The sequence below is a fragment of the Castor canadensis genome, chromosome 1 (genome assembly GCF_047511655.1).
Source record: "Castor canadensis chromosome 1, mCasCan1.hap1v2, whole genome shotgun sequence".
NCBI classification, from domain to species: Eukaryota; Metazoa; Chordata; class Mammalia; order Rodentia; family Castoridae; genus Castor; species Castor canadensis.
In genome coordinates, this window is record NC_133386.1 from 191,257,617 (window position 1) to 191,329,705 (window position 72,089).

The 72,089-nt window shown below is 35.6% G+C and overlaps 2 protein-coding genes and 2 non-coding genes across 4 annotated transcripts; 2 read left to right on the plus strand and 2 right to left on the minus strand.

Moving 5' to 3' along the window:
- Nucleotides 1-13,441: 13,441 nt before the first annotated feature.
- Nucleotides 13,442-14,380, plus strand: LOC141421710 (olfactory receptor 5W2-like). The gene has a single exon (XM_074068995.1). It carries the CDS (start codon nucleotides 13,448-13,450, stop codon nucleotides 14,378-14,380), a length of 933 nt encoding a protein of 310 aa, XP_073925096.1. The 5' UTR covers nucleotides 13,442-13,447.
- A 1,144-nt stretch (nucleotides 14,381-15,524) lies between these two features.
- LOC141416315 (U6 spliceosomal RNA) lies at nucleotides 15,525-15,634 on the minus strand. Its single transcript, XR_012441087.1, has one exon. It is a non-coding gene; the product is annotated as a U6 spliceosomal RNA (small nuclear RNA).
- Nucleotides 15,635-21,526: 5,892 nt separating this feature from the next.
- On the plus strand, nucleotides 21,527-37,041 carry LOC109676630 (olfactory receptor 5W2-like). Its single transcript, XM_074056920.1, has 4 exons — nucleotides 21,527-21,615; nucleotides 23,802-24,026; nucleotides 24,349-24,502; nucleotides 36,094-37,041. The coding sequence occupies exons 1-4, from the start codon at nucleotides 21,527-21,529 to the stop codon at nucleotides 37,039-37,041; spliced, it is 1,416 nt and encodes a 471-aa protein (XP_073913021.1).
- A 14,808-nt stretch (nucleotides 37,042-51,849) lies between these two features.
- Nucleotides 51,850-52,062, minus strand: LOC141415825 (small nucleolar RNA U3). The gene has a single exon (XR_012440784.1). It is a non-coding gene; the product is annotated as a small nucleolar RNA U3 (small nucleolar RNA).
- Nucleotides 52,063-72,089: the final 20,027 nt, after the last annotated feature.

A 72,089-nucleotide genomic window follows, 5' to 3' on the forward strand; every position in this document is an offset into this window, starting at 1 on the left:
CCTACTCTCTAGATCAAGTAAGAAAGAACTCACTATTTTACACTCTTGTGATTTCCATGTTTAACCTCTCATTTATAGCCTCCAGCACAAGGATGTAAAGCTGTCACTGAAAAAATTAAAAATTGAAGAATGTTTTAAATATTTGTACAAATATCCTACTTCATATATTATGATTGTATTTTCATAGAACAGGATTTATTTTCTCACTCTTTCATTTAGTATTATTTTAAATTTATCTAAAGTTGTAAATTTTTAACTAAAGTGTTTTGTGCATCTAAGTGTATTGCTTTCATGGAGAATCACATAGTTCCTATAGAAATGAAACCTTAGCCTAATGGAAGTAACAGACATTAACTATGTAAGCAGTTAGCTAATTCACAATAAGCTTCAAAACTTTTATGAAGTACAAAGGCTGGAAAATATATCAAGAGCAAAATGTTTAATCCCATGTTTAATAGAGAGGATGTCTTCCCTGAAGATACAGTATCTCAGATCTAAAGAAATGAAAATTGAAGAATGAAAGAAGTTTAGGCACAGTGTCCTAATTTTATAAGTATTTAGGTAGACAAACCCATGATTTTTTAGATGTAAAGATGTCCAATAAAGCTAAAAAGCAGTGGAAAGAGCTTTTTAATATCTTCTCTTCTTGCTAGCTTTGTTTACCATCTTCCCAAATTGTAGATTGCAGATATCTAAAGCATTGTTTGAATATCACCCTGAACATGAAATGTTTGAAATGTTTGCTTCTAATATGAAATTTGAATGTCCATTGAACAAGGACTGAACATCCCATTCCTGTTATCCAAATATCTTGCATTATATCTGTAAGAAAATAAGGAAGTTGAAAATAAAAAATAAAATGTAAGCAACAAAGTATTTTAGTGTTATTACATATTGATAAAAACAAAGTAACTTTCTACAGTATGTACTTTAAATATAAATATTTCATAACTTTTATAGGCATGCATTATAATTACAAAGAATGTGAAGATTTCACAGCTATTGACACTGTTCTAGTTCATGATTGTCTGATCTTATTTTCTGATACCTAAAACATTGAGTCACCTTCTTGAGAAAATACAGATATGGCCATTTTTTAGAAAGACCATACACAACTCAAAGGTACTGTTATTTATCTATTAAAACTGTTGAAGCTAAAATCCCATGTTTGGGGTTTCCTGTTGATATGAGATAGTGTCTCAGTGTGAACAAACACTCAGAATGAAATGAGAGCTCAAGAGGCAGCTGTAACTTAAAAGTGGCCTTTATGGACAATGTGACATGTTTGAAGTGTTTTTAATGGGCATTCCTATTAATGTTCAGGTGCTTACCAACAACACTTCTTAGATGTAGATATACAACTTCATTAATGTTCAAGTAACTAAAATTAATTACAATGTAGTATTATGGCTCATTAAAAAACAACTGAAATGAAAAGAGTTGAAATATCAAGTAGTGTTACAGATGGGAAACAACTGTGCTTCTTATGCATTGATGTTACAAAGTGTCCCCTTTGTAAAATTGTATGGAACAATCTACTGTAACTGTACAAATGCCTAGTGACTCCAAATTCTGTTCCTCTATTGGTACCTAAGGTGAACTACATTTTCCACATAAAATTTGTAAAATATTTACTATTGCATTATTTGAAGTAGTATTAATTATGCAAACAAATGAAATATTATGAATATAACAGTTTGAGAGTTAATGAATCCAGAAAGTCATCTAGTATGCATTTTAGTGTTTTTCATACCATAAATACACAGTTACAACCACTCAGGTTTGCTGTACATCATGAAACTATTGCAGATACTGTATTAATAGAATATTTCTGAGCTCCACAAATGTTATTGGCCATAGTTCAGTGACTTCTAATTTTACATAATAAATTCATGGTATTTTTTTATTATAAATTATTTTATTAGTATATAGTCACCATACAGGGAAGGGGATTCATAGTGACAATTCCAATCAGTCTTACACTGTACATTATTTACATTGCTCCCATTGTTTCTCCCCATCAACCCCCTCCCCACCCTATTTGAAACAATTGTAAGAGGTTTTTCAGTTCTGTTTCATATAGGTATGTGAAGTCCATCAACCATATACTATCACTTAATCTCCTTCTTTTGCCCTAACCCTTCCCACTAGTAAACCACCCTCCCCGCATACGCTGTGCCTATTTTATAATTCTGGTTTTCATTATTAATATCTGAATTGATATTGAAAGGGTGTCTCAATGTATGCCCACTGTGGGTGTGCTTTACTTTGGTCTATTCAATCCCTTTGAATATTCGCCCTTACCCACTTACCTCCCACCTGCTGTTTTTTAACAGCTTTCAGTACACATCCTTATATCCTCTACCTTCACATCTTACGGTATGCTCTATCATTCTCTTTTCCTCTCTCTTTCCCCGAATTCCACAGAGCAGTTCCACTGTTACCAACATGTTCTACAACTGAGTTTGTATATGGTCATGCTTGATTTTGTGTACATGTTTACCTTCGGATCTATCTTCCATGTATGAGAGAAAATATGCTTCTTTTGTTTTTCTGACCCCGACTAACTTCACTAAGCATAACATCTTCCAATTGCATACCATGAAACCCCATATATTATTTCTTGTGGCTGAGTAATACTCCATTGTGTATATATACTACAATTTCATGATCCATTCATCAGTTGTAGCATATATGGGTGGTTTCCAGAGCACAGCTATTGAGAATAGTGTTGAGATGAACATCGGTGTATAGTTGTCTCTACTGTATCCTGCTGATGTTCTTTTGGGTAGATACGTGGGAGCAGTATTACTGGATCATATGGCAGGTTTATCTTTAGCTTTTTGAGGAATCTCCATACTACTTTCCTTAGTGGTTGTACTAATTTGCATTTCCACCAGCAGTGTTTAAGGGTTTTGTTTCTCCACATCCCAGAGAGCATTTATTGTTCTTTCTACCTTTGATTATGACCATTCTAACTGGGGTGAGATAAAATCCAAGTGTTGTTTAGGTTTGCATCTTTTTTATTACCAGGGAAGTGTTCGTGTATTCACTGGCCATTTGTACCTCTCTTCTTTTGAGAATTCCCTCTTTATTTCATGTCCCCATTTTTTCATTGGGGTATTGAGTCTTTGGGAGCTGAGTTTTTGAGTTCCCTGTATATTCTAGATATCTGTCCCTTATTGGAGGGTAGCTGGCAAAGATTTTCCCCCATTCTGTGGGCTGTCTCTTGAGTCTGGTAACTGTTTCCTTTGCTGTGCAGAAGCTATTCTGTTTAATGCAATCCCATTTGTTCTTTATTTCTTTTAGATGCTGAGACTTTTTGAATTCTCTTTAGGAAGTAATTCCCGTTAACTATCTATTCCAGTGTATTTCCCACTGCTTCTAGGAGTTCTTTCAGTTTCTGGCCTTATGTAAGGCCATCGATCCATTTCGAGTCGATTTTGGTACAGGGTGAAAGACAGAGATCTACTTTCAGTCTTCTGCATGTGGATATCCAGTTTTTCTAGCAGCATTTGTTAAAGAAGCTTTTTCTCTACTGTGTGCTTTGGGCTCCTTTGTTTAAGATAAGTTGGCTTATGTGTGGGTTTATGTCTTGATCTTCTACTCTGATCCACTGGTCTTCCTGTCAGTTTTTGTGCCAATACCATACTGTCTTTTATTGTTATGGCTCTGTAGTATAGTTTGAAGTCAGATATTGTGATGCCTCCAACATTGGACTTTTTGCTTGAATTGCTTTTGCTATTTCAGGTCTTTTATCTATTCATATGTATATTATGATTATTTTTTTCTATTACTGTGCAGAATGTCATTAGAATATTGACAATGATTGCATTGAAAATGTACATTATTTTTGGTAGTATTGCCATTTTTACAATGTTGATTCTACTGGACCATGAATAAGGAAGGTCTTTCCACCTTCTGATGTCTTCTTCGATTTCTCTGTACAATGGTTTATAGTTTTCATTAATAAGGTCTTTGGTTTCTTTTGTTAAATTTATTCTGAGGGCAGAACAGGACCTGCCTGGAACTGAGGCAGTGGGGTAAGGTTGGAGGAAGGGGGCAGGGTGGAGGAATGACCCAAATAATGTATGCACATGTGAATTATTGAACAGAAATAAATAAATAAAAATTTATTCTGAGGTATTTTACTGATTTTGAGGCTATTGAAAATGAGATTATTTCCCTGATTTCTTTCTCAGTCTGTGAGTTGTTGGTATGTAGAAAACCTACTGATTTCTGTATGTTAATTTTATATCCTGCTATTTTGCCAAAAGATAGTTTTGCTGGGTAGACTAGATTAAATTTATAGTTGCTTTCTTTCAAGATCTGAATTATGTCTTTCCATAACCTTCTTGCTGTTTCCAGTCATTTTTGTTTCCCTGTTGTTTAGTTTCACCTATTCCTTCTTTACTGGTTTACTTGCTCAAAAGGGTTTATTCTTTCTTGAGTCTACCTGTCTCACTCTAGTTTCTTCTTCTGTATGTAAAAGTCCTTTAAGTATCTTCTGTAGTGCTGGCTTGATGGTTGCAAATTCCTTTAGTTTTCCTTGCTGTGAAAGGTTTCAGTTTCTCCTTCAATAAGGAAGGATAGTTTTGCTGGGTAGACTAGATTAGATTTATAGTTGCTTTCTTTCAAGGTCTGAATTATGTCTTTCCATAACCTTCTTGTGTTTAGAGTTTGAGTTGAAAAATCTGCTATTATTCTAATGGGTTTGTCTTTATATTGACTTGTCTTTTCTGTGTTGCAGATTTCAGAATTCTTTCTTTGTTCTGTCTGCTGAGTGCTTTCATTAGGATGTGTCTGGGGATATTTCTCTTTTGATCCTGACAGCTTGGTTTCCTGTAAGCCTCCTACATCTGGGTGACTCTCTCTTTCTCCAGGTTAGGGAAGTTGTCTGCTATTATTCTATTGAATAAGTTGTCAATGCTTTTAGTTTTTATCTCCTCTCCTTCTTCTACACTCCTGAGTCATAAGTTTGGTGTTTTCATTGTCTCAGATATCTTGCATATTCCATTAGTCTTTTCTTAGTATTCTTTCATGATCTTTTACTGTTTGACCTAATTCCTCTGCTTTGTATTCTGTTCCTGACACTGTATTTTCAACTTACTCTACTCTGTTCACTAAGCTTTCAATTGGGATATTTATTTGGGATATTTAGTTGTTTATTTTGGATTGTTTTTTCAGGGTTTCCATAACTTTATTAATTTCCCTTTTCATATCCTAGATAGCCTTCTTAATTTCATTCATCTGTTTGTTTGTATATTCTTTCAGCTCATTTAATTGTTTATTCTCATCCTCTTTGAGGTCAAATACTAACTTTTGTCTTTCTTCTTTGAAGCCATTAATCATTTTTATTATTGATTTATGGAATTCATTATTTGATAGATCTTCCTTTACACAGGTTTCTGGATCCTTAGTGGTGGAATTGGGTTTTGATGGAGAGCAGTTGTCTTGCTGTTTCATTATACTTGATATTTATGCATCTGGAGTTGTTTTTGCTTATGGTTTTAATCTCTTGTGCTCCTGTCATTGGTGTTTTGTGTTTTTTTATTTTCCTCCTGGAGCTCCAGCAGTGTTCCTCAGAGAGGTGTATACTTGATACATTACCCCTTGCAAGGTTTTTGTTGTGGTGCTGCCTATTACTTCTTTTCTTCCCTGTGAAGGGACAGAAGTTCCTGGTCTTAGATGAGAGTTAAGGGGCTCTCCTGAAGTCACAGTAGGGAATGCTGGGTCTCTGTGCACTACGGGGGTAGGCCTTCTAGCACTGGCAGAGTAGCAGATTGCCACTTGGTGGAAGAGCTGGGATTCCAGCACTTGGACAAGACAGACATGACTCTCCTTCAGGGAGATGCAGTGTGAAACACTGGAATTCTGTGTACCATGGGGAACAGAGCTGGTGTTTCCTGAAGAGTAGCTGGTTGTTGATTTCTTATCCTCAGTGGGGAATCTGACATTCTCTCTCTGACAGGGGAGTGAGGTATCTCTTGCTGTCAGGAACAGTGAGGCATGCTGGGCCTCTGTGGGGAGGGGAGGCTTCTGATGCCAGCAGAATAGCAAGATCTGGAGCCTCGGGTTCACTAGGGTGTGTGGTGGCCGGCTCCTGGCACTCTGTTGCAAGTTGAGGGTACCTGTGGAGCAGCAAAGCAAGTGGACTTGAATCATCTGGTTCCCACAAAGCAAGTAGGCCCTGGGGGTCTACTTGTGTTGGGGCATGAGTTTCCAGGAGCCACAGAAGCTGCTTCAGTCTTGGGAGAACAAAACCTGTGGGGAGCAGTTCTGGGGTCCAATTTGCCACCTGAGCTTCAGTGAATGCAGTCCCTTGGTACTTCTGCTGGCTCAGGAGAATAAAGCTTTTGGGCAGTGGAACTTCTGCAGCCTGATTTCACACACTGGCCTTTGGGAGTACCATTCTGCAGCACTGCGGCTCACTCAGTAGAGCAAAGCCTATGGACAGCAGGAGTTTTGGGGCCCTAGTTTCTGCATGGGCTTCAGGGAGTGCCATCTGTTACCCTTAGAGAAGCAGGAGCCTTGGGACCTGCTTACACAGGTGGGCCCATTTCCCTGACGTTTCAGGGTGAAGGTAGTGGGTAATGTATTGGGGGAAGCATGGAGCTCTAAGCTCCTATGTGTTCCTGGGAGCAGGAATTACCACTGAGTAATGGAGCCTAGAGCAGCGTGGAAACTTCAGGTGCATGAAATTGAGAGTGTTGAGCTGTGAGTTGTTCTTCCTGTGATTAGTTTTTCTCTTTGTGGATTTCGACAGGGCTTTGCTTCTTTCTGGTTATGGTACCCCATAAGTGCCTTTTGTAGGCCTCTAATCCTCCTTTTTCAGGGTGTTTGGTCACCTCTGGACTATGAGAAGGTCAAAAATCCACCCTCTTCAGAGTGCATGGTATGCTTGTACATTGGAATATAATATGATAATAACAATAAACTACACATAACTGGATTACTTTCACAAACACTGAGTACATAAACATAAAATTTTTAAAAATATGTTACTGGTTATTACTTCAAGAACATACATGCTACCATGCCAGTTAAGAAATCAGCTTGTCATAGATATTAGGACAAGTTCTGGGATAATGGGTCTGCTTATTTTAGGTCAGTAGAGATGTTTTCATTATTAAAATTCACTTATAAAAGAGATCTTCACATATTTGCTATAAGGTTATAAAAAAAACAGAAGATTATATTATTTTTTTAAGTAAGAGGTTTTTTTCTTCACAATGAGTTGAAAAAGATCTGTCATATCAATGTGGGTGTACAAATTTTATAAAATGCCTCAGTAATTAATTAATCTTTATGTTAGGAAAATTGCTGTCATGATGTAAAACAATATCTTCCTCTGCCACAGGTACTTCTAGTATTGCTTCCAGCAGGAGGGGAGATAATGCATTTGGGTATCAATGTCATGTGATGAACTCTGTTTCATGACACCCAGGTGTCTAGTCAAACAAGCATATTATTCATGATATTATGTCACCAAGACTACTAAAAAGAGTTAAATATAGGAACGCTTCTCATTTGATTGTGTCTGATGAATACTACTTTCGTAAAGATAATTTTAAATTACTTACAAGCATCATTCTGAGTAAAACACAAATAACAGTAGTAAATAAATTAGATTATACATTTGTAATATGAATGGTTCTAAACTTAGATAGGTCTTGGGGAAAGTTCTGTGCTGTGGAGAGTTATAAAGAAGAAGTAAAGTTGGGGTGGAGATGTGGTTCAAGTGATAGTGTACTTGCCTAGCATGCATAAGGTCCCAAGTTCAATTTCCACTACTATCATATATACAAAAAAGAAGCTAAATCTGATTAAGTTCTTTTTACACACTATATCATGGAGGAATCTTGAAAATATTAAACTAAATAAAAAGGGCTATGTAGAAAAAGTACAGACTGATCCATTCATATGAATAAGCTAAGCTAAAGAATGAAAATAGTTTAAATTTTTCAAGTTGCTGAAAGGAACAATTGCTGTAAGCTGCTTAATAGGTAGAGAGATTCTTTCTGTGGTGGTAACATTAATCTAGAACCAGACATTGGTGTCACGTGAGTTTTCCCCTAATTGAAAAACAAACCAAAGAAAGAATCTAAAACAGATGTCTGAGGAAACAAAGCAAATCTTCAGATAATTTAGCCTCCCTGAAGACAGGTGTACTAGAGAACCTGAAGGGACAAATAGAACATAGAAAGAAATCACAAGTTGTGAAAGGACAACTCTATATCCTCCAAATACACATAAGCAAAGTGAGTAAGTGTCTGATAGCTCTGGGGAGATGCAAATGTTCACTTGGGGGAGACTTATTAGCAGTTCATCAGGTGGTTTAAGCTTTGAATCAGCAGTATATCACACGGGATTACCTTATTGGTTCAATATTGGGATCATCAGGAAGAATTAACAATGAACTATGCAAAGGCACTTAAATTTACTTAGAATCACTTTTCCCAAGGTTGAAAAATACTAATTTTTCTGTTTTCAGCTTGATGAATTTTCCAACACTAAATATATAGTATAAAGGGAAAACAACAACAAAAACAAACAAATGAAACAACCAGGAAAACACACATGGGAGGAAACACTCTGAATTTCTTAATTCCCAAGTGAGTATTCACAAGAAAGAAGAAATTATCTGGAGTAAAACCTGAGTAAACTGATGCATGAATATATTTTTTCATTATTGAGTCTCAGCTTTTATATAAATTGGCTTAATTTCAATTAAATTTGCTGTGTTATAACTCAGGACTTATGCCTACTATTAGAATTGCTGTACATTAGCTTAAAATTTCCTTGAAAATGCTGTTTCTTATCAGCATTTAGTGAACACATAGTATTCATTTTTGTGAAGGTGATGTCTTGATCCACATATTATAAAATTTTACTTAGATATGGCTGATAAAGAACAGTCACAGTAGCTCACACTTGTACAATCAACTTTTGGTAGGCATTGATGAGGAGGGTTATGATTTGAGGCCAGGCCAGGCAAAAAGCACAAGACCCTATCTGCAAAATATCCAAGTCCAAAAATGGCTGGGGCTATGACTCACTTAGTAGACCACATGGTGAACAAGTGTGAACCCCTCAATTCAATCCCCAGTACCACAAAAATTACAGAAGGTAGTACAACTATATGTGCCATAATATCAGTGGGCAATCCTTTTTTTTCCTTATTTTCTATGTTTTCTCAATTTGTGCCATACAGCAGCCCTGTTCAGCACTTTGCTCATTGGAGTTAATAATGTTCAGTTGTTCATTTGAAGTAAGTAAAACACTGTTTCCATGGGTGGCTGCACCTCATCTGTTTCTTTCTACATTTAATGACTATGGTTGAAATTTTGTTAGAAGTGAGATTTACAGACTTTACCATTTTCTTACAATTCTAAAGTCGTGTGGATAATTAATTTTATAAAATTAAAAGTATAGTTAATAACTTTAAAAGTCTAAGATATTTGATGAATTTTCATAAGGGATAATTTCTTACAAGGGATCAATTTAAATGCACAATAATCAAAAATTTTTTGAACATATGGTCATTGAAGTTACAAGTTAATACCTGTGAGATGTTGGCTATCATCTAAAGAACTTAGAATAAATGAAATAATGTGTAAAATATTCAACAAGGCATAATGACAAAAAGATAATATAAAAAGATTCTTTTAATTATTGTGCCGGGGGTACATGGTGGCATTTACAAAAGTTCATGTGGCTATGAGCATCTCATATGAACATGCTTAGCCTCAACATAATGGCAAGAGAGATCACATTGGCCATCATTTCCCCAACCTTGGGAAACACACCATGATGCAAGACCATATTCACTAATTTAGGGTAGGATAATAAACATGAGACTTTGTTCTGGACTTTAGTGTTGGTTGCTAAAACTTAAGGCTGAATAAATCCTAGTAGTCCTTTCCCAAGACCTGCCTGTGGACAGAGCCCCTGGAGGACCTCTACTGCTAAGGGAATCATGTTTCCCAGTCTATGGAATTTCTGTTCACCTGTAGCTCTTTCCAGCTGTCTTAAGCCACACATCTACATCAGCAATAGGCAGCTCAGAGAAGCACATGTCTGGGTCCTACTCCAGTGTTGTGTTGGCCACGATGAACTGTTGACTCAGGGTATGACTCAGAATGGCAGTAATGGTAGCCCCAGGTGCAACATAAGAACCCATGGATAGTCTGTCTGTGGTAATTCTTCCCAGAATGAAGCAGAATCCTGTAATGATTTACTGTATAGACAATAACTATGGATGAGACATTTGGACCTTATCTGACCCCAAGAAGAAGATTGTGGAGTAAGAGAACTTTTTCTAGAAATTCTGTTAAACAACACATGAACTATGTATTTGGGATCAACTCAGGCTTGTATTGTCTTCTAGCACTGAAACAGTGACAACACACCAACAGCTGACTGCTAGAAAACCTGGACAAAAATACCATCCAATGTTGAAATAGTGGAAGTGATATGCTCTAAGAGAAGATAAGTAGCTTGCTTAGAATTTCTGGAGGAACAGACACTACAAATCAGATTATGAAGACTAAAAAAACATTTCATCCAATTATGGTCAAATGACGTCACATTCCAACAAATATCAAAAGACTTCATGAAACCATTATCTCACTTAGCACTCAACATAAGAAGACAGAAAGTGACCAGATAGACATAAATATAAAAAAAAAAAACTGTTGTAGATTTTAAAATATCTATCATAAGGAAATGTAGTAAATTTTAACAAAAACCCAATGAAATATTTCAATACCCCAAGAAAATCAATACAATGATGGAAACAGTTCAAAAAAATCAAACAGCTGAAACATATATGAGCAGAAAATTATAGTGAAATTAGAAATGTGATGTAAGGATAGGTAAAATATAAGAAGGAATTAATGAGCTCAAAGGCTACTTAAGAATATACAATTGGAGGAGAAAAAAATGAATGCCCAAAGCTCATAAGAACTTTGGCATAGTATTAAAACTATAAATATTTGAGTTATTGGAATTCATCAAAGACTTGAGTACACCAAAATGATAGGATGCTTATGCAAACAATAACAAAAAGCCTCCTAAACATATGGAAAGATACAGGAAGGTTAAAGTCTCCAGCCAGATTAAACTGAAAAAAGTCTACCCCAGGACATCTAAAACTCTCACTGGTGGAAGATACAGACAAGAATCTCAAGACTTCAATAAAAAGAAGCAACCCATAAGATTGTCCCAGCTCATGTGAAAGCATACCTCCAAGGAGAAATTATACAGGTCAGAAGAGAGTGACAAGATATTTTCATAGAACTGAAGGAAACAAAAACAACTTTAACAAAAAGCTTTTTGAATTTTGACCTACCACCATGGTATATGGTTAGACAATGCTATTTCAAAAGGACCAAGAGCCAAACCTGCATGGAGTCAGAAAGTACAGTGTGTCAGGGACTGCAAGGAGGGGCAAAGGTGGAGCCACTGTGTGTTATGAAAAAAGACCTGGAAGTAGATAATTATAAAGGCTATACCACCTAGTGAATATAGTAAAAATCAAAGAATTTTTCCTTTAATGTGTGAATTTCATATATATAAGCTATCAATAGAATATCATGCAAAGTTAGCAAAAGTGGGGCTAGAGTTATTGCTCAGTGGTAAATCACTTGTCAAGCACTCACAAGGCCCTGATTTCTATCTCAATCATTGCAAGAAACAGTAGCAATAATCCATTAAATGGATGAAGGACAGAGCTTCAAAAGTGGAAGAAATAATAAGCAATAAAAAGAGGTGAAAATGCTAGGAGGACTATTTGAATTGCTCTATACTTGGCTCCAGACAAATAAGGATGATATATTTTACATTATAAAATTTGTGTAGACTGTATAATTTACACCATAAAATTGACTTGAAACTTTCTTCCTGATATAGATCAATTTGATGAAAGTGATATAGATTTAAAAAGTAACATTTACTAAAGAACTTATGTTCTTGTTTTCACAAGGGAAAACACAGAACCAGAAAAAGAATAAACCAGATTTGCCTATCACCAAAGCCTGAGGGAAGTAGTTTCAGACATTCAATTCCCAAATGCTACATTGTAAGATAAAAATGCTACCCTACCAGAGTTCAGACACTGAAGACCCGTTCATCTCAGGTAAATTTCTGAGTTTTCAGATTAAAAAATATTAGATGGACTAATCATTTATGCCATTTTACTTAATACGATAAATTTTGAAATCTAATAATCAAAAATATTTTCTACTCAGAACTGGAGGACTCTGGCAGAAATTATTAATATTTACAACATAACATTTTTATTATTTTACTTTGGGTTTATAAGCAAGTTTTTATTCATTTTATAATTGTGTAGGTACATAAATCAACTCAAAGTTTCTTTTTGTGTTTTGTTGTGTTAACTCGGAATTATGCTGTAAATAACAATATTTATAATATCAACCCTGTATGCATCACACACCATAGTTACCTAGAACAAAAAGCACCACAGACATCCATGCTCTGCATTTCAATTCTTATGTGAATAAAGCCAACTGCATATACAAATGCATAAAAACTTATAGGTCCTTATATATGTATACGTATATTACTGTACCCAAATAAAAAGAAGAAATGCCTATATTTCTCTGTATTATTTATTATCCTTAATAGCATTTTAATATTTTTAAATATGAAAAACCATCTAAAATCTTGTGTAATACAAAAGTATGTATTAAGCTATGGTATTTGCACATTTTTCTTAGAATTTCTCTTTTAATGATTAAGACAATCAGTCATCATTGTGATTCAGTTTAACCCTGTCAATAGGCAACGAACATTGAGGCAAAAACATAGTGCATTTCCAAAAAAAGTTCAATGACATTTGTTTCGTGTCTTATCAAACAATGAACAACATACTGACCATGCACAATAAGGAATAACCATTTTACTTTTTATTAGTCAGTAGTATGCTCATTGTTTCTAGAACTAAAGAAATATGTTCTAAATCAATCATGACTTTGAAGGCACCTCATAACTGACTTTTTGTGCACTATGTGAATGTTTTTAAGGAGCAAACAGTTTAGTGGTACATCATGCAGTCTACTTTATGTAAGTTAACTCCATGTTATTTTGAAAATGTAGTGAGATTTCAGTATATTAGAGCTATAGCTCTTTAAGATTGTACGGTAAAGTCCAGAGAATTTGAAGAAAATGTAGAAAGTCATCCATCATAAATGACATGTAGATTTCAATCATTTTCCCAACTGATGTATTAAATATTTTTGTTATTGTCCAGTAGATATGATAGTTCTTTAAAGAATGAGACATGACTATTTGTCTAATAGTGGAAAACCAAATTAAAGATATGAAATCTCTTCTGTCTTATAGATATTTTGTGAGTACATGGAAGAATTAAATATGTGTCTATTACTTTTGAAAATATTTTATGTTTACAGAACAAAGAAGAATGGAAAGGGAGAATTGTTCTACCTTGACAGAATTCATTTTATTGGGCATAACCACAAATCCCAAAATGAAGGTGACCTTGTTTACCATGTTTCTGCTTGTTTACCTCATCAATCTTCTGGGAAACCTTGGAATGATCAGTTTAATTAAAGTAGATTCCCACCTTCACACACCAATGTACTTTTTCCTCAGCCACCTCTCCTTCTGTGACCTCTGCTCTTCCACAGCAATTGGACCGAAGATGCTGGTGGACCTCTTTGCTGAAAACAAATCAATTCCTTTCTCTGGCTGTGCTTTGAAGTTTTTGACCTTCTGTATCTTTGCAGATGCTGAGTGTGTACTGCTGGCAGTGATGGCTTTGGACCGGTACAAGGCCATCAGCAACCCCTTGCTCTATGCAGTGAACATGTCCAGCAGGGTGTGTGCCCTACTCATGGCTGGGGTTTACCTGGTGGCAATGGCAGATGCTTTGATACATAGGACATTGACATTCTGCTTGTGTTTCTGTAGGTCTAATGAAATTAATCATTTCTTCTGTGATATCCCTCCTATCCTGATACTATCTTGTTCAGATACACGTGTCAATGAGCTAGTGATATTCACCATTTTTGGTTTTATTGAACTGAGCACCATCTCAGGAGTTCTTGTCTCCTATTGTTATATCATCTTATCAGTTTTAAAGATCCACTCTGCTGAGGGGAGGCTCAAGGCTTTCTCCACCTGTGCCTCCCACTTAATTGCAGTTGCAATTTTCCAGGGAACTATGCTCTTCATGTATTTCCGGCCAACTTCTTCCTATTCTCTAGATCAGGACAAAATGACCTCACTGTTCTACACTCTTGTGATTCCCATGCTGAACCCTCTGATTTATAGTCTACAGAACAAGGATGTGAAAAAGGCTCTTGTACAACTGAGAAATAAAAGATGGTTTTAAATATTTTACTTATGTGTACATATGCACATTTATAAATTTGCTATTTTTGTAAAATTATATTGTATGACACACAGGAAACATAGTTTTTTCTCCTAGTTTCACTTACTCAGGTAAGTATTTTTATGATGTCTAATCATAAGAGAACATTGCAGATATCCAATTGTGTCACTCTTCATTGCTTATCTTGAATTAATATGTGGTACAATTTCTGTAGAAGTTTTCCTGGCACTTTCAATTGTGCCAAAGGTTTATTTGTTCATCTGTCATCCAATTTTAATTACAGTCAGATTAAGTCAGTGTTTATTCATTGACTTTTAACACATTTAGGTGCCTTGTATTTCATGGTTAATACAGTAGTTTATTCAATAACTCATACTATGTTCTAAAGGAAAATATAGATTTAAATGAACCAAACAGTATATTTGCATAAGCTTCAAAGCAATCCTGAAATCAAAGACTTATTGATGAAATTTCAAAACAAAGATCCTAAACCAAGTGTGCAGAAGAAATGTTTTCTTTGACAGAGATATTCGGTCTCAGATGGCAAACATGCTTCTCAGAGTAAGGAAAGTATTCTTGGCAGAGGATTTGACAATTAGAGTAGACTTGAGGTAGGCTTTTCTAAGAGATTTGGAAAGGAAAGGTGTCCAACCAGGTGAGAATATAAAGAGAAAAGAAAATGTACACCTGAGTGCTGGAATTATCAACCATTAAGTCATCCATCATTTATTCCAGGAAGCTTTCCTTTTCTTCTTTCCCATTTTCAGTCCTGGTCAAATGCTTCTCTGTGATTCACCTATTTTAAACACAGTATAATTTGACTCTACTTCTCAAATTGATATCTCCCTTAGAAACTACAAGCATACTTTTTTCTCAAAGGCTGAATATCCTATACTAGTTATATAAACCATCTTCATGAGGGGAAGGAAAGCAAATAATGAAATGCCAGATAATATACAGCACATATGAATATTTACTAGAAATGGGTAAAGTAAAACTAACTTTTGAGTTTGTTATATGCTATATCCATACATATACATCCTCAAACACACACACTATAGTTTTTAAGAAATGACATAAAATGTCTGTGGATAGAAATGTATCTACAAAGACAAGGTTTTTTTTTTTTACTATTTATTTATTTAGAAATATAGAATGCCTTACTACCTAGTGTGTCATCCTTGTGCAGAAGTCATGTAAACCTCTCTGTATCATTCTAATTTTAGTATATTTTGCTGCTGAAGTGAGCACAAAGGTCTTAATTTTCTGAGTAAAGAAAAATCATATATGTATGTAATTGATACTTTCCTTTTTCATTTTACTCCACTCATTTTCTTTCCAATAACTAAAACACTGAATAATCTTGTTAAGAATATATGGATATGGTCGTGAAATTGAAGATTCATACAGTAACATTATGAAGTTTTTGTTCTAATTATAGAAGCTAAAATCCACTGTAAATCACAGATTTTTTAGCTGCCAGTAGAAATGTCCCTGTGAGAAAAATTTCAGAATAGAAGCCTAAAAAGGACCTCTGCTTTCAAAGCAGCATGTGAGACAGTGACACATCAGGAGCAGGCAACATGGGGCATTGCCTATGAAGGATTCTTTTTATAGATAAATGGCCACTTAGGTTTCCACACACACCTTATGTTTTCAATTAACCTTGACATATTTGCAATTATGATATATGAGCATGGCTGTGATTTATTCCCCCATATGTTGAAATTCTAATCCTCCAAATGTTGGTAATAGTTTATGAGGCATTTAGTTGGTGCTATAAGGTCATAGCCCTTAGAAATTGGATCATTGTTCTTATAATGAGGGACACGAGAAAGCAGTAGCTCTTTCTGCTACCTAAGGATGGAAAAAATCTGAGTGCCAATGAAGTGTAAAGAGGGCTCTCACCAAACACTAAATGTTTTAATGCTATGATTTTGCTTTCAGACTCCAAGAATGTAATACAAAATGTTATTTTATTTATAAGCTGACTGATCTATGATATTTTGTCATCACAATGCACACTAATACAAGCAAAAATGTTGCAGAAAATATTATTTGAATCATATTAAAGTATAAGTAAAAGCCAGACATCTGATGGGTCATCAAATGGGGTGGCAGTAGATTACCAACAATGTACAGAATACAAATAGGCATCCAATTAACCTATCTCCTTCACCATGGTTACTTTTATTAAAACAGTTCAACACTAATTTGAACAACATATCATCACCCTTTTATTAGACATAGTAGATGTGAACTAAATAGAAGGAAAATTAAAATCTTCTGTAAGGATGTCTAAAAATACCATAAACTGATTTGATTGTGAGATTGATCTATCTTAATTTATGGGGTTGAAAATTCTTTGTTTCAAATTATGTTAAGTTATACATGATGGCCTGAAAGGAAGATAAACTTAGTTTCTGATTAAATAGAGTATAACCTGCAGAGGACTGTCATCCCTAGAGACAGTAAATCACCTGATGGGAAATTATCGTGGACCAAAGATAATTCCCATTCCTTCAAAAATGATCTAGAGAAGTGGATAATAGTAGTGAAGATATGGGAATCACAAATGCATCCATGTCTTGAGTTTAATGAGTGGCAAATCACTACAATTGCATAGCTTAGGTTTTGTGTTCTATAACCATAAATTTAGCATATTTATATCAGCACCATGATACAAATAAAGAAAACAAAGCATGCAAGAGTACTTAAGTGTATTAGTATGAAAACTTTTTAATTTTTACCTGCGTATGAACAAGATGCATTGAAAATTGTTGAAGTCATTTTAAGAAGGGACAGGAGGAAAAGGGAGCATAATTGAAGGGATGAACATGAATGGGGTACATTATACACATGTATGGAAATATCACAAAGAAACCCCATGTACAACTGTTACATACTAATTAAAACTTTAAAAAATAATATTTTCATTATTTTGACATTACGTATATTTTATTTTTAATAGAATTTGTAGAAACACTGGGCCCCTGTGAAATCCCAGGTAAATTTTGACAAGGAAAATAGAGACTTTTGCATATGTACTTTGACTTATTTTCACAGCTGTTATTTTTTGTACAAGGAAATTTCTCATTTAATAGGTTTCAAGTAGCCTATGAAGTAACTGCACTAAGGCATAGAAGTTGGTGCAGTTTTTCAAGGATATGTGCATTATAAAACACCCTTAGAACATAATGAATGAAGGTGGGCAGGTTTGTACGTGCTTGTGATCCCAGCTACTTAGGAGGCCAGGCAGGAGGAATGCAACTGTGAGGCCAGGATGGACAACTTAAGTAAACCCTATTTCAAAATAAAAACTAAAGAAAAAGGGTCATGGAAATAGCTCAGTGGTAGAATGCTAACCTACCACACATGTGGCCTTGTGTTCAATCCCAAGTACTGCAAATTAAATAATTATAAAACAGTCCCAGATATAGTGGTTCCTTCAAGGCTGCTACATTGTAGTCTCAAGAGTAGTGTATGTATTTGCTATGTGCTTTATGGGACTGTGTGATATTGAAGGCCTTTGAAAACCAAAGTTAACAGAATTGAAGTGTTCAGCGAAGATATGTGCACATATTATATTTGATTCTGGGATATTTGTCTATTGCTCTACTGTGTAACTCAGTCCCAGGATACATGGGACTTTGGTGACCTTTCCATTCTCTTAGAACATTAAGACTTTTTGGTTGACTATTTTTGTTAATATAAATATGTAAAACATTTCATGATGGAAGCTAAAATAATTATTTTTCAATGGTGAATAGATTTCATTACTCCATAGTCAGAAATGTGTCAAGATCAGGTCCATTGGGGTCAGACAAGCATGATGTCGATGGGGTTCAAGTTTTCTGATTACTTCAGGATGTCACACTTCATTTCTGTAAAATGAGTTTATTAGAAATGAAAACACAAGTTGATGTTTGAAATATGTGAGATATATATATATACACACACACACACATACATATGGATTTATGCTAAATAATACATAAAAATCTACTGATTTAGGTAATATAGCCTCAAGGGCCTATATTTAAATTTGTACCTCTTACTCTCACAAGTCCAATGATGAATGAAGATGGCCTTAAAAGGTGCAGTTATAGAAGAAAAAACAGAGGGTTGGTGGAGTGGCTCAAATAGTAGAGTACCTGCTCTACTATTTTACTGAGTTCACACCCCAGTAAAACTAAAAAAAAGGAATGGGATGGGCATAACATAGGCATTTCTGTGGTTATAAATGTAGGATTTACTTCCTTGTCCCAATGAGAGCACAGTAAACTCAAAAACTAACATGCTAAATCAAGGTTAAAGGAAGGAAAATTATTCATTAGTAGATATAGGGAAGAGGTTGGAGGGACAAAACACACACTTCTAGTAACTCCAGATTATACAAATTTACTACAGATAATAATTCATTTTGGAAATGAATAGAAGCTGGCTTTTTATTGAAAGTATTATTTTATTTATTGAAAAAATAAAAGTCTTACCCTCTTTGGGAAGATGTTAAAGGAAGTTTTCAGAAATTTGTAAATGAAAATTTTATGCCTACTTATGCAGTTAACCATATTCTTAAATTAAAGGTCTATTTTGTTTTCTTCTTAGGCTTATATGAATTTGACTACTTTCACTTGTAATTTGTGTAAACACTTATTTGCTTACTTGTATAAATACTTTTCTAATTTGTACTGTAATGAGATTTGCATTCTTTTTTAAGAAAACTCTGCAAGTGATGTAGTATGTATAAATTTACAGTTTGTTCTTATTCAAATAATAACAGTGGTAACACATTGCAAGTAGCAACATGTAAGTTAAAGTCCACAGGTACTAAATTAAAATGTGTAAGAATAAATAGATGACCACCCACATGCCAAGTTTCATATATGAACAGATAGACATACATACCCAGCTCCATGGAGGAATGCAGAAATAAACACATGAGCAGAAAACTATTCACATCAGAAACACTTATTATGTCTCTTCCTATTTTCAGTTCAACAAAATGGTGAAATGCCAAAAATAAGCAAATGTATTTGTTGAAGTCTCTTGTTTCCACTTCCATTTATCTTTAATATTTTGCTTTTCTGGGCATTTGTTCTTGGAATCCAGTGAGTAACACAAAATGGTTATAATTGCTTGACAAGTGATAAAGAAAGAAAATAATTCCATACAGCAGTATACCCTGTTATAATACAGTGTCATGAGTTTCATTTATTATCTGTTATTTAATATCATAGTTAGTGATAACATCAATTGGATACTGAATTACATAATAACTCTGATTCTTTTTGTTAAAGATACAAAATGTTAAGTCTTTTATCTTCTCACTTAGCTCACTAAATCTGGCATTTCCTTTATATCGTTTTGCATCTGGATCCAGCCTTTAGTGTATTCAAATCCATCCACTGATAAAGAACAAGACAAGCCACATACCTCAAGAGTTACATTTAATTTTAGATTCAAAGCTTATCAACCTCCTACAATAGAAATTGGTGTATTGTTTACATGATAATGCCGCTTTAAAAGTGTACTTGTCTGTGCTATATTCTGAGTGAACAGAAACTAATTTGCAGGAGAAAATTATGCTCATCCTCAGCTATAATATACTTTTGTGTATCTAGAAAAGCAGAAAACACTAATCTATCTTTATCTTGATAATTTTTGTAACCTAGACCAAGAACAAAGAAAAATGAAAACTGGAAACTTCTCCTCATTAATTGAATTTCTTCTCTTGGGATTTACCAATAGCCATAGAATGAAAGTGGTCCTGTTCACGTTGTTACTATTTGTTAATCTCATTATTCTCTTACCAAATCTGGGGACAATAAGTGTAATCAGAGTGGACTTGCAGCTTCATACACCAATGTACCTTTTTCCTCAGCCATCTCTCTTTGACCTCTGCTACTTAACTGTAGTTGGACACAAAGAGAAGAATGGAGATTACATTCACTAGAGACAGCCTTAAGGCCAGAGATACACCTTAAGGTCCCAGGAGTATGAGCAGAAGAGAATCCTCTGGGGCTAGCTGTCAACATTCCACTGGAGGAATGTTACCCCAGTAAGAGTGAGACAATACCCAATTTCGATGAAGGCATGAGAAGGGATATCTCATCACCTCTAGAGACTCTTAAACTATGGAATCTTAAGACCTTGTAAATTTGCCTGGAACACTCCCTTGATGCCAGTTCAGAAGCCAGGCACCAACGATTACTGCCCAGAGCAAGATCTCTGGGCAGTCAATCAAGCAGCAGTGACTCTGCACACTGTGGTTCCAAATCGATACATTTTGCTTTCCCTGACACCAGCAGAAGCAACCTACTTTTCATGATTGGAATTAAAAGCTGCATTCTTCTTCATCCAGTTGGCAACTGTGAACCAACTCATCTTTCCCTTCCAATGGGAAGACCCCCAATTAGGGGGACAACAGCAGTTAATCTGGACTTGTCTTCCACAGGACTTCAAAATCTCCCCAACCACATTGGAACTGCTCTAGCATGAGATTTGTAGGCATATCTGTCTGAAACCTGCATGGAGACACTGGGTAACCCTGACTTGGATGAGAAATAACACACACACACACACACACACACAAACACACACACATACAGACATAAAACAGAAAAGTGGGATCGGGAGAGCTACACCTTCCTTGTGGGAAACATGAGCACCTACCTGAGCCAGAGTGTTTATTTTATAGGTCAGTAAAAGGAAAAGACTCAGGTAAAAATCAAGCTTCAACAATTCTTTGATAAAAGGTATCAAAGAATACAAGGAATGAGGTTTGATGGGCTAATTTTCCTAAACCTATAGAAGCTTAATTGCAACACATCTGTTCTGGAATCATCAAGGCACTCAGGATAACTTATCTAAGGTACTGATTAACCTGGCATCAGGGAGTCTCCAAATAGTTCTGGTACTTTATCTAGTTTTGCATCAGGGGGCTAGTATGCAGACACAGCATGTTGTTTTCTTCAAGGAGATGTGGGAACAAAGGTTAAGACATGAGGTGCTGGGAAGAATGAGAGTAGGAAATCTCTGCAAGCTCCTACTGTGAAGAGGCTGTATAAGCTCCATTCTATCCCAGCCTAGGGTTCATGCCTGGTCCCCAACACATACCCAGCAGAGGAAGCTTACAATATGTGAATGACGTCCTCCTCGCAGCAGCAAACAAGCAAGACTGTCCTACAGAGACAGAACTCTTACTTCCTCTCCTATGGGAAGCTGGATACAAAGTATCTCGAAAGAAGGCTCAGATCTGCCAAGACTAAATCAAATATTTTGGGTTTCACATCTCTCAAGGCCAGTGGAACTTCAGTGCAGAAAGATAACAAGCTGTCTGCACAATCCTGACTCCATCTGCAAGAAGACATATCCGTGAGCTCTTGGGAGCAGCTTTGCTCTGCCAGATTTTGATACCTGATTTCTCAGGTATTCAAACACTGAAGGCAAGTACTTAAGAAATTTAAGTCCCAATAGTCACTAATTAAAAATAAATATTATCAGCCTATTATTCAGGCACCATAGGTAAGGAAAGAAAGACTCTTTTGCCGCAGGTAAGCTTCTGATCAGTTGTGCAAATCGTAGACAAAAAATAAAATCATACATTCCTCAGAATCATGAGAATCAAGCTGAGTAAAGTGTAAATGGATAACTTTATCACTGCATGCTTATTTAAATAAACTCTAACATGCAATGGACAATGATATTTTACTTTTAGGTCTTTGTGAATTGTACTAGCATCATTCGTCATTTGTATAAGGATTGTAAAAATTTTGTTTATTTTCATTTTAATCAACACCAATAAGAAAACTATTCTTTTTTATTATCACTCTACCAGGAATGTGTTACATGTAAATTTTTCTCAATAACAATATATGTTATACAGTAGTGATAGCAGTATATGTAATTTAAGTCGATATGTACCAAAAACAAAAATATTTAAAGAAATAATAGATGAGCACATATATTCAGGTTTTCAGGAACAATCACATTCCAGTTTTCATATAACAGCAGAGACATACAGAGACAGTACTTTACAATCACACTAATATGACAGATAAACAAGGGAAAAAGAAGCTGATATAACTTCAAAACATTATTCTTTCCTTATTTTCAGTGAAACAAACAAGTAGATTTAAAAGCCAAAAACAAACTGGGGTTTGTGGCTCACCTCTGCAATCTCAGGTGGTCAGGTAGAGGCAGGAGGATCTGGAGGACCATGCCAGGAGGACAAAGTTCAGGAGATTCTATGTCAAACACAAAATGAAAAGAAATGCCTGGAAATATCATTCAAGTTTAGAGGGCTTGCCTTGCAAGCGTGAGGCCCTGGTTCAATCCTCAAAGCCGTGAAAAATTTTTAAAAAGGCTAAAAGTAAACAAGTGCATTTATTGTAATCTGTTGTTCCCACTTCTTTTTTCTTTCTTTTTTTTTAAATTATACATTTCTATTAGTATATATTAGTTATACAGTGAGGGTTTATTGTGACATTTACATGCATGCTTACAATGTACTTGGGTAGGTTCACCTCTACCATCATGCTACCTAATCCCTCTCCCCTATTTTTATCCCTCCTCTTTTGCTTTCAAAGTGTTTTGTCATTTTGAATCAAGTAAGTTACATAAAGTGGTTATAAAAGCTTGTCATACAAGTGATGGTGAATAGTAGAAAATTTCATTAAAATGTTTTGCTTTTTGGGAAATCCCATAAACATACATGACAGGATATTAATAATTTTAATTTGTTAAATAATATGTAAAATAATTGTCAGTGATAAATTATGTTTCATAATATATGTGCAATTAATACTGAAGTGAATGTAGTAATGGGATCTTTTTTGGTAAAGGTATGAAATGCTCAATCTTGAATTTTTGGAAAATCTTTCTAAATGTGATAGATTTTTTATACCATTTTAAACCTAGATCTGGCTTTCAGCGTATTCAAATACACTTCCTAAGAAAAAAATGAAGGAGACAAAGACAAGTCTCATATCTCATGAACTATACAAACAGTCATTAAAAAGCACATCTACAGGAGATTTTTTTATTACATGAAAACGCCTCTTTATAAGTGACTCTTGTTTGGGCTGTTTTCTGAATTGACAGAAACAATTTACAGAATGACACTGTGGTCTGCTTTATGGATAATAGATTTTGCATAGTGAAAAAAAATGAAATCTTAATCTGTATTTGTTTTGATGATTTTTATAAACGTCATTTATAAATAGGTCAAGAACAAGGGAAACTGCTCCTATTATCCTGAGTTTCTTCTCCTGGGAATTACCAATAATCCAAGAATGAAAGTGGCTCTATTCACTTTGTTTCTTCTTGTTTATTCTCTTTATTCTCTTGGCAAATCTCAGAATGATCATTATAATCAGAATCATTCCCAGTTTCACACACCAATGTACTTTTTCCTCAGCTATCTCTCTGTCTCTGATTTCTGCTATTCCACTGCAGTGGGACCCAAGATGCTGGTGGACCTGCTTGACAAGAACCGGTCAATTCCCTTTGTTGGCTGTGCCCTGCAACTACTGAGTGTCAGTATCTTTATGGATGCTGAGTGCATGCTGCTGGCAGTGATGGCCTTTTGTAGGTTCAAGGCCATCAGCAACCCTTGCTCCCTACTATCCACATGTCCAGCAGGGTGTGTTCCTTGCTCATGGCTGGAGTTTACAAGGTGGGAATGGCAGATGCTTCTACATACCACGTTGACTTTCCACATACGTTTCTGTGGGTCTAATGAGATTAACCATTTTTTTTCTGTGATACCCTTTCTCTCCTGTATTCTCTTGCTCTGATACACAGTTCAATGAATTAGTAATCATCACGATTTTTGAGTTTATTGTGCTCAGTATCATTTAGGTATTCTTGTTTCTTATTGTTATGTTACTTCATCAGTCTTAAAAGTCTGCTGTACTGAGGGGAGGATCAAAGCTTTTTTACGTGGACCTCTGGCTTAACTGCAGTTGCGATATTGCAGGGAGCTATGCTCTTCATGTACTTCCGACCAAGTTCTTCCTATTCTCTCGATCAGGGCAAAACATTATCACTGCTTTGTCTACTTGTGATTCCCATGTGAACTCTCTGATTTATAGTCTATGGAACAAGGATGTGAAAGAGGTACTGCAAAAACTCAGAAATAAAAGTTTGTTTTAAATAAATTTCTTATGTGTATACATACATTATTGCAGTTGTTTTTCTAAAATTGCATTTCATAATTACAAAAAAAAGTAATGTTACAATGTTTAATGTATTAAATATTTAATAAAATAAGTTTAATCCTAAGGGTAGGTGATAAATCTCCAAATATGTTATGCTTCATTTTTTGTCATGAATTAATATATGTTACTCCTTGGTTTGGAAAATGTTGCTTATACTTTCTTTTTTTGGCAAAGGCATCCTTTTTGCTTTTACTTTACTTATTTTTATTTTAATAGTAACTGCCAAATATTAATTATATATATTTTGAGGTGTACAGTGTGCTGTTTTGATTCATATATTTATCGTTTCCTAATAAAATAGGGGTCTTAGTATATCCCTCACTTCATACATGTATTATTTCCTTGTGATGAGATATCCAATGTCCTCTCTTTTAGTTATTTTGAAATAAGAAATATTATTAGCTAGGTGGAAAGAAGGAAGAGATAGTAATAAAAAGGGTTAATGTGATTAAAGTACAATATACTCATGGGTGAAATACCATAGTGAAACTCTTTTGAACAATGAATACACTTGTTAAAAATGAAAGACAGGAATGCAAAATATGTTCTGTAAAGGGATGGGTAATAATGAGGGGGAGGGTAAATGGAAAAGGTGGAGGAGGGTGGATCTGTTCCATGTATTTATGTACTTGTATGAAAAGAGAGCAATGAAGATGATGGAGGAGAGAATCTAACGATGGTACATTGTAAACATACACGGAAATGTGACAATGAAAGAACCTGTGCAAGTAATCTATGCTAAGAATGTGTTTTTAAAAAGAGTAAATATAGAAGAAGGGGGCAAGTCTAGAAAACAAAGAAAAATGAAGATATGCAGATAATATTTAAGTAGCACTTGCCCTGAAAAGATTGTTCTGAGATTTATGCATTTGATTATGCAGATTTTTTATTGGAGCACTTGTACTATCATTCAGATTGAATAGACATTTTTCAATAAAAGCCATACCATATCACAACTGAAAAAAAAGAAATTTTGGCATTCTATTGCATCACAGGATGGCTACAGTTAATTGTATTTCATTTAATATTTCTTCATTTGTTCAATTGTGGAAAAAGTTTATTTGTTGTTTAATTCAATTTTAAATTTGTAAGATTTCATGTCATTTGAATAATTATTCAGTGCATTTACATGCATTGAATAGTGACACAAATAGAATAGATTATTCATGATGAACCTTATATTCCACGAAAGCAACAGGCACTAATTAAATGAGCCTTCATACACTTCATGTTAAGCTTGAAAGGATTACTAATATTCTTCAATCAAAATGTATTACTTAAATTTGGAAGAGAGCAAAGAATTGAAACTCAGGCTTTACAGCTAAGGAGCCTCAACATGGAAATGTCCATGCCATTTTGAAAGGACAGAAGTCCAATCAGATTGATTAGGTAAGAAAGAGCCAGTTAAAGGACCTTTACTGAATATTTCCTTGGACTGGAATTTACAACTAGCAAGTCATCCATGTTTTTCTGTACCAAGCTTTATTCATTCTTCCCCAATTACATCCCTGGTTAAATTTTCCTCTGTAGTCAAAAACATAAATACCCTCAAGCAATTATTTAAGTTTGCACTGTTTCTTAAATGTCTATCTACTTTATAAATTGTTAACATTTTTTCTCAAGGACTAAGCATTCCATCAGTATTTTTCAATGTGCTTACATCATATCTGGGACACAAATGGGAAAATAAACATGTAATAAAGCAAAATGCTCAGTGATACAGTATTTTGAATGCTTATAAAATACTGTAAAAAATAATAACTGAGAAAATGATGGCAGCCATACATAGCTAACTCCCCCTCACTCACACACACTAGAGTTTTAAGAAATGCATAAATTGTCTGTGGATAAAAATTTAATCAATCTACAAAATATAGGTGTTAGGTTCCTGGGACGAAAACAGTATCCCGTATTATTTACCTTTTTCATCTCTCATTGCTAACACTTCTGAAAGCAATGACTTCACTTCTCAAAAAAATAAGTACATAACCCTATGTTTAGAGAAGGATATGAAGCACAATGAAGTTATTTTCCATTTTAACTGTAGAACTAAAAGTCCCTGGGCATTTCAGGTTTTCTAGCTGCTATTATGAAATATCCTCATGTGAAATCATTTCAAAATTGATGCAATACCCAAGAAGGCTAGTGATTCCAAGGTAGCTCTTGGGACATTGTCACACATCAGAAGAAAGCATCACGGTGGGAAAAAACAGCTATGAGTTAGTATTGCTTAATATAAAAGGGTTATGGGATTTTCCACTTTCTCAGTTAACCTCTAGTACTTCAAAACGACATTTTATGAGCATAGTTCCTGATTGTTGCACCATACACTGAGATTTTTTTAATGCCAAGGCAATGGTGTTAGGACGCAAATCCTTTGAGAGTTGATAAATTCATAAAAGCAGAGCCTTCATAATGGGATCAGCACCCATAAAAAGGCTTGGTGATCTCTGATGCCCTTTATGCCATGTAAAGATAGTAAGAAGTAGGGTATTGGAGTGGTGCTATGACTCAAAGGTTAGAATGCCTGTCTAGCAAGTGCAAGGCCCTGAGTTTAGACTCCAATATTACCATTAAAAACAGAGAAAGAAGTGGATTATAAATCAGAAAGTGGACTGTCACCAGATACCAAATCTTCCAGAACCCTGATTTTACTACCTGTATACTTATATGTTCACAAACACCCACACACACACAAACACACATATATATATATCACATACATGTGTATATAAGACATCTAAGCTCTGATGATTTGGTAGATGAAAAAGTATTTTAAAATGTATTAAAATATAAATAAATAAGGATGTCATTGATTGCCAATAATTTTCAAGATGTAATTAATCCTCAAATTAACCCATTTCTCTCCCAGTAGGTTCACTATGAAAAGATGTCTCAAAATACTATAAGCTGTTTTGACTGTCAACTTCTTCCTTCTGAACTAAGAATTTGAAAATGCCTTACATGGAGTTAATTTTAGGTTATTCATAACTGAAACAGACACTTGGGCATATGACCTATGACTCTTTTGCCTTAGGATTCTATAGAATTGTTAAAAAGAATAACAAAGTTTTTGATGGGTCTTAGGTCATCTAATTTAGCAGTTAATATTACTTTTCTCTCTTAGTATCTGAAATTACAAATACTTTAGTTGTTTAATTGTCACTGAGAGCAAATATTTCTGTCCCAATACTGTAATATCATTGACTGTATGGATGGGGCTAATATTATGATTCCATATCTTGACTGTACCCTTCATCCTTACTGCTGAAATTCCTGATCAAAGGAAATAAAAAATAGGCAACATTTGGATACCTGTATAGCACAATTTTCTACATAAAATAAAGACATAATGTTAGTTTCAGTGTGTTACATTCTGTCTCTAAGATCCTACTTCTACATAAACCCAAGTCGTATTGGTATAACTTTTAAAAAGATGAATCACTTCATGTTTGTACAGAATATTTCATTATGTCACTAGTGGTTTTATACTTGATATAGGAATAGTGATGAAGAAAGTCCATAGCACAATTTTCAGAAGAGCAAATCTTTTGATGCTTGGTCCTATTAACTTGCCTCTTAGTCAAATAAAGAAATTTATGGACATGTCAAAGTGATGGATATTCAGCTTTGTTAGTATTTTATATAGTTTTGATAAGTGTCCTACATAGTCCATGTGTTAAAGACCTGATCTCTCCATGTGATGATAATGAGAAGTGTGGGAATCTTCAATAAAGTGAAGACTTAATTGGAAAACTTTTGGCTTAATGAGTGCATAACCTTGAAGTGGATATAACGAATATGACCCCTCTTCTCTCTCTTTTTTTATTCCTTACTGCCATGAGGAAAGTGGCTTCATTTGCCATGCACTGTCACCATGATGTGATGCCTCATCTTAGGCCCAAAAGCAAGGGACACAACTGACCATTTATTAAAATGTCTAAAACTTGAGCCCAAATAAATCTTTCCTCTTTTAAAGTTGATTATTACAGACATTTATTACAACAATGGAAAACTGAAAATTATAAATTTTTTCTGAGTATAAAGAAGATAACATGTTGAAATAAAGCCATTCTCATTAAGATATTATATGTTTGATTGTCAAGAAGAGTTAAAACATCTGTCTACAAATTTTTGGATAATTTTTTTTATTATTTCAGAAAAGGTACAAAAAAGACACATAGGAAATTTGCTTCTGCTGGAATACATTCCTTGTCTCATGGATTTCCAAAAATCCAGGATCAAAATGACCTTATTCACCATATTTTTAGCTGTTTATCTCCTTAACATTACTGCAAACTTTGCTGTGATAAACAGAATCCCACTGAATTCCCAATCTCACACAACATATTGTGACTTCCTCAGTCATATCTTTTTTTTGTGTGTGTGGTGCTGGGATTTGAACTGAGATTCTACACCTTGAGCCACTCCACCAGCCCTTTTTTGCAATGGGCTTTTACAAGGCAGAGTCTTTGCCAATAGTTGGCTTTGAACTGCCACCCTTCTGATCTCTTCCTCCTTAATAGCTAGGATTACAGTTGTGAGCCACTCATGACTGGACTCAATCATTTCTTCTTCAGTGGCTTTTTGCTACTTCACAGAAGTTAACCCTAGGTGCTAATAGTCTTAATTGTAAGCAAAACTCAACTCCTTTCTTTAGGATCAGTAGTTCTTGATCATTTGCATCTGCAGAATCTGAGTATCTACTACTGGCAGTGAGGTTCCTTGATTAATACAAGGACCTTAACAACTCTTTGCTGTATTCAGTGTACGTGTCCAGTAGAGTATGTTCCTTGCTCATGATTGGTGGGATTCAAAAATACCTTGATGCATCATATGCTTTAATGTTTCTGTTACTATGATAAAATATCAGTTGTTTCTTCTGTGATATCCCTTTTTTCTTTTTGTTGTGCTGCTCAGGCACACATGCCAATGAGTTACTAATATTCATCATTTTTCATTTCATTGAACTAGGTATTCCTTGAAAAATTTTCATGTGTTATAGTTACCCTAGCAGTGAAAATGATTCACTCAGCTGAGGGGAAGGTTTGTATTTTTCTTTTGTTATGTTTCCCCCTCAATTTCAATTACATTTTTCCAGGGAAGTCTGTTCTTTATGTGTCTCTGGTTGAATATTTCCTACTCTTTCCATCAATTTCTCTTATTCTTCATGTAAAACTAACTCCTGAGGCAATTTCTACACTGAAATTCTCAACTCAAATCACATCCTAGAGAGCTGTTTTCTTCATTCTAGTGACTTCTAATACTAGTTCCCTCAACCAAGTATGCCTAAGAGCAGTGATAAATGTGTGTCTTTGGTTCTTGAATCATTATTTTCTATGTGTCATTTTCAACACTCTAAGTTTATAAACTGTGACTTTTGTCCACTTATTTAAGCACTCATCTCCCATCTGCATCAAAACCTAAATAAAAAAAGAATGCAATAATTAGAAAATGTTTATGAATAGTTCATTACTTATAAGCCAAAAAAATCATTGACTATCCAACGTGTGTGTGATGACTAGGATTTGTGTATTAGAAGTAATCAAATGGACAAATATATTCCTTTCCTGTCTAAGGTGCCTTTTTTTTTATAAGATCTGCCACATGGAATGGGATACTATAGATATAGGAATAACACTGAGGGATGCTCCTTTGATTAACACTCATAAATCTTTGTTCTTTTGGATGTTTTATCTTTGAAATAATTATATCAAGGAGAGTGTTTGAATCAGATTAAAACCCAGTAAAACTGTGTCAATCACAAATATATAAAGATGCTGTCTAGCTACTTTATTGCTCTCCCTAAGACTATTGTATTTAAATTTATTTTTTTATGTATTAGATTTGATTCTAAAATATGTAATAAGTTTAATGTGTGAATTAAAGAGGAAGCAATATTAAGCCAGGTATGTTGCCACATGACTATAATTCTAGCTACTCAGGAGGCAGAGGGAGGAGTATCACCAATTCAATATCAGTGCTGGCAAAGATAGCAGTGACATCCAGTCTCAAAAGCAAAAAGCAAATACAAAAGTGCTGAAGCATAGCTCAAGTGGTAGCATGCTTGCTTAACATGATGAGACCTTGTTTCAATCCCCAATATTACAAAGAGAGAGAGAGAGAGAGAGAGAGAGAGAGAGATAGGAGGAAGAGAAAGACAGACAGACAAAGTCAGTATAAAGTCTGTTAGAGGAGAGTTGAAACTTGAAATAAATTTGTCCCAAGAAAACAAACTTTGTTGTGAATTATAGCTCCATATTCTTTATTTATATCTGCATGGATCCACTTCAATCTTTGAAGAGGGAAAAAAATATTACATTGCAACTGTAGTCCCATTTGTCCTGAAGTGGCAGAAGAAATGATGACAGATAGAGGGCCTAAGCTATAGGTCCCCCAGTCCGTTAAGTTGAAACGACTTGACCAGTGTTCTACTTAGGTTTTTTGAAACTCTATATAAAGGTAAATATCCAGATTTATTGGTCTTCAGGTGAATCAATCCTGTATCCAACAAACAGCACTAAACATCACTGAAGGTGTAAAAGAATCAGGTGACTCATATAGTAAAAGTGTGTAGCACAAGGTGAATTGGCACAATACTTTGGGAACTTGTGTGGTGACATATGCTAAATAGTTATACACACATTATTTCCAAGTCTTTCTTTTTCAGAATAGATAGACTCATTTACATCTCTAGTAAAATGTATGAATAAGAGTATCTTCAAGAGCAATACTATTAATAGTAAAATGGAAAAATGCTCAACTACCTATCAGCATTGGAGGAGATAAATATTTGATGATGCATTGGTGCAAAGAAGTACTCTACACAACCCAAATGAATGTCCTGCACGCAATAAATTGGATAGGGCACAGGTATGATGTTGAGTGAAACAGTACACACTGGTCACCTAATTATGTAAAATATGAAAATTAGGTTTCACTGCTAAGTGTTCTGAAATTGACTGCCCCTTATGGTTAAAAGGACAGTGATTTTGCAGGGAACAAACAAAAGCCTTTGGGGGTTTCTGTTAAGGGTTTGTTTCTTGACCTGGATCCTGCTTACAGTATACCTATATACTTTGCATATCCTACATGTTCATATCAAAAAAGGGCTTTTACAAAGCATAGTATGTTAACTATTCGATTGTAAAAATTCCAGAATTTTATGAAATTTTATCTTTAGTAACAGCTTGCATACAATATAGTACAACATACTTTGTGAAAGAAGTGACTGCACACATCATATAGATATATCATAAAATATTTCATAAATAATTATCCCTTTAGTGAAAGGGGGTAGGAGTGTGAATACAGTGTAAAAATTATGTACACATGTATAAATGCTAAAATGATACCTGTTAAAACTACTCCAGAAATCGTGGAAAGGGAGAGATGAGGAGAATGGTAGAGAAGTTGAAATCGTGTGATATATTTGATGCATTATAAGAACCTGTGTAAATTCCATAATGTACTCCCACTCATCATAAAAATAAAGGAAAAATGGCTGGCTTTTAAATAAAATAAAGGATCACATTAAACTCCTGAGCATTTTTGTTATTGTTTCTTATAAAAAGGAAGATTATTTGAACTTGATTCTCCTCTGGAACATTACCTTGCAATAAACTCATGCATAATGGTTTCTAACTTAGGGGCAGATAATTACTTTCTGAAGAAAGGAACTTATAAACAGACAGCTGCCTACATAGTTTTTTTAAGTGAGGTAAACCAAGGTCAAAAAGAAATACTTTAGATAAAGATTATTTCCTCAATTGTTTACTTCTGATATCTTAAAGGACAAATGAGCTGTTTGCTTCCATGATATAACAGTATCATCTAAAATTTAAAAAAAAAAAAAACTCTTTACAACTCTAACTATCTGCTTGTACTAATAATGTAGTCATTAAACTTATGTTTTAATGGGAAAGGTCTGGAATAGTTGGATTTGGTAGTCTGTGATCGCAGTCAAGTTTAGAGAAACAGAATTTAGGTCCTGCCTAAACAGTGTAACTTACAGAGGATTGTCATCTGTAGAAACAGTAACCTGGTGAAAAATCTAGGAACAAAGATGAGTCCATCCCTTTCAGATACACAAAAAGAAGTAGATACTGGTAATAAAACCCTTGGGTAACACAAATACATTGGTCTCTTCAGTTTAGAAATATCAATGTTGTTCTGTTTGTTCTTAGTATATTTGTATCAGCATCATCACTCAATGGATGACAAAAATCATAAAAAGTCATTGAAGTGTATCAGTGAGAAAACCTTTTATCTTTATCAAGAATATTTCAATGGTTTTATACTAAGATAATATATAACTTTAAAGTGATTTTGAGAGCAAAACAAACAATACATCCTTTTCTATTTTGAGTAATATTGGCGATGACCCTGGAACCACCTGACTTATTTGGTTATACACTGGTTTATATCTAACAATTATTTTATTTTGTGTATGTACAAATTTTTCATTTACTGGTTTTATAGTAGAGTAATAAATGAAATTTAATAATACATAGAAATTTGTGCATCCTGAAATGACTCACACATTGTACACTATCCCCCATAATATATAAAATACACTAGGTTGCACAGCCTCAGGAATACTATTTCAAATATTTTCTATGAACTCCCTGAAGTTTTCTGATTTGACACTTCTTTACAGACTAAAGATAATAAAATTGCAATGTCTAGATAAAATAAATAGACTTTATTTCAATCTGGCTGTTTTTCCTGGTACTCACTTCTGAACTTAACCTCTTGTGGAATCTTGCCTTGGTGTAGACATAGAAATTTGAAGACCTCTTCATTTACTTAGCTATCAAATACTCTGTAGATTACTCTTTGTGAACTTTACATAAGCTCTAAGATGTTTTGTCATAATATTGAAGAGAATTGTCTATTTTATTAAAACATTTGTTTTCATTATATAATAGTCAGAAACCTATTGTGAACAAGTGCTTTCAGAGTCAAGCATACATGATGACTATGGGATTCCAGATTTTTCCAGATTACAGCTGGATTTCCCATTTCCTTCTCTATATTAGGTCACTGATATGGAATTAAAAGGTAATTCTTGAATCATATGATAGCATTAATGGATGTGTTATATATATAACATATTTTATATGTATAAACACATTTGTTAAGATATCCACAAGGGCCTATAGTTAAATTCACAGAGATAAAGAAAAAGGTGCTTAAAAAGCACATTTATATAATAAACGGCAGAGACATTTTATGGTCAGAATGTTGTGAGTGTGAAATTACCACATTGCCCCAGGGAATGACTTCAATGAAAGCAGAGAATAAGATGTCAATGCAATATTGACAGAGGGAAGCATATTATTTACAGAGCTGTAGGGAAGATTTTGGAGTGCACACACAAAATTCCTTCTTGTGTTCCTGCCTAATCATTGAAGAGCTATTATATTTAATAACATCACATTTATTTTGGAAGTGAACAGGACTTAGTATTTTTTGAAAAGTTTACCCCAATACATATTTTTAATAAATGAATAATTTTGCAAATGAACTACTTTTATTGAAAGAGAACTTGAACATTCATCAATCTAATGGCATGATAATATTTTCTGACACACTTTTATTAGTCCATTATTCCTGCAGATCTCTTTGCAGAAGTAGGGCTTGTTGGAATGTAGATATAACTGATCAAATACAATAAATAAAAATGAACGTACTAAGTATTGTGGATATGAGTAGCCATAAAATAATTGAAATGAGGACTATTGATGTCTGAGAGGAATCAGACAGTGATTAATAAAATAAAGCAATTTATCAGATTTCAATATTTCTTAATTGCAGGTAAAGAAGTTCATCTCAGAAATGGAGATTCAATGAGCAATGAAGAGGACATGGGCATTAAGGAGAAAATTGTTATCAATTTTATTGTGTATCTGATTTCACTAGAACCAGTGTGATCGTGACAGACATACTGTTACAAAGTTCTGATCATTTTCTGTCATTAATCAATATGGAGTCAAGGGTAAAGAGAAGTTCAAGATTTACTGAAGTTGTTGCAGTATTCCCAGAGGGAAAACACCAACCCAGGAGTCTAATTAACCATACTTGTAGAACACAAGGGAAGGTAGAGACTTAAGTCCCAGTAGTTGCTAGTTGAAAATAAATGTTACCTACCTATTAGTCATGTACCAGAAATGAGGACATAATGACTCTCACTTCAGGTAGGCTTCTGAACAGCTGTATAAAAAGAACAAATGCAAAATAAAACCTTACTTTTGTTGGAAACCTGAGAAATTAAATTGATGAATGTGTAAATGAATATTTTTTTCTGGCTTACTTACTTAAATAAATTCTGACATTTAATAACAGAAAAATTTTCTTTTTAGACCTTTGTGAATTTGATGGTCTTTATGTGTCATTTGTATAAGGATTATAAAGGTGTTACATGTTTTTTATTTTAATCAAGTCTTATAAGCAGACCTTTCTTTTTTTAAATCACTCTTCCAATCACGTTATATACAAATTTGCTTTTTTCTAATTTTAGTTAATAATACCCACTATACACTACAGATAGCGTGTATAAATTTAGTCTATATGTACCACAAATCATAATATTAAAAAATAGATGGCCAAACACATTCTAGTGTTCAAGAAAACTAAAATCCACATTCCAGTTTTCATAAATAGCTAAGAGACTTACAGACACCCCACCACATATACATGAATAAGGACATGTAACCATACGAACTGAAGTCAATGTAATGCCAAAGAACTTATTCCTTGCTCCTTATTTTCAGTTAAATAAAAATGTCCATTTAAAATATAAGAATTAGCAAATGTGGTTGTTGTAATATGTCTTTGCCATTTTGTTTCATCACTGCTCTTTTGCTTTTAAAGTACTCTGTCATTTGGAGCCAGGTGAGTGACACAAAGGAATTCTAAAAGCTTGTCACAGAAATCAGAATGAGTGATAGATAAAACATGCTTTCTTTTGTTAAAGTCTTTGAACATCCAAAAGTGTGCCATAATAATTTTAATTTATGAACTGATATATATTATAAGGGTCAATGATAATTTATTATATTTCATAATTTATGTATGGTGAATAAGTATAATTGATCTGATGAATGTAGTAAATGTATTAAATGTAGTAGTACATGTGATCTTTCTTGTTAGACACTCAGTCTTGAATTTTCTAACTTCTTTCTAAATGTGATACATCCTTTGTATTACTGTGGATCTGGAATCAACATTCAGCTTATTCAAATCCTGTAAGAACAATTGATAGAGACCAACACAAGTCAGATATTTTAGAAATTAGGATACATTCAAAGAATAACAAATTCTCAGACACCATTTTTAAATGATAACGTCTTTTTACAATGATTCCAGTTTGGGCAATGTTCTGAGTTCAAGAAAAATCATTTTCAGAATGCAATTATGTAGTGCTTTATGGATGGTAATTTTTGCATAGTGAGAAAAAAGTCTTTGATGGTATTTGTAAATATTTAGACCAAGAAAAAAGAAAAGGACAACAGAAACTGCTCCTATTTTCCAGAATTTCTTCTCCTGGGAATTACTAATAACCCAAGAATGAAAATAGTTATATTCACTGTGTTTCTACTTGTTTATCTTCTCATTCTCTTAACAAATTTTGGAATGATCATTTTAATCAGAATGGATTCCCAGGTCCACACACCAATGTACTTTTTCCTCAGCCATCTCTCTTTCTCTGATTTCTGCTATTCCACTACAGTGGGACCCAAGATGTTGGTGGACCTCCTTGTCAAGAACAAGTCAATTCCCTTTCTTGGCTGTGCCCTGCAGCTATTGATTGTCAGTATCTTTATAGATGCTGAGTGCATGCTGCTGGCAGTGATGGCCTTTGACCTGTTCAAGGCCATCAGCAACCCCTTGCTCTATGCAGTAGACATGTCCAGCAAGGTGCGCTCCCGGCTACTAGTGGGAGTTTATGTATTGGGAACTGCAGATGGCTTAATACATACAACATTGGCATTCTGTTTATGCTTCTGTGGGTCTAATGAAATTAATCATTTCTTCTGCGATTTACCTCCACTTTTACTCCTTTCCTGCTCGGATACGCAAATCAATGAGCTGGTATTATTCTCCACTTTTGGTTTTATTGAACTGAGCACAATCTCAGGAGTTCTTGTCTCCTATTGTTATATCATCTGTTCAGTCTTAACGATCCACTCTGCTGAGGGGAGGCTCAAAGCTTTTTCAACTTGCGCTTCTCACTTAACTGCAGTTGCGATATTCCAGGGAACTATGCTCTTCATGTACTTCCGACCTAGCTCTACCTATTCTCTTGATCAGGACAAAATGTTATCACTGTTTTACCTACTTGTTATTCCCATGCTAAACCCTCTGATTTATAGCCTACGGAACAAGGATGTGAAAGAGGCACTGCAAAAACTCAGAAATAAAAGTTGGTTTTAAAATTATTCTCTTGTGTTTACAATATGCATATTTATGGTGAGGTTGTTTGTAAAATTATACTTCATGACACAAGTAAAACTCATGTCAAATTATTTACTTTTCTAATATAAGTATTCATTAGAATAAACTTAAACACAGTGAACCGTTAGAGACCTCCAAATGTGTTCTGCTTCATTATTTGTTGTGTTAATATGTGGTATGCCTTCTCTTTTGAAATTTTTTTAATCTTTCAATGGTGCCAAAGTTTTGTTTATTCTATTATTCAGTTTTAATTGTGATGAAATTTAGTGCCTTTTTCCCACATTTAGGTGCTTTGAATTCTAGCTCAAATCCAGTAATTTATTCAACGATGAAACATATTCCAGTAGATGTAACAGACATTAATAAATGAGTACTCGTACTCTTTATGATAACTGAAATAAGTTCTCAATTTAAAAGAAATTAACAATATTCTTCAGCACTCGATTTCTTAATCAAATGTTCAAGAGGTAATCTTCCTTGAAGGGAGATATTTATTCTTCTACCTAAAGAGCAACATTTTCTGGAAAGGAAATATACATGTCAGAGGATTTAAAACTAAGGAACCCTTGAGGTAGAGATGTCTATGCCAGTTGGAATGTACCACTGACCATAATCAAGCCAGATTCAGTAATAAAGAATCATTAAGAGAACACTTATATACTGTCTCTGTGTACTAGATTTATTAAACATCAACTCTTCTATATCTTCATCCAGGAAGCTTTCTTCATTCTCCCCATTCATAGCCTTGATTCAGTGTTCTTCTGTGTCCAAACATTCACATCCTCAGGTAATCATGTGATATTATGCTGCTTCTTAGATCTATATATTCAATGTGAATTGTAAGCATTTTTTACTCAAGGACTGTTTTCTGAAGAATTTGCATTGTATCTGGGACAAAAAACTGGGAAAATAAGCATGTAATACAATAAATTTCTAGATGATCTTATGTTTCAAATGCTTGTAAAATATTGATAAACCATAATTAACTGAGAATATGACATTTACCATGCACACCTACACATCCACACATCCACATATACACATATCCACACATACACACACACTGTCTTTAAATAGTACATGAAATGGTTTTAGATCGAAATCTAGATTCTAGAAAGAAATGGTCATTTGTGACTGAGAATTAAGCAGTATGCATTTCCTTAATAATTGTTCTGTTCTTCTTTTTCTGATCATATTACTGATAGCTGAAAGCAATGAAGCAACATTTTGAGTAAAAAAGAATATGGCCATAAAATTCAAGGTCCATGTGAAGCAGAATGACACTATTTTCTACTGTAATTATAGAAGCTAAAACCCATTGAGGATTTCAGGTTTTCTAATTGCTAGTATGAAATATATATTTGTGAAAACATTTCAGAGTAGATGTGATGTCTCAAATGTGTGACACTATGCCATATTAGGAAACAACATTAGGAAGGGAAAAAAAACTATTAAAATATACTGGTTAAGATAAAAGGATTAATCAGACCCTAATGTTTTCAAATAATGATTTATGCTCACGACTGTAGTTTCTGCTTCTGTGAGTTTTTACCTGCAAATAAGCAGTATTCAGATATAAGGCCTTTTGGAGTTGATAAGTTTAGAGCCCCCAGGAATGGCATTATTACCATCATAAAATGGTCTGGAGATCTCCCTGGACTTTTATGTCACGTGAAGACAGTATGGAGTGAGCTGATTATAAGATAGATAGATAGAAATATAGATAGATAGATAGATAGATAGATAGATAGATAGATAGATAGATGGATGGATATAGATACATAGGTATATAGATACAATATATATATAAGAACCAGTCTATGATATTTTGTTCTGACAACTTAAACTAAGACAACCAGGAACAGGGAAGAAAATATTGTTTGAAATATATTAAAGTATAAGCAAGTTGTGTAGTATTATATTGCCAATAATTTTAAGAATGAAAATTTGTGTCTAATTGTCTAATTTCCCACTTGCATGTTCACTTTTATTACAGTATGTAAGCAGTGATGACAGCTTCATGTTCATCCTCAACTACTAGTTTAGTGGGTATTACCTAGGGAGAGGGAAAATTAAAACTGTATAGAGGTTGTCCCAAGATAGAATAAACTGATTGTGTTCTTTATCTCCCTGAACTTAAGTGGTTGACATGTATTATTGAGAGTTATTTTAGGGAACTCTTGACTGAAGAAGTAGCATGAGCAGATAATCCCAGTTCTTCCTTGGAACTCTACAGACTTGTGGAGCAGAGTACCAAAGGCTTTGTTGTAATTAAGTCATTTGTTCAATACTCATTATTTCCTTTCCTTTTAGTCTCTGAACTTATAAACTTCTTTCATGTCAATGATGGTAAACTTTATCATCCAAATACTATACCAGTGAAAGTGTGGAGGTAGTTAATATTAGTTATGTTTCTGTATCTTAACTGACTCCTTATCCCTGCTGCAGAAATCTCTAAACATAAGAATGAAAAAGATATGACATATTTGGATATGTGTAACACAGTCTACTTTAATCTTTTTTTCATAAAATGGAAACTTAATATATATTATTTTCAGTGTTTCTTTCTGATGTCATGTTCTGTTTCTATCAAATTTGATTACAATTTTACGTAAACCTAAGCAGTATTGGGTTAAGTTTGAAAATGGTGAATCACACCATATTTGTTTAAACTATTAAAATGCATCCCTAGTCTTTTTTCTTTTCAATACATGCCCTTGAAGGGGTGTCGAGACCAGACACCTGTACCCTTTAATCTCTCTCTCTCTCTCTCTCTCTCTCTCTCTCTCTGTCTCTCTTGCTTCTTGGATAGCATTCACAACCATGATGATAAGATGCTTCAGCACAATCCTCAAAGCAAAACACACAGCTAACCATGTACTGAATGAAACCTCTAAAGCTGTGAACATAAGTAAATTGTTCTTCTTCTTTGAGAGGCTCAAAGTTTTTTTACCTTATTCCCACATAACTGCCATTTCAGATATTTATTATAATAGTGGAATGCATACTATTTTCTGAGAATAAAAAGCATAGCACACTGGAATAAACTTTTTCTGATTTAGATATTATGTTTTGGTCAAAAAGAATTAGATCTGTTATCTACTACTTTCTTGAAGAATGTATGGGAAATTTCCTCGTCTTTGGATTTTAATATAACCCTATAATTGAAATGTCCCTATTTAATATGTGTCTATTTGGTTAACTCGTTAATCTTACCTCACACTTTGGAGAGGTAATTTGAATTCCAATGGATACCCAGTCTCCCACATTACTGTGTGATGTCCTCAACCACCTCTCCTTTTGTGACTTTTGCTGTTATACAGAAGTTGGATGCTGGTAGGCTTAATTGTCAAGCATAACTCAACTTCTTTGTTTTCAACAGTACTTGACTTTCTGTATCTTAGAAGATTTGGAATGTCCTCTGATGATAGGGATGGTCTTTGGTAGGTACAAGGCCATTAACATCCCTTAACTGTTATATGTCTAGTAGCATATGCTCTATGTTCATGGCTAGGATTTGCCCAGTGGGAATGGTTTGATAAGCAGGATATCAACATTCCACTTAAGTTTCTACATGTCTAGTAAGATTCACCATTTATTCCTTAATGCCTCTCCCCTCTATGTGTTGTGTTGCTCAGATACACAGGTCAATGAGTTCATAATATTCACTATTTTTAGATTCATTGAACCAATTATTCTTGGGTGATTATCTGTGCAATATTTTTATATGTACTTACACTATACATACTAGTACTTGTAAGGATTCACTGTGATGAGGGGAGCTCAAAGCCTTTTTACAACCTCATTCCTACACTACCACAATTATAATTGTCCAATGAACTCAGTTTGTCTTGTATTTTTGTTGCACTTTTCCTATTCTCTAGATCAAGACAAAATGATCTTACTGTCGTATATCTTTGCCATTTCCACACAGAATAATCTGATTTATAACCTATGGAACAGATATGCAAAAAAGGCACTGAAAAAATTTAGAAGAAAATAGGGCCTCATGAAAAGTAAACATGGATATTTTGTCCCAGGTATAACATTTTTACATGAAAATCAAAATTATTTTAATGAACATGATGTATTCTTACAAGTATTTATACCATGCCAAGTTATTTATTTCTCAAGGATGACATTCTTAATTTTATATCTCAAGTTTACATAGATAGCAGTAGTTTTGCTTTTGGAAGAATGAAGAATTTTTAATAATTTTATTAGCAAATATTAGTTGTACCTGGGTACTTCATTGTCACATTTCATCATGTTTACAATGCATCTTAGATTCATGCCCTTCATCATTCTTACTCATGCCCCTCTCCCCTACTTAAAGTAATCTCAACAAGTTTCATTGTTCTATTTTCATACAAGTAAATAAAGCACATTGACCTTCTTCCTTACCCCTTCACCTTCTTTGTTTGTCCTCCCCCCTTCCACTAGTGCTGAAAAGGACATGTTTTAATTCCATTCTTTCATTTTTCAAGTTCCTTGTTCAAAAGAGTTTCACCAAGGTATTTCACTCATGAATTTGTTGTACTTTAATCAGATTATCCCCCTCTATTATTCTTCATTGCTTCCTTCTGCTACTCCTTGTTAATCAACAACTTTCAGTGTGTTTCTTTTGACCTCTTCCTACACAGATGAAATGTATTTCAATATTATGCAATCTCTGTCAGTTTTCCTTCCTTCTTCTCCCTAGCCCCTCAAATAGCCACTATCACAAACAAGTTATGTGTATCTACAGACATATATAAATATATATAGGAACATGTTTGTATATGTGTATATGTTTATATTTTGTGTCTATCTTCCACATATGAGAGAAAACATGTGACCTTTATCTTTCTGAACCTGCCTTATTTCACTAAACATTATGTTCTCAAGTTCCATCTCCATTTACCTGCAAATGACATAATTACATTTTTCTTTATAATATTCCATTGTGTGTATAGACCACATTTTATTAAGACATTCATTGGTTGTAGGACATCTGAGCTGTCTCCATAGCTTGGATATTGTGAATAGGGCTGCAATAAACATAGATGGCAAGTGTTTCTATTGTCCTGACTTACATTCCTTCAAATGTATGCCAAGAAGTTGTATCACTGGATCATAAGCTAATTCTCTTTTTAGTTTTTTGAGGAACTTTCATACTGCTTTCCACAGTGGTTGTACTACTTTACATTCTGACCAACAGTGTTATAAGGTTTGCTTTTTCCCCACATCCTCAACAACATTTAGTGTTGTTTATATTCTTGATGATAACCATTCTGACAAGGAGGTGCAATCTCCATGTCTGTCATTTTTAATGTGTCAAATGTTTGGTTTTCCATGTTTTAACTGTGAATTAATATAATATTTCTAAGAAGTACAGCTTCCTAAATTCCATTTACACTTACAGGTCTTTAGTATTTAACAGAGAATTCTGACATTGTTACATTAATGTATATTATAATCTAAAGAAGATATTGAATTTCTATTAAATAATAGTTCACATTATTACTAATGACCAATAACTGAGCAATGAAAGTCCAAAGCATGCAGTTGAAATACAGTGAGAAGAATTAGAAAATCTTTCTTGAAATGAAGATACTTAATCTGTGATCTAAAAAATGAGTAGGATTAGCAGGTATGCAAATTGGCAGAGAAATCATTCTAGGCAGATGGATCAGCAGTTTGAGAAGTTTTAAAATAGCCCAGACCTTGTGAGACTAAGGTATAGTGAGGTTAAGGGACTGACCTTATGAGGCAGTTCCTGTATTTCAATTCTGAACTACAATCAGTCTCATCAGGGCACTTTCCTTCCCACTGTCTACCTCTAATCCTAATTCACACACAACAGTGCACTAGTGAAACTGTGAATACGTTTCCCAAATCATTCCCTTCAATTTGGGCTTCCGAGCCTTCTGATATTAAGGGCTATGCTTTTTTATATTAACCTAAGCGCCAGACTAGCATGTTAGTAAACATTTAAAGAAAGAAAGAAAATGACCAGGTATGCTAATATTTAGGTTTCCTACTTACAAGTAAAAAAATAAGCCCTGTAATCCTCAAGTGTCTAGTAGATTTTTTAAATATATGTTTTATATCTTGCATGAAAGCACATAAAATGATTGTGGATAGAAACACTAATGTAATAATAACTATGAAAAAAGGAATTTCTTGGAAAATAATTGAATAATAGAATACTTCTCTGAGTGCTTCAGATATTTAACAATTATCTATACCTCTCCTCGAGTTTTTTGGTGATCAAAGAAGTCAAAGTGACTTCTTTAGTAAACAAGGGAATGGACATGCATTGGAAGACCAGAAAGAATCAAGGACAAATAAATTTTTGCAGAAGTTACAAAAGCCAAAAGCAATTCAATATCTAAGGCTGTCCAGGTGTACTTGTATAACTTCTTTAAATGAAAATATTTTAGACTGCCTGTAAAACTCAAGTAAGACAAATACATTCCTCTGCTTTTCCACCAATGTTATTCTTTTATTTCTGATTAAACATTATTCTTTTGTTATTTCATTATTTATTTTACAAAATAACGAGATCCAATATGATTTTTTCTTTCACGTATATAAGGTACTGAGATTTTGTGAACCCCTCATAATAATCTTTGCTTTACCTCCTCTGTCCTATTGGTCATCTGCTTAAATAAACCCCCTTGTATATTCATTATTTTTGTTTGTTTTTAGAACTATATTCTACATAGAAAAAAAAATATGCAACATTTGTCTTTATGAATATGAATTATTTCACTTAACATGATAATCACCAGTTCCATCCATTTACTGAAAATGAAATAATTTTATTCTTCTTTATAGCTGAATAATTGAATATCTATAACATAATTTCTTTATCCATACATTCCTTGATGGGCACCTCAGCTGATTCCATAACTTGGCTATTTTGCATAATGCCACAATGAACATGAGTGTGCAGGTATCTCTATTGTACGCTGTCTTCAATTACTTTGTTTATGTGTCCAAGAGTGGTATAGCTGGATCATATGGTAGTTTTGTTTTTGGTTTTCTAAGGAGCCATCATACTGATTGCCATAATACTGAAGTAATTTACATTTTTACAACAAGTGTTCCGTTTTCTATGCATCCTCACCATCATTTGGTGCTATTTGCTTTCTTAATGATAGCTGTGCTGACTGGTGAGTAAATGTAGTTTTTATATGCATTTCCTTTATGACTAAGGATATTGGATATATTTTCATGTATTTATTGGTCATTCATACTTATTTTGAAAACTCCAACTTTCCCATATATTAATTGGATTTTTTGTACTTTTGGTATATAATTACTTGTGTTCTGTGTATATTCTGTATATTAATTCCTTATCAAATGAATAGCAGACAAAGACTGCTTCCCATTTTGAAGATTGTCTCTTCACTCTGATATTGTCCAAGTTAGACATTATCAGTCACTACGTGCAATTAGAGTATATTGTATGTCAGTTTCTTCATCATAGTTCTTTATCTGCCTAGATGTTGCCACTCCAAATCATAAGTATTCCTTTGGATCACTTAGCTGGACTCACTAGTTAGTATCTATATAAACATATATGTAAACATACACATGCTATATATATATGAACAATAATGACAAAAGTATAAGGAAAAAATCACTCACCTATGAGCATTATACTGGATAAATAATGATACATTTAGACTGAAAACATTCTACAAAAATTAGAATGAATGCACTGTAAGTACATGCAATCACTTGTATGTATGGAACATGTATAATGTTGAGTAGAACAGTAAATACTATAGTCATCCACTTGTATATGTGTTAAAAGGAAATAATGTTTTATGATAAGTGTCAAAAAAGTATCCCTTCAGTGTAAAATGATAAGGACATAACAGGGACTAGACACAAGTTTTAGATGAGTTGGCTTCTTAATTTTATTAAAGGTACCAGTGTCAAAAAGAAGTCCTGATTATAGGAACATTTTTAACTTTTTGGAATATTCATGCTGTTTATACAACTTAAGTGTTCTATTTACATGCTTAACAAATCAAAAGGTACTCAAAAAATATTTCATTAACCAATAGAGTGTAAGAAATTTCAGAATTTTTTTATTATTTTGTTATCTTTAATAATGGCTTGTATACAATAGAGTCCAACATATTCTTGTGAGGCAAAAATGATGCAACACATAGAATAGCAAATAAGTATTAAATGTTGAATAATTTTTAAATATACTCATTTTAAATAAAATGATGGTATTTTATTCATGGCCTGATTACATTTATTATTGTTTCATGAAACAAGAATATTAATGAACATGATTCTCCTCTAGGCCATACCATTAAATAAACTTCCCATATAGGTCTATAACTTTGAGCTGATAATTATTTTCTGAAGAAAGTTATTTATGGCCAAACAGCTACCTATGGAGTGTCATAGTTAGGAGTACCAGTGTCAAAAGGAAGTCCTTTAGCTAAAGATTTTTTTCTCAATTATTTACCTCTGATATCTTGAACTCCTGATCAGCTCTTTTCTTCCACTATTTGAGAGTAACATCTAAAACAATACAAATCACTTTAGGAATTTTATTATTCACTTTTAATAATAATGTAGCCTCTAGACTCAGGTTTAGATGAAAAGGGTTAAAAGCAAGTTTGATTTAATGGTCTGCAGAGGCAGTCATATTTAGGAAGTGCAACTTAGGTGCTGCCTAGGAAACTATTGCTTCGAGAATTGTCCTCCCTGGAGACACTGAGTCAGTGGATGGGAAAATTACTTTGGACCAAGGGTAATTCCCACATTTTTAATATGAATGGAGAAGTGGTAATGGTAGAAAAGCTCTTGGGTAATACAAATGCCTCAATGCCTTCAGTTTAGTGGGTGGCAATTTATTGTAATTATTTACTTGGGGCTTGACTTCAACAATATTTCCTATAGCATTAAATTTTCAGCATGTGTGACAGTACAATCACTCAATGACAGTAAAATATGAAATGCATCGAAGTGTATTACTAAAGAAATATTTCCCCTAATCAAGAATATTTTAATGATTTTGCTTAAGGTGTTATTTATTTTTAAGGGAATTATAAACAAAAGTCTATATCCCTATGTACTTAAGGTAAGGTTTGAGAAGACCCTGGAACCACCTGCATTATTTGTGTGTGTAGAAAGGCTTATGCTTAAGCATTATTATGATAATTTTGTACCTATGAATTTTTCCATTTATTGGTTTTATAGTAAAAAAAGTTAACTGCATTGAGACAAAATGTAAATTTCTGTGAATAGTAACTCTTATTGGACACATAAAATCCCGAAACGCTTGCTGAAATGATTCACATATTGCAAAGGCTAGAGACACGACTCAAATGATAGGGCACATGCCTAGCAAGCATGAGGCCCTGGGTTCAAGCTGCAGTAATGCTAGAAAAACAAAAAGAGAGAAAGAGAGAGAGATAGAGAGAAATGATTCACATATTATAAAACATAACTCACAACACTGGCAATACATAGGTTTCTCCCTAGATGGCTAGGTTTCACAGCTTCAGGGGTCCCATTTTACATGTTTTCTATGTGACCCATTCAATTGTGCTACAATATGCCTTTATAGAACATAAATAAGCAAATACATAAATAAAGTGTTCAAGTAAGGTAAAGCAAATACTTTCATTTGGCAGTGTTTCTTATTAATCCCTTCTATGCTCAAACACTTGTGAAATCTTGCTTACCTGCAGAGAGGGTATGTGGATGATCTCTTCACACTGCTCATTTCCTTAGAACAACAAGACAGGAAGATCACAATTTGGGGGAATTTAACATAAACATATATCATAAAATTGTCCATGATGGTTGTCAAGAGATTTCCTGTTCCCTAGAAGAAGTATAGTTTGTTGATTATCTTTCCATTGCACAACAGTTAGAAATCTATAGAAAACAGGGACTTCGGGGGGTCATACAAACATCACGTCCATGGGATTTAAAAAGTTTCCTTTCCTCATTACTTATGGTGATTACTTACGGATCTCACATTTTAATTAGGTATAATCAAGTTTTAAATGATGAAAACACCAAGTAATATTTGGAATGTATGATAATATATGGAAGTATGTTAAATAATACTTAAAAATATTGTCTTTGATAGGATATCCACAACAGTCAATATTTAGAATCATAACATTTTTTCTCACAAGTCTGTTCCTGAACAAAAGAGGTACTGAAAAATCACATTTAAAGGAGAGAGAATGGAGATATTTTATGTTCAGAAAAATGTGAATTCAGGATTTAGCTCTCTGTCCCAATGAAAAAATCCAATGAAATCAGAGATTAAAAGGCTAAACCAATATTGAGGAATGTAGAACACTATATTGGAAGCTATAGTCAACATTTTGGAGTACACATAGAATTCATACTTTCAATACCTCCCAAATATCAAAAAATGACTATAAGTGATACTACATAAAATTATAGAAATTTTTATGAAATGAAAATCAACAGAACTTAACATATTCTTGAAAGTATTATCTAACCACATTTTTAAAAAACTGTCATTATACGCATGAAATACACTATTAGGAAAATACCTCAAAGTTTGATATCTATGTTGTTTATTAAGTATTACATCATTCTAATACCCTCAAAACATTAAGCAATACTCAATGTACTTTTTATTCAGCTTCATCTCCTTCTCTGACATCTACTATTCCACTGCAGTTGGGCCTAAGATGCTGATGGACCTACTTGACAACAACAAATTAATTCCCTTTCTTAGTTGTGACCTGACATTACTGATTGTCAGTATCTTTACAGAAGCTGAGTGCATGCTGCTGGCAGTGATGGCCTTTGACTGGTACAAGACCATCAGCAACCCATGCTCTAGGCAGTAGACATGTCCAGCGTTACGTGCTCCTAACTACAGGTTGGACTTTACTTGTTAGGAAGAAGAGATGGCTTGCTACATACATCATCACTCCAATTACGCATCTGCCGGTTTAATGAGATCAATAACTTCTACTGTGATGTCCTTCAGATACTATTATTATTTTGCTCATATACAAAAATTAATAAGTTTGGAATGTTCAATATAATTGGTTTTTTTGGAAATGCACACCATTTCAGGAGTTCCTGTCTCCTATTTTTATATCATCTTATCAGTCTTAATGATATACCCTGTTAAGGGGAGTTTAGAAGCTTTCTTCATCTTTGCCTCTCACTTTATGACAGTTGTGATTCTCCAAGGAGCTGCACTTTTCATTTATTTTGGGTCAAGTTCTTTGTACTTTCCATAACAACACAAAATGACCTCATTGTTTTACCTCCTAGTGATTTGCATGCTGACATACAGCTTATAGAAAACAGAAAAAAATGTTGAAAAGGCCATACAAAAATTTAGAAAAAATTTATTTAAAATAAAGAAGTATATAGTACAAATAAATATGTATTATGCACATGTATGCACTTGTTCTCTTCAAATTATTTATAATTATCTTAAATAATTTTTGATATGTCTGTATTTTATATCCTCCTAAATGTTCTATACTTCATTATGTGTCTTCAGTGTAAATAAGTCACTGTTTTTGAAAAATAAATTCCCATGTCTGTGTAACATGCCTTAATATCATTTGTTTGGTGTATACTTTTTGCATTGATTTTATTATTCTAAGAGTTTTAAGTGTTTGATATGGGCCTTTTACATCACTGTATGCTTGCATTTCATGTTGAAATAATTTCTATGATGATGAATCCCATAATGTATTGGAAATTAGAAACATTACCTAACTATATTTATAAATAATTCATAATAAACCACAAATGAACATGAAGTCAAAAGGCAGTGTACTCAAAAGTACTACCAAAAATGTCCAAATCTAGACTGCAAAAGAGAAAAAACATTTCAAAATGGAGACATTTATTTTTAGCTCTAAGCAATGAGTAGAGAGGGACTAGAGTTTTTGTGATGAGAAAAAAGGTTCTAGATGAAGCAGTTGTGAATTACAGATCCCAAGAAGTGCAGGAAAGTGTCTTTTTTAGAGAAATGGAAGTTCAAATTTGAAGGAATGAGAAGCTAAGTTATCTTGATATGCATTTAACCCTTATTAAATGTACTTTTTAATTTCTATGTTGTTTTAAAAATAGATATATTTTGGACCATTTTTATACTTTTAATTAAAATTATTTCTTTTTGTTTATTTACATTATTTTCTATTGAACTATTTTAATTCAATAAGAGAAATAGGTTCTTGTGCTCTACTGCATGGTACAGTGACTATCATCAATAATAATGTATTTTGTATTTCAAAATAACCAGAAGTAATAATTTTCAGTGCAGCTGAATATAAATACATGCTTGAGGTGATAAATATGATACTTAACATGTTTTGCTTATTATATAATGTTTACAGAACTTAACATCACATTGTGCCCCATAAATTTGAGCAATTCTGTGTCAATTAAAAATACAATAAAACAAAATTTTAATGTGTAAAGACACTGTAAATTTCTCCCTTGTGCTGATATACTCAACTCAGTCACTTCCTCTCATCTTTTCTTGTAATTTTTCAATGTCCATCATGGTGAATCATAGATAATACTCTCCTAAGGGTATAATTATATCAATTGCTCCTTATTAAGGTAACATCTCAAATATCAGACAGCATACATACTTTGCTCACAGTGTGTTTTCGGCTTTTTATTCTAGCATCTGTGTTGTGATGAGAGAAAAATGGAAAAATGGATAAGTAATAAAATTCTACCCATGCCATGAAATTTTGAGGGCTTATTAGACAATAAATTATAATTAACTAGGACAAATTATAATTAACTAGTGTATTTTTGCAGATAAACAACAGTGATGTGGATTCTGTGGTAATGTATTTCTAAATGCAAATTTACTATATAGGAAGAAAACAGCATTCATCTAGGTATTTATTTGATGTTTAATTACTCCATCTGATTATTCAAATTGATAATGACCAAAACATTGGAAGAATCTAGACAGAATGGGGTATAGGTTTATCATATAAATGAAAGAATGTGCAAAACTATATGACACTCTCAAGTGTCCATGAAAGCCCCCCAAAAAAGATATTGAATGTCATAGTCTTTCCAACTGCCATAAAATGCACAATACTGATAATATTTCAGATTGAAAGTACAGCCCAACAACATCCTTCCCTTTTCAAAAAAAGGAACTGTGGAACACTGGTGCAAATTATAGCAAAGTTTGGTGCCCTTTCCCCCCAAAAAATCCCATGAGGAGGAATGCGTCTTTTAAAAAAAGAGATTTAAAGTGTCCATTTGTACCATATATACTCAATTTGTCCATGTTCTTTTATTTAAAATATTATTAAGGTCAAGAAAAATTAGTGCATCACTGGATTCTTATTAACTGAAGTTATGAAGCTATTATGTCCCTTCTCTATGGCAAATGACTGTTATATTATGCAAAGATCAGTCTAACATGACTATTGCCCTTTGATCGCAACGACTGAATATGAACTGAAAAGAAGGAAACTTCAAGAAATATGGGATCCTAAGCTCATATATATATATATATTTCATATATTTATATATCTTTCATATATATATATATATCTTTCATATATATATATATACATATATTATATATATATATATGAACGAAACCAAATTGATTAACTATCTATAGTCATCATGTATCTGAATTTTGCAAGTAGGAGTTAAAAATCACTTTCTGGGAATACTGATTAGAAGATGTGTGACTTATGTAGAAATTTGGGGAGATAGCCTGAAGTGATCATTACATGTTGGGATTTGTCAGTGTCAGGGAAAACCTATGATAAGGCAGTGATTCATTTTAACTTGTCCATTACTTTCCACCCTTCTCTTCTATTCAGTAGTGATTGATAGAAAATTATACTACCTAAGCATACCTAAGAAATGACTCTTGTTAGTAAGTGAAAGCTATAGGCCTAGTCCCATGTCTTGACTAGTTTCCCTGACACTAAAATACCTAAACAAAATAATGGCATAATGATGATAGATTCTGATATATTTCTATTAAACAGTGAACAGACAGATCTGCACTGGTGATAGGCTAAGTACATACGTTATAGTATAAAATTATAATGTTCATTGACCTACTAAGTGTAAGGACCTATCTTAAAATGAGAGGTAACACCTTCTAACCTCCTTGAACTTCTCTCTCTCTAAATATTATGTGGGGCATTCCTCAATGCACACTAAGCCACTGTGGTATTTAGGAAATCTCTCTTCCTCACTGATCATTAGTCCCCTATAAAAGATAGACTTATACTCCATTATCTATAAGGTTTTCTTTTCCAGTGGCCATATTTTGTATGAATGTATCTATTATTATGCTTCCGTGAAAATCTATCCCCACTTAATTAGATACTTTATCTTTTTCCAAAAGGATTGCATTGTGTTCTCTGGACTGATTTGATCAGAGAGGGCAATAACAACAGTATCAGCTAATATGCACGAGTTGTGAAAATTTAGATATTTTAAACTCAGCCTTTTTGGGTGGTGTCCATTCTGCACTCAGACTGCATTAGATACATAATAGATGTGCTTTTGTAACTATTAGTGCTCTGGAAAATAACAATTACAATTACAGTTTCTGTACAGTACTATGACTCCATTAAATGGATGTATATGCATAACTTATGAAACCAATGTTGTATTCTTTATTTTATGACCAATATAACAGAGTGCATATTTAGACCAAGCTTATAATATAATAACAGTAGCATTATTGAAAATTTGAAAATTGGGAAATAGTTTATGGTATCGATTTTTTTCTTTTTTGTAATAGGAGCCACTCAGATGATAGCCTCACCCTCTGGCTCCTGCAAAAGTCAAGAAGAATGACCATCAATGGCAGATGGCAGCTGCAACACAGCAGCACTAACAGCCAACTTTACACTCATGTGATCATGTTATGTTTCCTCATGGTTTCCAGTACTCTACATGATCAGAAATACTTCTCTAGTAATGAACTATAGAAATGATCACTGAAAATATCATCATGTTTGTTTATTTGCATGCTGCACAACAGTGAATATGAAAGAACTAAAACAGTAGTCAAGAAAATAGAGGAATCTCACATCAGAAAAGTGAAAGAGGCTGGGAGTGGTGGCTCATACTTACCAACTCTGGAAGTGGAGATCAGAAGGATGGGATTCAAGGCCAACTTAGGCAAAAAAACTCATGCGATCCTATTTCAACCAATAAAGTGTAGTACATGCCTATCATCTCAACTTCATGGAAAACATAAATAGGAGAATTGTAGACTTAGGCAACCCTGGCATGAATGAGAGAGTCTATTTGAAACATAATGAAAGAAAAAGGCCCTAGGAGCATGGCTCAAGTAGCAGAATGCCTGCCTGACAAATGCAAGGCTCTGAGTTCAAACTCCAGTGACAAATAGCAGATAAACATAAGATGTGGGCACAGAAAGAATGAAATCAATGTAATTAAAATTTTCAATTCTGTAGATGACCAATCTCTGTTAAGATCCAAATAGCTCATCAAGACCAAGGGTGCTTTGAAGTTTGTCACTCACTTAAAACTTAATCTTTTCTTTATTCAAGAGTAAGCCACACCTTAAAAGTCAACTAGGCCTGGGGTTGGGAGTTATGCACAAATAATCTCTGTAATTTAACAAGACAAAACCCTGGGCCCAAGAACTGCACCCTAGGTATAACAAAGTCAAATGGCCAAGAATTTCACACAGATAGATAAAATCAAGGACTGAGAATTTCACACAGGTAATTCAACTTAATAAGATAAAGACCTAGATTGGAAGTCCATCATAGGGATGAGATGGGCCTGAGATTGAGAATTCTTCAATAACTCTTTCACCTCCAAATTCTGAGACTCTTTCTCACTCTCGTGACAACCCACTTTAGAGACTGTCTGCTTTGTTAACAGTGCTGGTACAGTCTGATCAGAAGACTTCCAAATTCTTTGTATCCCACCAGATAGAATCCATGCCAAGACATGTGGGTGCAAAGAGAGTTTATTAAAAGTAAGAGAAGAAAAATACAAAGAGAAGCATGAGGGTACCCAGGTAGGAGACAAAAACAGTGTTTCTCTCCACTTCAGGTGCTTTTAAAACCTATGATAACCTATGGGAAGGGGAAAACAAGGAGAGTCCCACCAAGTAATTAATGACAGGGGAGGGACATGTGTAGTTCCCAGCCAGGTGAGGGTGGTTCCTGAGACAAAGCATGGTTAATCTAAGATGTAATATTTTTTTGTATGAGTCTGGTACTTTCCCTCCTTCTGCCTGCATCACTTTCAGTCTCTTGAAAGTGTACTTCTTTCCCAATGACCTTTTTTTTCACTATTTTCCCATCTTGCCTGAATTCTTACAATAGACAGAAGAATTGAGCTGTACATAAGTACAAACCTTTCTGGTAACAAAAGTACCACCAAAATTTAAAAAAGAAAGAAAGAAAAGTGAAAGAATATAGCTATAAAAAAAATTCAAAACTAAGTGATTTCACTTCTATGTTGTTTCTGAATCACAAAATCAATCTATCATATGTGGAATAAATTTATGTTAGGACTCAGGTAATCTCTGGAATACTGAATATGTCCTATTTTGGATTCAAGTTTTGTCACTAGAAGACAGATGAAGGGGCTCCCACAGCTTCCCAGTTTGCACACAAAATTACCCGTCCTTGAGATCCACAAACACTGAAAAAGCATTTCAAGGTGCCTCATAACAAGGAGTCTCACAAGGTGAAAGTTTTACCAAGGATTTATTTTAGTATAACAAGATAAAGTATAGATGGGTGGGGGGAAAGAAAAAGAGAGAGAAACATTTTCAGCCATCATTCAGGAATGGGAGCAAAGACTCAAAATGGTGGTCCACAAATCTTTGTTTTATAGTAGAGAACTGGGGGAATACAGATGGCCAAAGATAATGAGTCTGGGTGTCTGAAATGGTTGACAGGGAGGGATCACCCTCTCAAGTCACACCCTAAATCAGAGACAATAGGATGCTTTAGAACTTCCCTTTCCTAGTCACAATTATTTCTCCAACCTTTCAAGGATCCTTGCAGCTCCATAACACCTCAAAGAGGAAAGCAGAAGCAGGTAGTTGCTCTTTGTCTCCTTTTTTCTGTAACTTAGCATCTAAAAGATGGGAGAGGGCCAGCTGCTTTGGTTCTACTTGTTCCAGTGTCAGAGTCTGACCCTTTAAATATTGATTAAAATATAATTTCCCTGTCTTCTCATCTATCTATACTGTCTCAATTCTGTGTGTAAGATTGTTTTCATTTCTGAGATTTCATTGCTATTACTTTTTGTTTGATATATAAATACTTTTAAAAGCAAGCAAGCATCATTTACTATCAGATTGTTGGCAATTGTAGGGCTTCGTTGTTACTTTTTAAAATCCCTAGCACTTTCAAGTAGCACTTGACAAGGAACTTAATCTTTGCCCAAAAGGACAGATTGTTTTCCTTACCCAATACATTTTTAATTAATAAAACTCTCAGAGAATAGTTCATCAAATAAATATTCTCTATATTGCTAAAAGTGTGGTACCTTGCTTCTACAACTAAAATTAGGGGACCTAATCTGTGGAACGGTGTCATGCTTTGAACTTATTTAATAGTGGTCCATGAATAAAGGCCAGATAACAATCTTCTGAAGGAGCTGCTTTACAAATAGACTGTTGCCTATGATTATTATATTTAGCATCACCAATGTCACCAGCAAAGCTTTTTAGATTAAAATGTTTTTATTTTGTTTTCTTCACTTTTTGACTCTGTTATCTTTTCTCCCTTAAAAAAATGTCATTTTCTATTAAAATGAAAATCCTTTTTCTAGATAATTTAAGTTATCCAATTTTCACCAACTATTGGTATACACTCTCTTAATGGGAAGTGGGAGTTAGACTACATGGCCCAAGAGACACTCATGCTTAACAAGTTAAGATTTGTATACAGCCTAAATGCAAAGTAGCCTAACCACATGAGATAGCATTAGAAATAGGGAAATGCTTGAATGGAAAAAGAATGACTTAGAAAAGTAATCAGAAATAGTGTGTAAAGATAAGTACACTTCCTTCAAAAATGCATCTGAAAATTAATAAAGCTCTTGGGAAAGCAAATTTTACTTTCTCCAGTTAATTCAGACAACAGCAAATATTTAGGATCGAGCTTTTCACAATATTTCATTTGGAAGCAGATGTGGTGTTTTAGTGTTAAGATATACAAAAAATGACAAATATGAAAAACACTAAAAGTTTTTAAGAATCACTTTTCACAAAATTAAAGTATTTTAATGTCACCAGTGAATATTCTAGCCAGAGGAAAATTCCATTACAACAAATAAGACAAAAAAATAACACATCACCTATGACTGCTGACATGAAACTACTTGAAGTATTGCAGAACATAAGCTGGCACATTTCCTGTACTCTTCTCTTAATGACTTTTCTACTTGCAAACATTATCAAGTATGAGGTTTATTTCCATAGAATGAACCACATTAAGTATCAAAGTATGTAGCTAATAAATAAGTAGTTATGAGTATTATGTTTAGTTTGCATTAAGCATATTAAAATTACATAAAAATACAATACATTGTAAAGCCTATGTGAAAATAATATTGTGTGCACTTGAAAGCCCTATGATGTAAATACATACTACATGGTGCCCAATATACAAATCAGTCAACCCTAAACTGGTGCCCATATGCAGATGAAGCAACCCTAATCTGGCTCTGATAAACCGCTCCTTTACAACTATTTAAACTCCACTCCCCACAAGACCATTGCCACTTCCTCCAGATTGGCAACACACATCATGCCGGTTGAGAGCAGAACTGGATAAGGTGGACCAGACTCTCAGCACAGCCCGTCAGATGCCCTGGGCATCCTGGAGGCATATCAAAACTGAGAACTAGCCAGGACCAATTTGGAGCCAGCTGCTGGCTGACTAAGATCAGCTCATAAGGTGAGCTCAGCTTGGGGAAGGCTGAGGTGCTATCCAGTGAAGTTGCAACTCCCTGCAATAAAGTGTGTGAATGAGCAACTTAGTTCTTGCCTATGTTAATTTATTTAGCACCTCACTGACTGTCAACTTCACACTGTTGCCTGCTAGTGACACAAGTGCACCACAATGATTCACAAATAAAATTACAGATTTCCAATGGAAAAAATATGCCCCAAAGCTATCAGTTGGTACACTTCTTTTTTCTTTTTTTGATGAGACTTGGATTTGAACTCTACTTGAACCACACTTCCAGCCTTGGTGGTACACTTTCAAGGGGCAGCTACTTCATTTTCTTTTTGTTTCCCATACATGTACAATATAATCACCAACATTAGTAATCCTTGAATGTCTGGTTGATATAAATAATACAAACTACCAGTAGTGTGGCAGCCCTACTTATTTGTTGCCTTATTTTATCAACCACTGTTTGGATCTGACCTTAGTTTACAGGTAGAATTGAATATGTTCTGGGAACACTAAGAATCACTAATTTTATAAGTTTTTAAATATTGCTTTACTATAAGCACACTGTCATATTCTTATAATATTCTATGAGAGGATTTAATATAGTAATTTTTTTAAACAAATCTGTTCCATTTCACTTGATTCAGGGATCTATTGTGGTTCCAAAGAAAATGTGTATGAGAATCTAAACTTTGACTTATAATCTATGAGTTTCAGAATAGATATGTGAGAGAAGAAGTCTTTTCTATAAAAGTGTGCTGCCATCTTAACTCCTAGCAGTTCCAGGTTTTTGTTCTGGGTTCTTGTTCACTAGCTCTATTTTCATGCCCAAATTACTACTTATCCCACCCCCAGGCTCCAAGTGTAACATTAGCCAATCATGACAAGTGTATAAACCCTTACCCTAACCAATCAGGGAAAAGAAGCAGTTCTTTCCATATCAGGGGTAAGAACCAGGGCACTGTGTGCCTGCCTGCTTGTTCCAAGTGTGCTTGTGCACCCTTCTGTGCAGAAGTAAATCACCTTGTTGAGATAATCCACCAGTGGTCTGTAATGGTTTTGTTTCTAAAAATTTTGGGGCTCATCCCAGGACAATTCCATCCAGGAGAAGCTACTGGGAAGCCCCCTTTCCCAAGGGAGATGCATCCCTCTGCCTCACTGAGGTGCTCTCAGAGCATTGGGCACCCAGTGCTCCTGGACTGGAAATTTATTTCCAGACCTGGATTTTCTCAACAATACAGGGAAAAAGAGCCCTTGCAAACACTGTGGTGACCAGGTAATTCCACACATGGACTAAGGTAAGAAACACTAGTAGGTGGCAAAGTACTTCGTTGGTGGTCAGGAACATTCTGGAGGTTATGTGAGAGTGAATGAGATGTGTCTGAGATACAAGGCGATAGTGGAATCCTGATCTGAAGTTCTGCAGATATCCTGGTGACTACATACAGCTCATCAGCAGTCTATTTGGACCTAGTTGGGGGTTTATACTGACCTGCTTATTACTCAGTAGCACCACCATCCAGATATGGTCCAGTAAGGGAATTGGTCAGAGATGGACAAACACATGGAGTGGAGTGCAAGAAACCTCTAAGAACAGGGGGATGAGTCTCTACTAAATAACCTCTCCAACTAGGTAGCATGGGATGGGAAACAATCAAAGTCAAAAGAGCTCTAATAAATAAATAAATTAAATATAGGATTCCATCAGACAGTCTGTTAGGGTGTATGTTAAAATACATACATACATAGCCTTTGGCCCAAATACAAAAAGAAACAATGATTAAATATTGCTGTTTTTTCTATACTCAGGGACCTATTATCAAAGGGTTTTTTTGGCTGAAATTTGGGTAAGGTGATGACTGGGTCTGTCAATTACTCATTAAATATGTTAATAATAAAAGTCCAGGGATTCGGGAAGAGACTGACTATTCTCACTCTTGGAGACAGAGTCCTACAAATACATTTCCCCTGAAACTGGGAATAAGGATAAGGATTATTAAAGAGAAAGTCAAGGCTTCATTAAACTTAATGACACCCAGGGTGAGAACCAGATCCTCCTTGAGGTGTGGACTAAAGATGGAAACCAGGGAAGAATAAAAATTACACCAATTTACATTTACCTGAAAACCCTAGGAAAATGATAAGAAGAAAACAGTACCCCATTCCTTTGGAAGGGAGAGTAGGTTTAAAACCCTTAATTGAGGGATTACTAAGGGATGGACTGCTGGAGACTTGTATGTCCTCTTTTAACACTCTGATACTGCCAGTTAGAAACTCAAAGGGATCTCACTGATTAGTGCAGGATTGAAGGGCAATCAATCAGATAGTCCCAATCAGACAGACAGTTTTTCCAAATCCATAAACTCTCCTCAGAAAATACACAAAGATCACCAATGATTTAGTGTAGTAGACTTAAAGACATATTCTGGGCATACCCCTAGTGGAGGATAGCAGCCACGTCTTTGCTTTTGAATGGGAAGATGCACAAACAGGGAGAAAGCAACAATATAGATGGATAGTCCTTCCCCAAAGTTTTAGCAATTCCCCCAATTTGTTTGGACAGACATTAGAACAAGTGTTAGAGGGATTCATCCTGCCTCCTCAAATGAGTCTCCTACAGTATACAGATAACCATCTACTATCTGGACTTACTAAAAAGGAAGTAACTGACACTATCATCAGCCTCCTAATTTGGGGGATCAACAGGAATTAAGAGTTTCAAAACCTAAATTATAATTTGTTAAAAAAGAAGTAAAATACTCTAGATATTATATCAGTAAAGGAAAGCATAAATTGGGTTCTGAACAGATTGAGGGAATTACTGGTGTGCCTTTACCAGCTACAAGGAGGGAACTCCAAAAGTATTTGGAATTAGTGGGGTATTTCAGGCTTTGGAAATAAAATGTATGCCCTCAAAACTAAAGATCTTTATTCTAAACTTTTAAAAGTGCAACCTAACACCTTGCTTTGGAGGTTAGAAGCATTCCAGATGGCAGAAAGCCTCAAACAATCCTTGATCATGGTTCCTGTTTTAGCTTTGCCTTACTTTAAAAAACCTTTCCACTTGTTTTTTAATACAGATAAAAGGACAGCCCCCAGGGTTCTTACTCAGGAACATGGGAAAAAGCAACCTGTAGCCTACCTGTCAAAACTTCTTGATCCTGTGACTCGAGGGTAGCCAGAATGTATCCAAGCTGTGGGCGACACAGCTCTATTAATAGAGAAAAGTGGAAAGCTGACTTTCAGAGGGTCCTTTAGAGTTATCACACCCCACCAGGTCAGGACCATTCTCCAACAAAAAGCAGATTAACTGACTCTAGAATACTAAAATATGAGGCTATCCTATTGGAGAGAAATGACTTAAATCTTATTGCAGAAAATTACTTAAACCCAGCAGAGTTCCTAATAGGAGAAAGGGCTCAGGACCCTATGGAACACTGCTTCCTGGACTTCATTAAATTCCAAACTAAGATCAGGGCAAACCTTAAGGAAACCCCTTTCCTAGATGGGCATAAACTGTTCATGGATGGCTCATCTAGGGTAATCCATGGAAATGACAGAATGAATATTCAATAGTAGATGGAGACAAACTATAGGTCATTGAGACAGGAAGATTGCTTAACAATTGGTCAACTTAGACTTGTGAGTTATTCACTCTAAACCCAGCCTTAAAACTCTTAAATGACAATATATATACTGACACTAAGTATGCATTTGGGGTAGTACATACCTTTGAAAAGATATGGGCTAAAAGGGACTTAATCAATAATAAAGGACAAAATTTAGTACACAAGGAGTTGATCATTAGAGTGTCAAAAAATTTTATGCTGCCCAAAGAGATCGCAATAGTTCATGTTCTAGGGCATCAACAGGCTACTCCCCTAAGGCATGAAAACATAATTTGACTGATGAGGTGGCTCAGGACTCTACTTTACATTTGTAAGTCCCAATGTTCCATGTCACTCTTGTCCTTTGGGCTTCTCCTTTGGTTCCTTCTTTTACCCACCCTCCCCCAGAGGAAGTCCAACTAAAGAAGTTGGGTGCTTCTCACCACAAAATGAAACTGGCTCTTCACAGATGGGAGAAAAATGCTTTCCAAATCCATCATGATGGAGATACTAGCTCAGTTGCATCAACAAAGCCATTGGGGACCCGAGCCTATGTCTGATGCTGTCCTCAGAGTCTATTTATGCCCCGGAATATATACACAAGCAAAACAGGTTATGGAGGGCTGCTTAATCTGAAGAAAAGTCAAAACAAGCCTTGAAAAAACAACTCTCAGGAGGGAGAACTCCATGCTTAAGAACCTTCCAAAGTATCCAAATAGACTACATTGAGCTTCCTCAGGTGGGCAGTTTAAAATATTTACTAGTTGTGGCAGATTACCTAATTAACTGGATTAAAGCCATACACTTTCCCAATGCCACTGCCAATAGGATAGTTAAAGTACTCCTAGAGAGTATCATCCCTTGTTTCAGGCTTATTAAAAATATAGATTCTGACAATTGGAGTCACTTCATGGCTAATGTAATCAAGGAACCAACAAAGGTATTAGACATAAAATAGGAACATCACATCCTCTGGCATCCTCCTTCTTTGAAAAAATAAATACATAAATCAAAACTTAAAGAGACAGTTAAGTAAGTGTTTTTTTTAAAAAAACTAGGCTGCCTTGAGTGAAGTGTCTTCCCTCGGCCTTATTAGGAATTAAAATAGCTCTGTGTAAAGTTATCAGAATTTCCCCCTATAAAATGTTGTATAGGTTACCTTATTTAGGCTGGCCCTCTGACCTCTCCTCTTTTATTTTTTTTTTCTTTTTTTTTTTTTTTAAACAAGAGACTTTTTATTTCAATAAAGCTGTTAGAAAAAAATCACATGGAGGGCTCATTCTTGTCATTTTTTTGTTATTGTGACAAAATACATGAGAAAATGAACTTAAAAGGAAGAAAGATTTATTTTGGATCACAGTTTTGAAGGTTTCAGTCCAAAAAAATGCAAGCTATGGGGCTAGGGATGTAGGGATGTAGTCAGTGTTAGAGGGCTTGCCTAGCATGTGGAAGGCCCTGGGTTACATCCCCAGCACTGCAAAAGGAAGGAAGGAGCAAGGCAGAGAAGGGAGGGAAGGAGGGAGGGAAAAAGGAAGTAAGGAAGGGAAGGAAAGAGAGAAACACTGTAATGATGCTTACTATACAGGCTTTTAAAAAAGATACTATATATTGCTAAGTGTGAACATGCTTCATCTTGATCCTAACCTAAAGTGTTTTTCTTGCTTTTTTTACATATGCATATGATGAAAATTAATTTTACTTTTTTTACATGTTTATGTTGCTCTTAGAAAAATAGCTGATTACACATGCAGCTTATATTTCTTTTCTTTTTTTCTGGGTCTTGCTAAGTTGCCCAGGCTGGCCTCAAACTCATGATCTGCCTCCCTTAGCCTCCCAAGTAGCTAGGATTACAGGAATGTACCACCAGATTTGGCCCTTACATTTCTGTTGGGCAACGCTATTCCAGAGCAGTGGTTCTCATAGTGTGGTACTAGAACTGCAGCAGAATCACTTAAGAATTTGTTAGAAATGGAAGTTTCTACTAAATCAAGCCTTCTGAATCAGAAACTACTGAGTATACATGTCCCCCCAATGCTCATGTGTTGACCTCTCCTCTTTTAAAACCAAAGATCAATTTCTCATAAAAAGAAAATTAATTATATGCTTGGTCTCTCTTCTGACTTATCATCTCTCGGGCAACAAGGTTTGCTGGCTCAAATAACACCACCAGAGTTCTTGGTACACCCTCACCAACCTGGAGATTACATCCTAGTCAAGACTTGGAGCTAAGAAAAACTAAAAGCAGCCTGGGAGGGACTCTACCAGGTGCTCCTCATCACTGAAATGGCAGTGTATACAGCTAATAGGGGATGGACTCACTATACTTGGGAAAAAAGGTCCCTACCAGGGAAAAAATGGACTGAATCTTCAGAGTCTGGCAACACCAAAATAGCTTTCAAAAGACTATAGTGGGACCATTTTCCCTTTTTCACTGATAAGAACTTAATAGGCCATGTGTGGACTAATCAGATGTGGGATGGACTACACAGTATAAGGGCTGGATCTTGTCAACCTATGGGAAGGGAAAGTGGAAACAATTACAAAGTAAGATCCAGACTAGTAGAGCTCTCTCTCTCCCTAGTTGTCAGCTCTACTGATGCAACACCCTGTTTTTGGTCATAGATGACCCACATACCGTGACCATAGAACTTTCCATCTTGAGGCAGCATGGACTGCAAGCCAATGTCTCAAAAAGAGACCCTATAGGTATATTCCTTTTAAGATTAGTTAAAAATACTTATAATAACATTGCCTTCTGACAATAGGCCTCTATCTTCAATGCCATCCCTCAAACCTTTTAGTGACCAAGCTAAGGTAACTGTAATAGAGGTTAAGGATTTAAGTCAGATCATGGATATTAAAACTAGTTATGGAGAAACTATTGCCTGATTTAAATGACTTAAATATTCTGTCCACACATTAAACAAAAACAACTCCTACGCCAGTGTGACAGGAAGGCCCAGAGCCTTAAGTTGTCCCTTTCTCACTGGGATGGACCTCACACTCCACTGAAATGGACTGTATAATTACACTCTTCCAAGAAGCCATGGCTTAGGGGAATGGGTCTTGTACAGCCTTGTCATTAGTGTTCCCATGGTCAAAGTTTCTGGGGGGCAAACATTATGCCAGTCAGTTAGACCCACATCCTAAAACTAACTACATCTCATGCCTCTCCATGTAGTGGGAGAAATTAGAGTTCCTAGGGAATGGCGTTTTCATGCAGTGAAGGCTGATCCTTTGAAAAGTTAAGTAGTAAGTCTGCTCTGACTGTTGCCCAAGCAGATGTCTTGGGGTATTGTGGTGGATCTTTACTTGAGACTTTTCCAGCCAAGTGAAGCCAAGTGAAGTGGGACTTGTACATCAAAAGGATGTCCAACTGGCCATCCTTTACACACCCTGAACTGTCCCCAGGTAACAAGAGACAAAAATGAGACATTAGTCCCTTGGTGGGTCATTTGGCTCTCACATTTATATTGATTCACTTGAAGTCCCCTGGGGAGTTTCTAATGTGTTAAAAGCTGGGAACCAGATTGCTGCAGGATTCAAGTCAGTTCTATTTTGGGTGGTCTACTATAAACAAAAATGCTAATTAAATTAATTATGTTTATTATAATCAACAGAGGTTTGTCAAGAATACCAGGGATACAATAAAAGGAATAGCCAAACAGTTAGTATTAGGAAAAACACTGCTCACAAAGCAAGCTCATGAGAAAAGTCTCACATCCAAGAGCAAAGTTTAATGGAAGGCTCAAACCACCTGACCAGGGAAAGATGGCACAGCACCAATTCTGGGCCAGGTGTGGCTTTTATAGAAAAGGGAGGTTAAAGAAGTTAGTGCACACACAGTAGTCTCTGGTAGGGGTGTGGCTGTCTTAGAGCATGGGAATTTCTGTTAAGGGCGGGGATGTCCTTGGGAGTTTCTCAAGTGAGGTCTGAGGGTAAAATGACTACCAATTTACAAATGGTGACATTATTATTCTATCATTCCCCTATTTTTTCTTTAATATTGATGAGGGTAGGGGCTGAGGATTGGAAACTGGGGCCAAGCATCAGTCTCTTAGCTACTTCCTGTGGGCAAGGAGAGTTGTATGGGGTGAGATCCTCAGACTCCTATGGCATCCTGGTAGGGGCCCTCATAGCAGTCCTCTGGATGGTTTTGAAGAGTTTGATATCCCTGGAGGTACAACTGGTTATGATACAAGGGAGGAAGCTTAAGAATAGGAGGGCAAGAAACATAGGCATTATGATGGGCATTAGCCAGGAGAACCACTATGAAATGTTGTTCCCTAGAAGATTCCAAGAGTCCTCCACCTCCCTTCTCCATTTTTCTGTTTCTTGAGAGGTGTCACCACTGGGGGATCCCATTGAGCTTAACAGCAGTGGGTGTTCTGAGAATGGTCAGATGAGGGCTGGTCCACCGAAGTCCCAATAGAGAGGGTAGAAGATCATTTAGGAGAACAAGATCGCCTGGTTTAACAAAATTGTTATAGGGTGGGGCAGGATCTGGTCTGCATGCTCTCTGAAAAGTTCCTTGAGAAGGTTAAGGTAAGGTAGATAGTCAGCCAGAGGAGCAGGTTCTGTTGAAGGCACATTTATTGGAAGGAGCATAAAAGTTTTCTGCTAAAGGACTGCATACCTAGGGATACAGAATCTGCAAAATCCTGTAACTCCCAAGAAAGCTCCAAGCTGCCTTATGGTATGGGGGAGTGGGAAACAGAAGATTGGGTTGATGTACTCCTGACTCAGGGAGTGAGTCTGTCCCTTTATGGCTACACCTAGGTAGGTGACCTGTGGGAGGCTGTCAGAATTTAGGTTAAGTGTAGCACTCTTGGATAAAAGAGAGCTCTAGCTCATTTTTGTATAACTTTGTAAATGTTTGTACCATATTTAGATAATTTCTTTGATAAAATCTTTCTCTGTAATGGTTTTAATAAATTTGTTATTTTATAAACATAGAGAATTTGATTTTAGTTTGACATGACCCTAAAAATCTTTTAGGCAACTCTTAGATTATAGTCAACTTTAAATTTATCACACACCTAGGCATTTTATTATAAGCTCAGACCTTTATATAATATAGTAAACCCTTTGATGGCTTGTCCTTATCCCTCCTATTTGAAACAATCGTTAGGACAAACCCTTCTTTAAAAAATCCTTTCTCATCCAAAAACATTCTTTCTCCTTTAACTTCTCAAAAAATACATGTACTACCTACCTATCTATATCCTTTCCAGTTGTTTACTTTGTAACTTGTATTTTAAAATTAACTTTTATAAAAATTTTAGATTTATTATAGGGGCTGAAGTAAATAATTAGTAGCCCTTGTTGTTTTAAGGAATTTATGATAGGCTTAAGGCCTCATTGTCCCTCAGGATTAAGGGGATATTGTTTTGGGTGTGGAAACTGTGAAGGATTTTTTAGTTTTATTTGAATAGGGAGGGCCAGCCTGGCTCACCCTACATGTCATCAGTCCATGCTGTGACATCTAGTTGCTCCTGAAGGAAGGGGCAGCAGAAATTGCTGCCTGGGGGGAGGACAATTTGAGCATTTACTTAAGATAGTAAATCCCATCCCAGCAGAGGCACTGGAGTTTCAAGAACTATAAGGAAAGAATGACAGAAGAGGAGGTCTCCCCAAGAGCAGGGCAGAGGCCAGGTAAACTAGCTTTCTAGGGGCTGACCAGATTTACCCTGAATAATAACTTTTGTCATTGGACCTGGGACTGGGAGAGAAAGGTAAAACAGAGAAATGAGCTCCACTGTCTAGGAGGAAAATGATCTTTTGTTTTTCTGCATCATGGCTACCCCAAGGCTCCTCAACACTGATGCCAAGAACTGGAGTGTGGACAGGGGCCGGGACCCATCAATCCATAAGAGGTGGCACCTCACCTTCCATCTGGAGGCGGGGGCACTTAGACCTCCAGTGGTTACCTTTGCAGAGAGAACAGGGTCCCAGTTGGGGGTGGGGCTGTCTCCTAAGCTATCCCCCCTTTCAAGCATTCTCTGCAGAAATGCCCCTCCTGTCCACTGTGGTAGCAGGTTCAGGATACAGGCCCCAGTCAGGTGGGTACTCTCTGAGAGCAGCAATGACGCCATGGTGTCCCTTATCTTTTTATCTCCTGTTAATAAGGTTCCAGACATACAGACATATGTATACATACAGACATGGCTAGCTGTATTACTTGGTTCATTGACTTTTAACCTTCAGCCACAGACTGAGTTTTCTACAAATATCTGGGGCTGACTGTTAGAAATTTATCTTTGAGGAGAACCTCTCTCACCTGTGACTCTGGGTCCATTGTGGTATGCTTTATGATAGTGTCCTTAAGATGCTGCAGAAAGGTAAGGGGATTTCCTTCAGGATGTTGCTGTAAACAAAAGTTGTTTTTTCACATTGACACCTGATACTCTGGAGAGCAGGTCTCTGAACTGTTCTGGGCCTCAGTTTCCTCAGTTGAAGAATGACAAATCTGGTTTAGGTTAAACTACTTTCTTCCACCATGAGATGGCTGAAGTGACATTAAGGCCACTTATCTTCCTTACTTTTTTTTTTTTTTTTTTTTTGATTTAGCAATGCTGGGGAATTGAACCCAGGGCCTTACACATGCTGGGCAGACACTGTCCCACTGAGTTATGTGCTTATCCCCAAATATTTTACCTCTTTCCTTTGGCTATATTGGGCCTTGAACCAAGGACTTTATGCCTGTAAAGTGGCACTTCACTGCTGAGATATATCATTAGCCCCTTTTGGTGTGGATCTGTCAAGGGAGCTGCCTGTGCTCCTATAGGTAGGCACGTTTATTCCCTCATTTCCAGGTGCCACTAGTATTGGGACTCATTGTAAATGGTAATCATTTCCAACCTGAGAGGCCTGGGCCAGAGCCCATTGCATTTCTAATGAGGAAAGAGTCTGGTCCAGTAGAAGCATAATATCATTTCATGTCAGTTGAAAGGTTTAGATCACAAAGATAAAGTCTTGAATGTATTTGTCTGGGCATCAGTATAGCTGTCCAGATGTTTTTAAATTTCCCTTAGATCTGATAGCTGGAAAGGGACATAGACTTGCCCTCTTCCTACCATTATCTATTGAAGGGGGAAGAACCCCTGAATATTGGGGTGGCTTAGAAGGTAGGGCAGAGGGTGGAGCAGTAGGGGTGGGCTTTTCATTGATAGGGGCTTTTCTGGTTCTCCTTTCCATGTTTATCCTGTGTCTTACAAAGAATGACCAACATTTGAGTGCCTAAATAGCAATTGTGGAGCCAATCTGAGATGAAAGAAAATTTGTATAGGGGACCTCGTTCACTTTTTTCCCTTTTATAGAAAAGGTCTAATTGGAGTATGGTATTGTAATTTAAGGAGCCCTGTGAAGTACACTTCTCTTAGTCACCCAAGGCTTACTGAGGCCAGGCCTCAGTAAAAAGCTTCCAATATCTATAAGACAGAAGACTGGAAGGTGCAGGTCCCATCTAGAAAGAAAAAATGCTAGGATCCTGTCTGCTAGTTAACAGTAGGCAGCCTCTTTAATAAAGGCTACTTTTTTAAGAAAGTAATAAATCATCTGTAAAGTTAGAGAAGGGCATTCAGAAGGCATCCCAGGCCAATAAAAGTACCATATTGTCCATTTTGTGATTTCTGGGACTATAACCTTGAGCTAACAATTGGCTTACAAGGGCTGGGTCTGCTGCCCCAAGGTGTGAGGTGGGGCTAGGAGCAGGGCATGCAAAAGGCACCGACACCCTCCACACACACCCAAGCCTGACTGCCTAGGCCTGATCCTCTGGCCTGTTGCCCCTCGCCCCTTCCTGTGTACTCTGCATGTGTTTGTGTATATTCTAGGGGAAGTCACGGTGGGCCACAGCCACCACAATGTGCTGCTGGTGGCCTAGGATGTCTGTTGGGTTGGCCTATGGATTCTCTTAGCTGTGCCAGACATTCCCACTGTGCATGAGTGCACTTATTTGCTTTCCCTCCTCCCCTTTTGCGGATGGAGTTAGGGCATTAGTGTGGCAGCCACAGTTTTTTTGTAAGCACTTTTACCTAGCAGCTGACTTAAAGTTACTTTAGACTGAGAACCCTGGCAAGCTAGTTGGAATAACTTAAGTCATAATGTACCATGCTACAAGTTTTTCATAGGAGACAGGGTCCCAGTAAGCCCAGGGATGGGAAGGAAGACAGAGATAGAGGACATGTGGTGAGACCATGGAGGAAGCAAAAAAGGTGTCTTGACATCTTAGGTAAGGGATGGGAAGGCAGAATTTATAGGCATAACACATGTCAGAGGGATTAGCCATCACCTGTGCCTCTAGGTTGCTCCCATTGACTGGTACTCGAACACTTTCATCAACATGAAACCTCCACTCTCCAGTTGCTGTCCCAGGAAAAAGGGGCATTAGTTGGGTGTGATGGAAGCAGTCATCAGATATCATAATCAAACAGCACTCCCCCAAGGTAGCATGAGGCATACCTGAATAAACCCCAGGCTTGGTCTCAGCCCACAGGGAGGGAGCATGAGCTCTCCCAGAGCTAGAATCTCCTTGCAGCCAGAGTTGGCAAGGAGTGGCTTGACACCATGATGGGAAAGTCCCTGAGGAAGATAGAAAGAGACAAGCAGCACAAGAAGTCTGCTTACATGGGGAAGGAGGAGGTTCAGGAGAGGATTTGGTTCATTTAGAAGCTCCTTTAGAGACTAATAGAACTTGCACAGGGGAACAGGAAGTACACAGGGAGGATTTGGTGCAGAGATAGGAAAAGAATTGGGCATAAGGAAGTTCCTTCCATTGACCAGCACACTCACAGAAATTGTATAAATCCCTTAAAATATTGGGATTGAAAGTGCCTTTAAGTGGCCATTTGGAGACATTATCTAGTAGGTATTGGGGCTATGCCTGATTATAGATAAAAATGAGCTTTTGTAGCTTAAGATCAGGCATTAGGCAGAGGGGCCCAAGGTTGGCCAGGAGACATCCCAATGGGGAGTCTGAAGGAATTTGGGATGGTCCAACTCCTATGGTGAGGCCTGACCTGAGGAGAGATATAGTGGGCAACCCCGAAATATCAGGTCCTCAGGACAGAGAAAGTAGATGTGGAGCACCCGGGAGGATCATCTTCCTTAAGGGGATCCAAAGTCCCTAGTAGGGAACCCGGTTCCCACGGACAGGAGTGAGCCAAGACCTAGCACTAGGATTTCAAGGAAATGATATAAAATCAACATAGAAAAATCATTAGCATTGCTATACACTAACAATGAGCAAACAGAAAAAGAATGTATGAAAACAATTCCATTTACAATAGCCTCAAAAAAAATCAAATACCTAGGTGTAAACCTAACAAAAGATGTGAAAGACCTCTACAAGGAAAGCTATACACTTCTGAAGAAAGAGATTGAGGAAGACTATAGAAAGTGGAGAGATCTCCCATGCTCATGGATTGGTAGAATCAACATAGTAAAAATGTCAATACTCCCCAAAGTAATCTACATGTTTAATGCAATTCCCATCAAAATTCCAAAGACATTCATTAAAGAGATTCAAAATCTACTGTTAAATTTATATGGAAACACAAGAGGCCACGAATAGCCAAGGCAACACTCAGTCAAAAGAACAATGCAGGAGGTATCACAATACCTGACTTCAAACTATATTACAAAGCAATAACAATAAAAACAGCATGGTACTGGCACAAAAAACAGACATGAAGACCAGTGGAACAGAATAGAGGACCCAGATATGAAGCCACACAACTATAAGCAACTTATCTTTGACAAAGGAGCTAAAAATATACAATGGAGAAATAGCAGCCTCTTCAACAAAAACTGCTGGGAAAACTGGTTAGCAGTCTGCAAAAAACTGAAACTAGATCCATGTATATCACCCTATACCAAGATTAACTCAAAATGGATCAAGGATCTTAATATCAGACCCCAAACTCTTAAGTTGATACAAGAAAGAGTAGGAAATACTCTGGAGTTAGTAGGTATAGGTAAGAACTTTCTCAATGAAACCCCAGCAGCACAGCAACTAAGAGATAGCATAGATAAATGGGACTTCATAAAACTAAAAAGCTTCTGTTCATCAAAAGAAATGGTCTCTAAACTGAAGAGAACACCCACAGAGTGGGAGAAAATATTTGCCAACTATACATCAGACAAAGGACTGATAACCAGAATATACAGGGAACTTAAAAAACTAAATTCTCCCAAAACTAATGAACCAATAAAGAAATGGGCACGTGAACTAAACAGAACTTTCTCAAAAGAAGAAATTCAAATGGCCAGAAAACACATGAAAAAATGCTCACCATCTCTAGCAATAAAGGAAATGCAAATTAAAACCACGCTAAGATTCCACCTCACCCCTGTTAGAATAGCCATCATCAGCAACACCACCAACAACAGGTGTTGGCGAGGATGTGGGGAAAAAGGAACCTTCTTACACTGTTGGTGGGAATGTAGACTAGTACAACCACTCTGGAAAAAAATTTGGAGGCTACTTAAAAAGCTGGACATCAATCTACCATTTGATCCAGCAATACCACTCTTGGGGATATACCCAAAAGACTGTTACTCCAGAGGCACCCGCACATCCATGTTTATCGCGGCACTATTCACAATAGCCAAGTTATGGAAACAGCCAAGATGCCCCACCACTGACCAATGGATTAAGAAAATGTGGTATCTATACACAATGGAATTTTATGCAGCCATGAAGAAGAACGAAATGTTATCATTCACTGGTAAATGGATGGAATTGGAGAACATCATTCTGAGTGAGGTTAGCCTAGCCCAAAAGACCAAAAATTGTATGTTCTCCCTCATGTGTGGACATTAGATCAAGGGCAAACACAACAAGGGGATTGGACTATGAGCACATGATAAAAGCAAGAGCACACAAGGAAGGGGTGAGGATAGGTAAGACACCTAAAAAAGTAGCTAGTATTTCTTGCCCTTAACACAGAGAAACTAAAGCAGATACCTTAAAGCAACTGAGGCCAATAGGAAAAGGGGAACAGGTACTAGAGAAAAGGTTAGATCAAAAAGAATTAACCTAGAAGGTAACACACACGCACAGGAAATCAATGTGAGTCAATGCCCTGTGTAGCTATCCTTATCTCAACCAGCAAAAACCCTTGTTCCTTCCTATTATTGCTTATACTCTCTCTACAACAAAATTAGAAATAAGAGCAAAATAGTTTCTGCTGGGTATTGAGTGGGGGGAGATGGAGGGGGCAGAGTGGGTGGTAAGGGAGGGGGTGGGGGCAGGGGGGAGAAATGAACCAAGCCTTGTATGCACATATGAATAATAAAAGAAAAATGAAAAAAAAAAAAGTAAATGAGAGAGAAAGATCACAGCTCTACGTATGAGAACGACTCACTCAGAGAGGACCTTGAGGGAAGATTGGCCAGTGGTGGATGGCAATTGGAGATGCGCTGGCAGGAGGAAATTCCCTGTGAGCTGTGATAGAGTGGTGTTTTCTAGTATTGGGGGTTCCAGCAAAGCAGCTCAGATCATGGAGGAAGGGAATGGGAGTTGAGACAGAGAGAGAGCAGGATGGGGTGGGGAAGGCCGGGAGAGCAAGGTCAGTGCCGGGAGCACACCCAATCTGTGTCATGGCACCAAAATGTTAGCAAAAATGCCTCTCACAAAGAAAGCTCACGAGAAAAGTCTCATGTCCAAGGGCAAAGTTTAATGGCAAGCTTGAACTGCCAGGCTGGCTGGGGAAAGATGGCACAGCACAGATTCTGGGCCAGGTGTGGCTTTTATATTAGGGGGAGGTTAAGGAAGTCAGCACATGTGCGGTAGTCTCTGATAGGGGTGGGGCTGTCTTAGAGCATGGGAATTTCTGTTAAGGGTGGGGCTGTTCTTGAGTGTTTCTCAAGTGAGGTCTGAGGATAAAATGGCCACTGATTTACAAATGGTAACATTGTTATTCTATCAGTTAGACCCTACCAGTCAGGTGGCCTGGGAAAATTGGATTGCTTTAGATATGATCTTAGCTAAAAAACAAGGCAGGAAGGAGTATGCATCATGATTGAAGGCCAATGCTGCACTTTTTAGCCCAAATAATACCACACCAGAGGGGACTATAACTAAAGCCTTCCAAGATCTAACAACCTGAACAAACAAGATGGTAAAAAAGTTTGGGAATAGATGACCCTTTCACCAACTTAATAAAACAATAGTTAAAAAAAAAAATAGAAAAGAGTGATGACCTCCATGCTGATCTCTCTTTTTGTAGTAGGAGCAATGATCTTGGTCAAATGCTGTTCATACCCTGCTTATGGGGACTAACTCTTAGACTCATAGAAACTGCCCTAACCAAACAAACTCCTGTATCTTACCAATTTGTTGTTGAGTACAGCTAAAACAAAAAGGCAAATAATGCTAAATGAGTTTGAAGAAAAGAATGGAAAATAAAAAGAGGGGGAACTGTGAAGGAAGCAGTCTTTTCTATCAAAGTGTGTTGCCATCTTACCT

Bases quoted from the DNA above. Each gene is read 5' to 3' on its own strand.
- LOC141421710 (XM_074068995.1), top strand. From the start codon at position 13,448: ATGGAAAGGGAGAATTGTTCTACCTTGACAGAATTCATTTTATTGGGC.
- LOC109676630 (XM_074056920.1), top strand. From the start codon at position 21,527: ATGACGTCCTCCTCGCAGCAGCAAACAAGCAAGACTGTCCTACAGAGA. The intron at 21,616-23,801 runs GTATCTCGAAAG...CTTTTTCCTCAG, and splicing joins TATGGGAAGCTGGATACAAA to CTATCTCTCTGTCTCTGATT. The intron at 24,503-36,093 runs GTACTGCAAAAA...GTAAATATTTAG, and splicing joins GGAACAAGGATGTGAAAGAG to ACCAAGAAAAAAGAAAAGGA.